Genomic DNA, 65,459 nt, shown 5'->3' on the forward strand with positions numbered 1-65,459 from the left:
ATTAAAGACTGGGAAGAACAGAAATGTGACATTTTGAGTCTCCCACTACAGTTCCATGAAGGACATTCACAGTGATGTCTGAGATAGTCACCATACTTCTCAGTTGCATTTTGATAGCATAATGTCTTGAAAAAATAATTTACATGAATTTCTAGAAGGAAAACCCTAAAGATGTCAAGAACAGTGTTGTTCAGAAAAGAGCAGATGCATTTTCAATAGCAGTGTTGTCAAGAATGAAAAGCCTTCTAGGATTTCAAAGTTATGGGATATTTAGTCAATACCAATTCTAAAACTTGGCAACCAATTTTTGCCTTTCTTTAATGTCCATAGTTGTGGGAGCAAGCATAAACCACTTTTACAGATACTTAAGGAGCAAGGTTGGCTTTTGGTCAGTAGGCTGAACTAAACAAAATTTATAGTGTTGTGCTGTTTTATTGTTCCATTTGTCTGATCCATTCACATTTGTTATTGAACAGATTTGCTATCCTGTTTTCCAAAAGGCATTGCGTATATTTGCATTGAGAGAATTTATTTGTGCATTGGAAGAAACACATAAAAATAAGAATAGGCAAATAGATTAAAACCTCATTGAAACCAGATGCAGTAATTACTACTGTAGATTCAAATGGATGGCCAAAATAAAAGAAAGAAGTTGGGCCCATAATGTCATAGATAGAAAGATAGACTAGACTAGAATTCTTTATTGGCCAAGTGTGATTGGACACACAAGAAATTTGTCTTGGTGCATATGCTCTCAGTGTACATAAAAGAAAAGATACATTTGTCAAGAGTCAAGAATCATAAGTTACAACACTTAATGATAGTCATAGGGTACAATCAACAATCAAATCATACTAGGAAACAGTCAATATAAATTGTAAGGATACAAGCAACAAAGTTACAGTCCTACAATCACAAGTGGGAGGGGATGGGTGATAAGGAGTGATGAGAAGATTAATAGTAATAATAGTGCAGACTTTGTAAATAGTTGGACAGTGTTGAGGGAATTATTTGTTTAGCAGAGTGATGGCATTCGGGGGAAAAACTGTTCTTGTGTCTAGTTGTTCTGGTGTGCAGTGCTCTATAGCGTCATTTTGAGGGTAGGAGTTGAAACAGTTTATAATCTGGGATGTGAGGGGTCTGTAAATATTTTCACAGCCCTCTTTTTTGGCTCATGTAGTATACAGGTCCTCAATTGAAGGCAGGTGGGTAGTAATTGTTTTTTCTGCAGTCCTAATTATTCTCTGAAGTCTGTGTCTGTCCTGTTGGGTTGCAGAACCAAACCAGCCAGTTATAGAGGTGCAGATGACAGACTCAGTAATTCCTCTGTAGAACTAGATAAGCAGCTCCTTGGGCAGTTTGAGCTTTCTGAGTTGGCGCAGAAAGAACATTCTTTGTTGTGCTTTTTTGTTGATGTTTTGATGCTGGTGTCGATTTTAGGTCTTCTGATATGATAGAACCTAGAAATGTCATAAGTGAATCATAAAAAAAACCTGACCTGACTTCTGGTTTGCAGGGCTTTGGCGGCGGCAGGAATCCGTGATCGTGCGCAGTTTCTGCTGCGCTCGCCACTGGAGTGCCCCGATCCAGCCGGATTTGGGGCTATAGTTACCCCGTAGAGGTAACTGAAGATAGGGGAGATCCGGCAGGGGTCCGGGGGAATCGCAACCCCCCTCCTCAGCTGGCTTAACTCCCTTTTCCAAAAGCAGTGGAGCGGCGGTCAGCAATGGCCACCACAAAGAAGCTCTCATCCGGATAAGAATGTGCAGGAGGAAGCTGAGAAGTGAAAGTTTTGGCTGACCAGGATAACAAGCAATACTTAAAATACCCTGGAATTTAAATTTCATCAAAGATACATTGCTCCCAAAGAAGATCTGGAAGCTGCGAATGAAAGTGAAAAGGGAAAGATTTTTTTTCCCCCTCACTCTCCTTCCTTACGGTGACAGCAGATGAACAAGAAATTGGAAAAACCCGCTTTGGCAACAGCAGGTAATTAAACTGGAAAATTAAAGCCAAGGGGACAATAAAGATTTCTGAACATTGGAAAAAAAATCTTTTTTGCTGTAAGTGGGAAGGGAGAGGAAAAGAATTAATACTAAGACTTTGTTGGAGGAGGCTGCTTGGAATTTACAAGACTAGAGCTAAATTGTAACAAGACTTCTAAAAGATACATTTTAATTGGAACTTTGCAACTGAACTGTAACCCCAGGAAGAGAAAGTGTAAAAAGAAGAAAGTGTTAAATGAAACAGTCTGTGTGTATTTCGATTGCTTGGTGACCTAGGGACTTTTGGAAATTATTATTTGAAAGATTAAAAACATTTGGGTTGTTTAAAAAATTTTCCACAATGGCATTACTTGTCGATGAACTGAAAATGGAATTCAAAATGTATAAAGAAGAAGAACAAGAAGGGAAGGGCTCTTTTGGCTCCATTTTCCATTTCTTAGAAATGGCGATTTCTACCTACGAGAAACTACAAGAACAAGAAGATTGGGATGAAGAAGAAGCCATCTTTAATGAACAAGCAACTCTAGCTGGGGAAGAAAAGGGAAAGGGGGGAAAGAGAATGGAGAATTTAAGACTTAAAAAAACAACCAAGAAAGGGAAAAATAAGGTGAAAAGTTGATACAACGTCAGAAAGCAACAGAAAAGAGGAATACAGAAGAGGGTGGAGATCAAGAGACAAGGGAGTAAAAAGGCTAGACTGGAGAAGCAAGGAAGGAAAAAAGGGAAGAGAAGCTATAAAGGTTTGAAACAAGATGTAAAGAAACAGGATTTATTTATAGATAATGGGTAAAAATATAACTAAAAAAGAGATTCTGCAAAAGTACATAAGATTGTATTGTTGTAATTTGTATTTGAAATAATGTTAGAAAATTGGAACCTTATATGATTATAAAATGGGATAAAATATTAAAAGGAATGTGTAAAATGTTTAATTGCTATGGATTATTGTTTTAATTATATTGTAAACGTATTATTTTTTCTTATTTTAAAATATAGCACGTAGCTTTAGAATGTACTAAGCAGAATCCGAATGAAAATTAAGTATTATTTTAAGTGTTAAATTTAGGGGAAAGATATAAAGGCGTCATACTCCAATCGGTGATTACAGGAGAAATTTTGTGTTAATTAGAAAAGATAATAGATAGCTGAAACAGAACAGACAAAAGATATAAGTATAATGATTTAAATTGAGATGAAATAAATAAAACAGAATTAAGAGAGTGAAAAGAGGGGAGAAGCTATATAGAAAATGTAGAATGGTAAATAAGATATGAAATGGTATATAAAAGTGAGCATGAATTTGAATTTATGTCTGTACAAAAAGATGTAACCTGGGACTAAGCCGCTTTCCAAAAAGAAGTTTTATGTTTTCATGTTTTGTGTTTTGTTTGTGTATGTTTGTTTATTGAAAATTAATAATAATAATAAAAAAAACCTGACCTCAGCAATTGGCGGATGATGAAGAGGGGCTTCAACTGTCTGACAAGCTGCTTTTAGGAAAATTCATTCTTAGACAACAGAAATAGGATAGTTTGTCAACAGATCTTGCTGCTTAAAGTCATATTTCCCTCAAGTTAAAGAACATAGTAATCAAGGTTAGCTAATTCATTGCAGCATATGAATCCCTTGTCCAAGGGATACTCATCAATCCTGGCATAGTAGTAATAATACAATTTTAATTAAGTTGTTAATAATTTGTTCTCCTTCATGGCACACTATGATAGAATCAGTCCAAGAAGTATGGAGAGAATTGATAGAATTATCAGGAAGATGGTTCTACCCCTGTGACTTCTTAATCCCCTTTAGTCCATCTTTTACAGTGGTTTTCATCCCAGCTTGACTTACATGAATTATCAACACCCTACTGAGAAGAAACAGCCTGTAGTAATGTCTCATTGTGAGCTAAAAGAGAGGGAGACAGAAGGGCTCCCTTAGCTCTTCTTGTCTACATAACATGACTTATGTGGGAGACAGATGTGAGTGTGAATAGTGACCCCATTAGCCAGAGGGTATCTTAACATCAGCACTCTAGCTGAGGGGAAACGGAAGGGACAAGAGCAGGCTTTCCTGTCACTCAGGTTAACAATCTGAAAAAAGTCACCCAGCACCACATAATATTGGCTGATTCCAGGCAGGAGGTCTTAGCATGGGCAGAACTGAGAAATATGTTTTCCATCTTGTGTACATTGTTCAAAAATTTAAAAACTCATATTAATTAAGAGGTAAATGTAAGTAACACGAGAAAGAGAGATCTGATCTAACCTCTCTCTCCCTCTCTCTCTCATACACACACACACACACACAAACACACAGAGGCAGGGGTGGAATTCAAGTTTCTTAACAACTGGTTCTTGGGCATGGCCTAATTTGTGGGTGTGGCTTGGTGGTCATGTGACTAGCTTGTATGTAAATATTATAAATATTTATGTAAATATTGATTTTTTTTAATTTAAAAAAGAGCAACTTTTACCCAAAATCAGGCAAAGCAGGCAGGCAGATTGAGTTGCTCACAGAATCACAGATTCACTTAGAGATCTGTGTTTCTGCCATCGGCTATCTGAGTCTGCACTGAATAATAGAACCTTCAGTCCTAAGGGAGGCTCTAGATCTAAAGATTAGCTAGAAAGCAAGAAATCCAACGATTTCCTGCTTTCTAGCTAGTCTAAATCTCCCGGCACAGCGGAACAGCTGGTGGTTGGGGGGGGGGAAGGAAAAATAACAACTTAGCAGGCAAGTTTGCCAGGTAAGGAATGAGTGGGCGGGGAGGGTTCCCGCGGGCCATGTGGGCGGGGCAGACTTGTGTTCCTGTGCAGCCTGGATTAATTGCTTTGTGGGGTGCTCTGGGGGTGACATTTCTCTGCAGACCACCAAAATTTTCTCACGGACCACCAGTGGGCCGTGGCCCACCAGTTGGCGACCACTGAGTTAGACAATTCAGACGGCCTATGCTGGGGTGATGAAGGACAGAGATAAATAGAATAAAAGACAAATTTTTGTAGCTCAGGGCTGAAATGAGAGGGTCTTTGGTGCTCTTTGAGCTTGGTTGTTTTCTTGCAGACCTTTCATTACCCAAACTAGGTAACATCATCCAATCAAGAACAGAACTATTCGAGTGCATTACCCATACATGAGGGTTGGGTTTTTTCTCTTCCTTCCTGTGCACTGAAGATGTTGCACTATTTGTCAGAGCTGACGTATCATTCAGTTACCAATCTGAACTAGAAACAGAATAATGTCTTGGACTGGTTTGGATTTATTTGGTAATAAAATAAAATACAATCAATGACTATCAGGTTAAAAAAAAGGAATTAAAAGACAATGGAATGCAATGAAAATATAATACAAGTAAAGACTAAAACAAGAAAAGCCTAAAAAGGGAAATAGAATAGATAAGAATTTAACCACTGTGAGGTTTGATACTGCCAGAGGTGATATACAACCTCTACCTGTGAATGAGATAGTTTTATCAATGAGGGATGTTAAGAAGGTAAAGTGGATGGTGCCACAGAAGACACGAAAAAGGGCAAGGTTTTCAGGTTTAAGTCAAATCACAAGATCAGAGTCTCTCTACAAGGATTTTCTGGCATCTATTCTCCACTATTCTTACAGGAAATATGTTGAAATGAACTAGGCAAGATGTCCTGTGATGTGAAACAGATGTAGGACTGAAGAAATGCTTAACAGGGAAAAGTGGGGTCTTGCCTGTGAGAATGACCCATAATCCTTAAGTCCATCTGCCAGGCTGTTATCATAAACTTACTGGAGAATTTATGCTCTGGATTTCTCTAAATCTAAAGACATGAGAAGCTGGGAGGATAGAGACCACAGAAGCACAAGTTGTTCAGAAAGGTTTGCCTTCCTTTATGAAGCAGAGTTGTCAGAATTAAGGTCAGTCAGTGAACAGTTAGTAAAGGAAATGTTTAATAAGTAAAAACAGGTGACAAACGAGTACTCTTTCCTCAAGGAGAACCATTCCTGATATCACACAAACTACAACATTTAAGGCACTACATGGGATCTGAAAGTAGTCCACAAAAATTTGAGAGCGGACAATCTCTAGGGATTTGAAAATACTATAGATGCAGACTTGTGAACTGTAAAGCATCTGCAAATCAGGCTTTGCTTTAAACTGTATCCTTGTTGCCCCTAGAGTAGGGAAAAAAACCCAGCCAAATATTGCCTTGTTACTATTAGCTTCGTCAAAGACAACTTTGTTTCTGCCAGGCTCCAGAGGCCTGGAATACAATGCCAAGATACTGAATGGCAAGAATTTGCTCAATCTGATTTATTATCAGTGTGCCAGCAATCTTTTTGGCATCTAATTCCACTTGACAATATCTTGATTTTGGGTTTTAGGGTAGTTAATTGTGAGCTTTTCCTCCATACAAAAGTCACCAAGACCCAGACACTTCTAAAGGTAACCCAAGGAAGTGAAAGGATGGTGGCACTGTCTGCATAAAGCAGCAGAGCAAGATGTCGGTCTTTTGAGTTTGCAGGAGGTGGGGGGGAGATTGAATTCTCTTTTAGTTAGGGCTGCTAATGGTAGAGTTTAGACATTGCAGTTGTTAAACAAAGGAGACCCAAGGTCCAACTCTCTTTCACCCTTTGCTTATTGGGATAACTGCTATGAGGGGCTAGTATTACAATTTTAACCTACATTCAGAAACTTCAAATGATGAAAAATGCAGTGATCTGCATGGTTATGGCCCAGTTTCCTTACTGTCAGGTAACACTATTGCTGTGGTAACTCCATAAGCTAACAACTTGTTTCTGAGTATAGTTCAATGTGCTGGTTATATAAAACCCCAAAGGGCTCAGGGCCTAGGTATCTATGAATCTACCTTCTGTCTGCCCAGCTGGAGTGAGCAGAGGCCCACTGAAGATCCCCACCTACTGAGAAATATACCAGATCCCCACTGAGAAATATACCAGAAGGGGACCCAAAGACAAGAACTCCAGGTGGAGCACCCCTTCTGTGGAATAGCTTGCCTTTTAGAAACTATCAAAAACATGATTGTTCCAGAAGACCTTCCGGACTGACAGGAATAATTAGTGACAAATGTATTGATTTATAATTATAATAGTAATATAATTTTGATATAATATTTATTGTTGCTTTGGCTTCTTGCTGTTGTTATTTGTGAGCCACCAATTTATTATTAAGAGGGTTTAAAGGTTTTATAAATAAATAAAGCAAACAAACCAACATGAATACAGCAATAAGTAGGTAGATGGTTGTTATTTCACAAAAAAGTAATATTTAATAAGCTAATCTAGTGAAAGGTAGCAAATATTTTTACTTGTAGCAAATATTTTTACTGTATTATTTAACTGATTACTTTTACTAAATCTTTCTTTTCAATTAATCATCACTTCTGAAATTCCCTTGAAAAAGGAAACTACCAGAGATACTAGGAAAAGGCATCAAATAGAATCAGGGCATATAATTTTATTTATAATGCTTTCATTAAACATGTTTGACAAATCTTACAATATAGTATTTTTATATATATTTATTTGCTTCCAAAAGTATATTTTCTTTAAAATAGATTTTAAAAAATATTGATGTTTTAATAAGCTGCATCCATTTATCCATCTTTTGTACAAACAACCAAAGCAGTTTTAAAATGAGTACAGAAATGGATCCAGAATCTGATAAAAGAAGAATTGTTTTCAAAGGTCAATCAACCATATTTGAAACATCAGTATATAATGAATAAATGTGTTCGGTGGCCACAAAACAATCTCTCACTATTACTTCTATCACTGAAAATAGGGGGTTGAGGATCTACAGACAGCGTTTCTTCAGTGTCATGTCAGTTTAGAGATAATTTCTAGGAATGCTAATTGAACTGGAAGGGTCACATTTTGAACTGAGTTACATTCCTTCTAATTAAAATGACATTAGCTAACTATGCTGTCTGCATAGTTAGCAAATGTCAATGGCTAACTAAAGCATAAATGTGGATACTATTATTAGAATAGGGTTGACAAAAATTCAGATTAGCTGTCTGTAGGTCAGCCTCAGGATCACATGTTAAAGCATGTTCAGGTATTCATATATAACAATAACAATAAAGATATTTTAAGGTGGTCAAATTATTTATAAAGAACAAGCTAAACATATCAACTTAAAATAAAGATTCAACCTATATAATAAAAATGGCTTAAACAAGGGCTATCAGCAAAATTTAGAAGTAGTAAGTTATATAGTTCTCACATAAAACAAACATATGACCCTAGTGAGCATTAACTCAAGTAACAGTTCAAAACTAAGCCTCTTTCTGGAGTCTGTGAATCCAGCACAAATGGAGCTATATACAAACTATCAATAGTTTTTTAGTATTTGAAAATATCAGTTTTTCATGAACTGAACTTTAAGACAAAGGGAACATGATTTGCGAGTTGGAGTTAATTTTTAAAATAATGGTTTTTGTTTTTGTTTAAAAAGAAATTACCAAACCATAATATTGTGATTGGTTATGTGTCCTGGGTTTAAAAAAGTGGACATAAATGGTAAGTTTATATAGCAACTTGCCATGATTATTGAGGTTGTTCCAGATGGGAACAATTAGAGGAATCTTTTGACTTGGAGGAATCTTTGACTTAAACTAGCATAACCTGCTGTTGGATAAACTTATGAATTTATTTACCTGCAAACAGTCTGCATCCAATCATCAAAAATCACTACAATGTAACTTGCAAACAGGATATAACAATGTGCATGCAGCAGGATTTCTATAGTTAATTGATCTAATAAACCTTCTTTGTTTTGTGACCACATTCTGTCAACTGATTCAGCAATTCATTCCAGGCATGGGGGTTCCAATCAGTATATGATACTATCTTATACGTGCAGTGGTTTCCCATTCCTTTCAGTCGGGAGAACAGATCCACATGTAAATATAAAATGAGTCTAATAGAAAAAGCCCTTAAATATAGTAGAGGTTGGTTAAGGTTAAGGATCAAGTCTAATGTAGTCCTAGCTACCGTTCACCTTATCACAAACAGTCACACTCCTAACAGTAATGTAAATTCTTTAAATACACTTTAAATACACAGGTTGTTTTTTTTAAAAAAATATCATTTAACTCATTCACCTGTTTTTTTTTATCTCTTTCTTGTGAACTTACCTAGGGCTAATGTTTCATCTTCCATAATGACCCTATTCATTGATATATTCCCTTAAAATTTTGTATCTTGTGTTGGCATTTACAATTTAAACTTTCTTTTAATGAACATCCCTTTAATGTTATGTCTGAATATTCTTTTCATGTCAAAATGGGTAAAAAAGTTCCATCATATTATTATACCATAAAACAATTAAATGCGGAAAATGACACCCTTTGTTCCAAACATAGAATTCTTCATTTTCTGAGAACATACATCTTCTAAAATATCCCTAGGCTACTGCTGCATAGTCACTGGTTTGTTCATTCTTCTCACTTTCTTGTGGACTGGTAATGGTGACTCTTGGAGCTGGGACTTTTTCATAAGTCCCATTGGAATCAACCTAGAAGAAAGAAAAAACACATTTGAATTTGACAGGTCTGTGTCATAAAGTTGCATTTAGTTTCGTAGTGTGTATATTCTAATGTATATTCATAATGATAAAGCAGCTCTGACTTCTTCAAGTTGGAAGTCATCGCTGAGCACGCCAACTGAGGATTAAGGTAGCTATATGATTAGAAAAAACAAACTCATCCTTGTTTAACAACTTATCTGGTGTTTGATTTCGTTGTACGAGGTGCAATGACAATAAAGTAAACTAAACTAAACTATTTAATGTAACTTCCTACATATTATTCTGGGAAAATCCATCATGGCAACTAAACAGCATCTGCTTTTGACTGGTATCAGATGTTCTGATGGATAAAATACTTTACATGATGCTTCACAAACCTCAATACTTTTCTGGATGCATGTTTCCACTGGTTTCATATAAAGCAAATTCACTCAATTTAGCAAATGCATTATTTGAGAGATAGTGTTATCAATTCTAGTTTAGAACTATGATCAGAATGCATAGAGGTGTTTTGCAGGTAATATCCAACGTTCTTATATTACGAGATTCAGTATCCCCTATGAAAATTCCAGTAGAATCATCCACAAAGAGAACGGTTTCCCTAAAACTGTGACACTAAGGGTGATGCAAATTGATTGCAGACTAACCTATTGCTATAGCAGACAAATGGAAGCATTTTCATACAGGTACACAAAAGACAACAACATGTTACCTGGATTTGATCATCAATACCTTCTTTTGTTTCTTCTGGATGACGACTGGGATCCATTTCCTCACCATTTTCTTCATTTGTGTTACCATGCATGTGGCCATTAGACTCTTGTCCTGCTTGGTCCTGCCCTTGTAATTCATCTTGATAATGGTCATTTTGTTTCTCTTTGCCTTCCTCCATTCCATTAATAGCCTCTCCATTTTCCCCATTCATCATTGCATATTCTCTTTTTTTTAATGCTTTATGTTTTGGTGATACATTTTCTTCCTCATCCACAGTTTCTGCTGGTCGCTGATGAATACAGGTAAAAACTTTTAATTGAAATAACCCAGGGGAAATTATGAAAACAAAAAGTAGAAATATTATACTATGCACATTGCAGGATATTAATAGTAAATTGCCAAAAATTGAATCTGGACTTCCAACTTCAAGGAAAAAATTTCAGTAAAAAATGTCAACAAATCGTGGAATATAACAGAAAAGGGGGGATGAGAGGGTTTTTAAGATTAAAGTAATCATAGGAAAATTTACAACTAGCACAAAAATATTTAACAGTAATCACAGAAGAATCAAAAAATACCTTAAGAAATGTCAGAAGGACCTTACAGATCCTTTACCAACAGGGTGTTAAATAACATAAATATTTGCAGAGAAAGAATATATTCATAAATCAATTCCATTAGAAACTGTGACATGTCAGACAATAGGTCAGTTCAATTATCAAGTAAAAGAAAACATCCGCCCAAATGGTTTAAAGTGGCAAAGGGCCGGTTAAAGTGTTAGCAATTCTATGTTAACAAATATAAAACAAGAATCTGCAACCTGAAGATTGGAAAACCTAAAAATGTAAGGAAAAGAAAATTATTGAATCTGCACTAATTCTTCATGTCATAGACATTTGCTTAAAAATTTACAAAAAGAATAGAAAATGAAATACCAAACAGTGAAGTTTCAGACCAAAGGTGGATAATGAAGGAAACAAAATAAAAAGATATCTATCTTTGTTTTGTCAGCTACACCAGTTTTCTGATTGTGTATATCATGTTGGAATACAGAACAGGCTATAATATATATGCTAGAACACATAACTATTCTTTTGAAAAACTTTTACAAATAACTATATAATATGTACAGTATGAAAGGTATTTGGGAATACTGAGTGGTTTAGAATAGAGAAGGGAGATAGATAGTGAAATAGGCATATCTGTTTAAATTAAATATATAACAAATATATTACAGATATGGCAGAATGGGAAGATATGTCAGTTGAATCAAAACAGGAAGCAAGGACAAATTTTGAGATATGCGGGTAACATTACATTTTCAGCCAAAAGTAAAGATATAGGAAAATGCATTATAAACAAACAGAAGGAGATAAAATCTATATGTTTAGCAAGGGATTGCGTTAGGTAAAATAACACACCCACCCCAATGATATGACTCTGTTCCTTAACAAATATGAACATTTTTCAAAACAACAGTGTGCATTATTGCTATCTTATATCCAGTGGCCCACCAATACTATAACAAATTGGTATCTGCTGGTCTATCTTTCGAAGTTTACACTGCTAACAAAACTTCCTGACTTTTTCAGTAGTGAGTAATGAATTCTTACACTGAAAGGATATCTATAGTGCCTTGTTACTGATTTAAGAGGGAAAGCTCAGTTTTCAATTCTGCAAACTTGCTGTACTTTTCTGTTTAAAAAAAGAAAATTACTCAAACCCCAAGTGATCAAATTTAAACTGTCCAAAGCTTCCCAGAAGAAGGGCTATGTTACCTACAGGGGCTAATAAATTGTAGGAGGAGAGGACAGAGTTAAGCATGTCATCAATTTAAATAAATCTTCTCTGCTGCAACTTAACATTAATTTAAGTGCAAAGGATCAGGACCATCCATTAAATTGAACCCAGATAAGGGTCAACAGTATTCAATGGACTACTTGTGGGAATGTAATAACTTTAAGCCGTTTAAACTTTAAACTGTGGCGCTTAACTCTGCCCCTCAGCTCTGCTACATAAATCTGCCAAAAAGAAAAATCAGGCAGATTTGTTCTTCTAATGCTGCATCAAAAAGTGGTTCTGTTAAAAGTTACATTTTCTCTTCTGCATTCCCTGCATTAAAGACAACTTACTGCCTACCTCAGAGATGTCAAACTCAAGGCCCGGGGGCTAGATCCGGCCAGCAGAGTGCTTAGATCTAGTCCGTGGGGCTACCCTGGAAATAGTGAAGGACCAGCCCACTGTGTCTCTGCCAGTGAAAATGGAGCTTACGAGCCTCCTGAGCTCTGTTCTCGCTGGAAGAGGGTTGTAGGAAGCCATCCCAACCAAAAATGGGGCTTGCAAGGGCCACACATGACCCCTCCCCTGAGCTTCATTTTTGCTGGCAGAGAGTTGCAGGAGGCCGTCCCAACTGAAAAACGGAGCTCAGGAGTCCGTTTGCACTGGCAGAGAGCTTGGGCCACCACAGGCATCCCCAACACAAGTGATGTCATACTGGCCACACCTACCCCAGCCACACCTACCCCAGTCCCCCGAGGTCAAACACAACCCTCATGTGGCTCTCAATGAAATCGAGTTAGACACCCCTGGCCTAGTTTCACTATCCTTTTCCTAGAAGTCAGCAGCCTTCTCATTAGTATGCACCCAAAGCATGCAATATCAATGTGAAAGTGCAAACTTGTTTAAAATGTGGGTGTTTATCCAAACTTTTGAGGTTACCTGGTCAACTGGGACCTCAGTTTGAGTGTCTTCATCTTCCTGGACTTCTGCTGCCCCTCGCATTTCAGATCGTTTTTTTCCAGCTTTGAAAATACCATCATCTGAAGTGGAAAGAAGCAGAGTCAATTTTGTGACACTGTGTGGTGAAATGATTGCACTGCATCTATTCTAAGTGATATTTCATTGGTTATCTTTTGCATTATAACCATACCAGCATTACTAATGAAAAGTAATTTGAAGCTGTTTCTTCTTCAAAAGTGTACTTCTGGTTTTCCAAACAGATATAATATATTAATATGGTAACTCATGGAAGTAACAGTTTTATCAATATAAAGACTTACCTGTGGAGAAACTCCATATCTGTGTCACTTCTACATATTAAAAATGACCCTTGAGGTTTTCCTTAGAGTTTGCTTTCTTTATTCAATCAACAAAGCCTCAAGAAGGCAAGGTGGATAGAATAACATTGCTGATGACACAAGTACACATTTAGAGGAACTCAAAGAAGCACTTATTATCAGGTAATCCTAGTGAAAAGATGTCCATTCAGAATGATTAAATGAAAGAACTGGTGATACCACTATAACTATCTGAATACATAACTGCCATGAAATCTACTGTTGAACTACTTGAAAACAATGTTCGGATTTACTAGAAATAAAAATAGTATTATGTATTTTATTAATTGGATTACCAATACCACATCTTCTCCGAAAAATAGAAAAGCTAGAAAAATATTTGAATAATGATATGCTTGAGTGAGAAGAAAAGAATAACTGATCTAATATACATTCAGAAAATAGAAGCAGAGACAAATATATTTTGAGCTCTTTAAAAGCTGATAAAGTCTGCCTCTTGCTTTTGAAACGGAACACAGACACAAGAGAGGGCTTTTTCAGTAGTTGGGTATAGAATAATTCCCTACTTATGATCATTCAAAGTTACCACCATCACAGAAAGAGTGCTATACAACCCTTAAAGTATTCCAATTGCCATAAATGGTCCCATCAGCCTCCATGCAGTTATGTAACTGCATGTTGCCAGGGTGTGTGTGTGTGTGTGAGAGAGAGAGAGAGAGAGAGAGAGAGAGCTTTATGATCAGTCGATGTTCTGAAGTCACTTAACTATGGTTCATGTTTTTTGCTAGTTCCTGGCAAAAAATGGTTGTTCAGATGAATGGGTTCAATTAACAACTGTTGTGTTTAGTGACCCCCCCCCCCCAAAAAAAAAGCCAGAATATTACTTCCAGTCACATGGTGCCTCAACTTACGATGAGAATGACTTATAATAAGATTGTAACAAAGCCAGCCCCAATTACAGTTGTAACTTGAGGCCTACTTGTAGAGATTCTAGCACAAAGTGACCACACAGCTCTCTTTAGGGAAATATTTGACTACTGGATGAAAAACATCTATTCAGTTAGGCCTCTGGACTATCTAGCTGAAGACATTTCTTTGGTATTGCTGATGGGTTTAATTTAAGTAGCATGCTGTGACATTCCTGTTTATTTATTTATTTTATTTTAGTACATTATATGTTTGGTAATTTTTACCTTGCACCAAGGTATAGGTTTAAAACATTAGTTCTCAAAATGCGCATCAATATTAATAGATGGATGATCACCCGAAAGAGCCTTTTGCACATTTCTTTCTGAGCATGAACTTGCATGTTGCTTTGAATTCAATAGACAAGTTGAATGCAAAGTGACCTGTCAGCTTCAAAGACCTGCATGGAACTTAAATATCATTTATGTTTTTTAACATATACCATTTTTCAAAGGAGTAAGACACGGAGAACACAAGGTTTCTGTGTAAAGCTCTGAACATCTGACATCTCATCTGACCTGAAGCTACAGAGGAAATTACAACAGAGGGGAATAAAGCAGAAGTGACAGATTGCAGCAAGAAGGAAATTGCAAGAATGGGTTGAGAATGTTACAAGCAGAAAGCATGAGGCTGGGAAACAAAGAAACCAGGCTGCAACTGGCATCTCACTGTGGCTGCACTGGGAGAAAAAAGTACAAAAAGCAAGATACTGTCAACATTTAATATCATTTCCCCCTGTAACATTTTTTATTTATTTCCAGTGGAAGGTTTATTGTTATGGTTTTTAAAGACCAATCACTGTTTAGTTTAATGTATAGAAATACAATTATTAAAAGTATATTTCTTGATAAATTCTTGCCCCAATTAAATCATTACTTTTAATCATAGTTACACAAATTCATTTTGTCATTTTAGGGGGTCACAGTATTGCAAGGTTAAAAAATGTTGATGAAAAAAAGTACAGCTGAACATAAACTAAATGTTAAGCAATTAAGCAATACATGCCATTATCATCAATTCATACAGTTCATATAAAATGTTTCCAATGCAAGGGCCGCTTTAATGAATACTGTCATTCCCAAAATTCCCAGCCTAAACTAAAGTTTTAAATCTGTATGCTATGTTCATTTACCTTATGAATGACATTGTTGGATATTAAATTTTAAGTATGAAGGCCAATGAACCAAATCATTACACATCCTATACACAAATTTATAATTGCTGCTATTTTTTATAATGTTAAATAATTTTGAGGTGTTAATAGTCATTGGGTCTGCTGAGAAAGACATTTGAAAATGAAGTATGTCCACCGCAATGTTTCTCAACCATGGCAACTTGGCATGTGGACTTCAGCTCCCAGAATTCCCCAACTAACCATTCAGTTCACATGTTTTCAAGTTGCCAAGGTTGAGAAATACTGGAAATACATGCAATTAATTGACTCTTCCCAATAATTTCAGTGTTTTAGAGGTCACTGTTTTTGCTTGCAGAGCCAAAATAGTTCTACACAGAAGGCAAACCCATGAAGTTTGGGTTCCTAACCGTTGAAAAGATGTCAATAAGCAATTTATGAAAGATGTTTAGAAAAGTAAATATGGAAACGTAGTGTCCTTTCAGAGCAGCTGACTGCAGTTCATCTCCCACAGCTCTTAACACCCCCAAGAGCCACTGTTTGGAGCGTTTATAGGTAATCTCAAGTCTTCTCCTGATTTGGAGAGGAATTATTGAACAGCCAGTTTATTTGCAGGCTCTTCATTCCACCACAATAATCAATCTACCATTTCCCCCCCCCAGAAGTCTGATAATTTCTGAAAACACTGTGAATTCTTCTATCTACTGAAAAATATTTCTTCTTTTATGACACTCAGTTCCTACATTCAGTTTGAAAGAAACTGATATATTGTGAAAAAAAGAATATCAAAGAACACATTAGAGTTGCAAATACTTAATAAGTAATCAATATACTTTAATTACATCCAGAAAATTAATGTTCCTTGCATAAGCTTATTTCTTAAGCAGGGCTAACAATTAAAAATGCATTGCACACAAATGATAATAGTATGTACAACCATTTAATGAATTTCAAATTTGAAGTTCAGCATTAGGGAGAAAATAATCATGATAATAGGTTGTTTCCCTTGAATATTTTATGTAAATCGGAGACATTTACAAAGCTTTAAGTTCAGCAAGTAAGCTGGAGAATTAATATAACTTCAAAAGAAAAAAATCAGTGTAATTTATCACATGCGATCTTGTTTTTTTAAAAAACACAGAACACATTTTTCATTAGCTGTAACAGATATGTAAAAGAAATAGAGAAGAGATTCTATCCTATTCTCTATGATAGCACACAAAGACACAAAGAGAGGTAGAGAAATTTCCATTGCTCTAAATATTGTTTCAAAAAGTATCCTATGAGAATTATAAATTTATCACAAAATAGGGACAGTTTTCTAAACAAAAAAGCAGCCTCGTCCAAGTTATCTTGGGAGGGACAAACCTCTTGCAAAAGAAGATAACATTTATTCAATAAAATGTATGTGAGATGAAAATGAAGGAATAACATATCCCAATGATAATAATAATAACAGAAAAATATGGGAATATTATTAGAACCTATGTAACTATACAATTAGTCCTTGCTTAACAATAGTAGTTGGGACTGGCAACTCCATCACTGAGCAGTGCAGTCATAAAGTGTGATGTCACATGACTATGCCATCTGACAGCAGTTGCAGCAGTCCCAGTCATTAGGTGAATCTTGCACGGTTGCAGCATCCCATGGTCATGGGATTGCTGTTTGCAACATCTTTCCAGCTTCCCCATTGACTTTGCTTGTTGAAAGCTGGAAGCAAATGTCACACAAGGTGATCATGTTATTGTGGGATGCTGCAATATAGCAATTGCAAGCTAGTTGCCAAGCACCCAAATTGCAATCAGGTGACTGTGGAGATGCTGCAACAGCTGTAACTATGAGGATCCATTCTTTTCTTTTTTTAAACAAATTTTATTAATTTTCAAAGACAATACACAAACAAACAAAACATAAAACATAAAACGTCTTTTCTGAAAGCTGCTTGATCCCGGGTTACATCTCTTCGTACAGACACAAATTCAAATTCATGTTCATTTTACATACCATTCCATATCTTATTACCATTTTCCATTTTCTATATAGCTTCTCACCTCTTTTAACTTTCTTAATTTTATTTTATTTATCTCATCTCAGTTCAAATCATAATGCTTATTATTCTTTGTCTGTTTTTCCAGCTATCTATTTCTCTTTTCTCTTTAAACAAAACTCTTGTACACTGATTGGAATGTGACGCCTTTAACTCTTTCCCCTAAATTTATAATACTTAATATAATACATGACTTCCATTGGGATTCTGTTTAGTACATTCTAAAATTACACATTATATTTTATAAAAAGAAAAAAAATTATAAGTATATAATATAATTAAAACAACTATCAATGCCAATACAAATCTAATCATTAATATTAATATTCATTTATCTCTTAAACATTTTACACGTTACTTTTCAGTTGAATATCATACTTTTATGGGAACACTTATACTTTCCATATACTTTCCATAGTTATTTCCCCCCCACATCACATATTTTAAATCATTGTATCATTAAAATGTTCCCATTTCCTCCTACTTCAATTCTCTCATTTATTTCATTGCCTTCTTTTTATTCACAAAAATTTCACTAAGTTACACTAAATATTTTATCCCATTCTTTGATCACATGTTGTTTCCAATTTTCTAACATTATTTCTAAGTACAAATATAAGAATACAATCTTATGTACCTTTGCAGAATCCCTTTTTCAATTAAATTTACCCATTATCTCTAAATGAATCTTGTTTCTTTACATCTTGCTCCCCACCATTAAGGCTTCTCATCCCTTCCTTCCTCCCTTGCTTGTTCTTCTCCCTGCCCTTTTTACCCCCTTGTCTCTCCACCTCCCTTTTCTTCTTCTGCTTTCCCCCTTTCTGTTGTTTTCTAACATTATATCCACTTTTCACCTTATTTTTCTCTTTTTTGGTTGTTTTTTCAAGTCTTAAAGTCCCCTTTTTCTTTTCCTCTTTCTCCCTTTCTTCCCCAAATAAAGTTACTTGTTCATCAAAGATGGCTTCTTCTTTGTCCCAATCATCTTGTTGCGCAGTCAGTTTCTCATAAGTGCAAATCGCCATTTCTAAAAATTGAAAGAGTGCCAAGAGAGTCTTTCCCTTCTTGTTCTTCTTCTTTGTATTTTTTGTATTCAATTGTCAATTCATCCACAAGTGATGCCATTGTAGAAAGAAAAAGTTTTTCCAAAACAACCACCCAAGTGTTTTTAGTCAAAGATAATTCCCAAAACTCCCAAAGTCACCAAACAATCCAAATAAGCTCTTTTCGCACTTTCTTCTTTCTTCACTTTCTCTTTCTGGGGTTACTGTTTAGTTACAAAGTTCCAGTTAAAATATATCTTTTAGAAGTCTTGTTAGTATTTAATAGTTCTTTGAGATTCTAGGCAATCTCCTCCTTACTTCCAAATCCTGCTCCAATTCTTTTCCTCTCCCTTCCCACTTACAGCAAAAAATTTTTTTTAAATATTCAGAAATCCTTATCCCTTTAGCATTTAATTACCTATTAGTGTCAATGCGGGTTTTTCCTATTTCTCTTGCATTTCTATTCACTGTCACGTTAGGAAGGAGAGTGAAAAGAAAAAGAAAAACTTTCCCTTTTAACTTCCATTCGCCGCTTGTAAATCTCTGTAAACGATGTATCTTTCGCAAATTTTAAGTTCCAGGGTACTTTTGTTGTTGCTTTGTCCTGGTCAGCAAAAAAACTTTCACTTCTTCTCAACTCCTCCTGCACTTTCTTTTTCCGGCTGAGCGCTTCTATGTGGCGGCCATTTCTGACCGCCGCTCAGCTGCCTTCGGAAAAGGGGGTTTAGCTGGCTAGAGAAGAGAGGTGCGATATCTCTCGACCCTGCCAGATCCCCCCTGTCTTCGCCACCTTCTACGGAGGTGGCTAGCCCTGAAGCCAGGTGGTTCAGGGCACTCCGGCAGCGAGCGCAGGCAGAAACCGCGTACAGTTGCGGATTCCTGCCTGCCCCGAAGCACTGCAGACCAGAACACCTCGAGGATCCATTCTTCAGCACCCTTGTAAGTTGCTTGTGTTTGATTCTGGAGTCTACAGGTAGAATACCTACAATAGTTCTGAAAAAATATATTATCAATCCAGTCTTTTTAGTTTGTTGTTGTTCAGTTGTTTGCTTTAAGCCATGAAGTTCTCATCACCAAGTTGTGCACTTGTACATTCACATTATGGGGAAAATAGAACCTAAATGATGTAAATCTTTGGCATAAATGTTGATATATGAACTCTTGTTTTTTTACTTTATTTAGATAATCCAGTATAATCCACTATATTGTGAATAATACGATGGTCAAAATCCTTTCTACTGTAGTAATGTAATTGAGTAGCATGACTCACTAATAAGTAGCACTCTTGCTAATATCGATCAGTCGTCTTTATTTACATTTCTTATCTCATTAACTGAGTGGACTATGTCAGGATTCCAGCAGTTGCCCAAATTAAATCATGACCCTCGAGCCAAACTTCAAAACCTATAATGAATTTACTAGGAGTGAACAAGTCAGCAAGACCTGGTTGAAGCCAATTATGAGACACGTAATTCACTATCGCCCTTGACCCTGGTTTCCCACCCACCCACCCCTTTGGGCGCATCATAATTCATATTCTCCAACATAACACATCCATAGCCAAGAGTCATCAATCATGTTCTCTAATTAGAGATTTACAAGATAGAAACCTAGTTACAATCTCTGCAAGTTATGAATGGAATGTACTTTCGATTCCAAACTGCTGCACTGCTCTTTCAAACTCCTACCCTCCCCCTTTCTGTTGGCAACTATAAAACAGGCATAGAAATGTTTAATGAGTTGACAGACTAGAATAAATAAAGCATACAAATTCAGAAATAGGAAATAGGAATATTTTGTGACAGCTGCTTTTAATGTTCATTATTACATACTTACTTCTTTAATTATATTTGTAATATGTCTGGCAACAAGATGCTGGACTAGAAACAAGGTGACTGTGAGTTCTAGTCCTCCCTTAGGTGCAGAAACCAGCTAGTGATTTGGGGCCAGTTACTCTCTCTCAACTCTATTCATTTTACTGAGTTATTCTTGAAATCGGGGAAAAATGAGCCTTTATTGAACAAAATAAAGATGGCATATAACACAAATCAATCAAATACAAAATAAATGGTGCCCTAATTTTATGTACTTACCATTAACAGGAAAGATGTAAGATTTGGTTACAATTTTTGCATCTTCTTTTGATTTTGTAGGGTTTTTAGACTCTTGACTGTATCTAATCTTTTCCTTTCTCTTTGGAGATTGAGGAGAAGACAATGTGTCTCCTGTGTCAGTAGATTTTGACTAATAGGATAAAAGGAAAACAGATAATTTATTTGCAGAAACCTGAAAAAGTGTTATTAAATATAAACTTCAAATACATGCACATAAAGCCTTCCTTAATATAAATATTCCTAAATTGCAATTTTAACACCATTGTACTTTAGCTTTAATATGAAAAAAGGCAACTTATTCACAGCTACAGAAATTCCAAGCAGACAAAAAGGTCAAGGTAAATTCCGTCTATGTGTTTCCTTGCCATGTCTCACAAGGTATCTATGAGTGAATCTATAAAGGAAATATAATTTTATCTGATGGAATTAAGCACAGTAAACCATGAAACCCGTATTATATTTGATACTTACGCTCCCCTTTGATTTTCCAGATCCACCAATAGGTGGTAGCGAGGATGCCTTTGAGCTGCAAAGAGAAATACATGCTTATTTATTTATTAAATTTATTGACTAAAACAGCCCAACTATTGTTAAAATGTCTAGAAACAAAATTATGATGTGGTATATTTTGCTGCAGTTTCTGTAACAATTATTATGGCATATCCTAAAATGATGTGCAGAGTTGCTAGAATTCTTCTAATTTCTCTGAGGTGGAGTCCAACTAATGTTGGCTGGACGGAGAGATCAAACCAGGAAGTCCTCCTATGGATGGTGTCTCAGAGCCTGATGCTCTTGCCCTTCCTATTTAACATCTATATAAGACCAAAGGGTGAGGTCATCTGTTGACCTAGGCTAGGGTCTGATATCATCAGTATGTTAATAAGTCCCAGTCTTGAGTCAGTCAGCTAATTCTGTCAAAATCTTGTCCCAATGTTTGCAGGCTGGATAGGTCTGGATGGGGAGGAATTGACCTTGCTTCAATTCTGATTAGATACAGTAGCTGTAGATACCACTGTTTAGACCTCCTGAACCTGGAAGGGTTACCATCTTTGCTCCTGAATGTGACTGCATTTCCCTCCTCAGGACTGCTATGCAACTGCCATGGCAGAAAAGTCCTTTGACAAATCAATTAGTGTGTCAAATGGGCTCACACCTAGACCCTCAGAACTGATCATTTCATGACCAAACTATGAACTGAACTGAACCGAACATGGCCTGCCCGTGTGAGATATCTGCTCCTTGAGCTGTATTGTTTGCCAGTAAGCTTCCATGTATAATCTGAGATTATGGTTTTAAAAAAAACCCTCATAGAAAACGACCTGTTTATCTAAGGACTGCCTGTCTCTTGTAGTTTCTATCTGTCTCACACAATCTTACAGATTTAGCTTAGTTTGTAATTGAGCAAACAACTTCACTTGGAAGCAAGAGTTTTCTGTCATTATACTTGTCCTCTGGAATACCATCCCTCCTGAGATTTGTTCGGCTCCCTCTACCCGGTCCTATTTAAATGAGCCCTTAAAATCTGGCTGTGTTCCCAGACTCTGGGTTAAACTGGGTAATAGACCACCTGTATGATGTTCTGTTTTTCTAAATTGTTGTTTTTATTTCTGGACTTTTAAAGGGTTTTTTATGTTTTTATGTATTGTTACTATAGATTTTACAAGCTATCCAGAGTTGTAATGTGTTGGGGCAACATTTATTTTCATAAATAAATAAATCTTATTAAATATTACAAAGTTTAACCATTTCACTAATTATACTAATTTTGCTCTGGTAGTATGAGAAACAGACAAGTATTATTAGTGCCTGCCTACTTCTCTCTCAGGCTAACAGCATTTTACCTGTTTTTCTCTCTGTGTGTCTCTGTCTCTATCTGTCTTGTTTTCCTCTCTCTCTCTCATGTGTGTTTGTGAGCGTTTGTCTGTGTGCGTGGAAGGAGGGAGGGAGGGAGGGAACCAAGTAAAATGCTTTAGCCTGAGTCAACCTCTACACAATGGCTGGAAACAGTATTCACACATAACTACTCATTCTAAGTAATCTTACATAATCTACAAAGAAATATTACAAGCTTTTTTGTGTTATACCATGGCTTTAAAGGAAATAGTATTTTAGGTTCAGCCTGAAATATGTAATTGTATGTAATCCCAAACACTGCTAGGTATAAATGCTTCCCTACTGCAAATATGACATAAATTAAATGAACAAAGAGTATCAGCCATTATACCTACTTGTTCCTTCATATATCCATAGAAATCTACAGCCAGAATCTCAGTTGTGACTACTCTGGTGATATCTCTTTGTTGTTAAGGACTCAGAATTATTAACACTATGGGAATTAACCATGCTAGTACCAAGAAATACCAGCATTTCTGTTCATCAATAAACCTAGGGCAAGAACACATTTACATACCCATAAGATCTCTTCATCGTGGACTTGCTGAACAATAGTTCTCTATATGGCAATTTCTTAAACTTATCTCTGCCAACTGCTACATAAAACTGTCCATTTTCCAAATCCATCCCAGTTTCCACAGGTTTTCCATCTAAAGTGTAAAGCCTATAAAAGAGACGTAATAGTACCATATTAACCTTTTAGTAAATGTGTTCTCTAACAGTTGAATTTTACTACCAACAAACAACACCTAATAAATCTCATTATAGATTATGAACTTTCTTTCAGAAAACAAATCTTGAGTATCATCACAGGAAAAAATATAAACTATACCTAAAGAAATTTGTATAAGAAAAGTTCTCATGAATTCGCTGTACTTTACAAAGCTGTGATCATCAGCAATACTCATCAAAACTGTCTGCTATTGCTCCATAGCAAAAATGAAAAGTAAATTTGTACTCTGCACACAGCCAGTATGAAAGGTTCGCTTGCCTCACAGAGCCAATAAATAACAATCTCGAGAATAAACAACTCAGAATAATGTAGCAGCATAAAACAATCTAAAATCAAGCGAATATCATAAAATTGCTGCAACAAAACAGTAAACCAGGAACATTAAAAACAAAAACCATCAGTTATCACTGTAATTAAGATATAAATACTATGGAGGAAAAATTAAAGAATAAAAATATTTTTTTCACAATTTCTTAAATCATGTCAGTGTAACGATTGAGCAAATAGATCGGCGGGAGGGAATTGGAAAGAGTAGAAGCTGCCACCAACAAAGTCCTAGCCCGAGTTGACACTAGCAAGACTTCTTCCCAGGGTGCCATATGCAAGAAACTATGTACAGCAGAAGAAGCTTCTTGGATGAGAAGTGAAACGTCTTCAAAGAAAAACAAGAAAATCTGGCTGCCTCTTGAAAAAGCACCTTTGAGACAACCATGCCTTGGATGACTGAGAATCTCCATGGACATTTAGTATAACACCAGAATGTGATGCTTAGGATACAGAAGATGTTCCATTAAGTTGAAGGGGTCTGATCATATACAGAGGTTTAAAAGTAGTAACAAAAACATTGAATTTAACTTGGGGAGAAACAGAAAACCCATGCAGTTTAACCAAAACAAATAATACATGCTCCTGCAGAGATCTACCAAATAAAAGTTTTAGCTCCTCTGGTTTGCAAAACGTTTTTCAAGGCCATTTCCACCTGGAGCCCTTTGCAATAATCAAATGGGTAATAGGAACCAGGACAGATCTCATAAAGCAGGGATGCAGCTAGTAATTATCTGCAGTCAATAATAATCTGTCCCAGTTATTCCCACCTGCCCTATTGTTAATTAAATGGCTCTCTGTGTTTAAGAGGCAAGGGAATTATCTTGTACTTCAGACTTAACTGTTGTCTTCTCTCTCTTCTGAATATAGGTTAAATAAAAGCAAGTTTCTATCTTTGTCATTTATCTTTCTTGATAATTTTTTTACTATAAATATGTGAAATATATTTGGCATTTGGTTATGACAGGAACATATCCTGTAACAAAGATTCCTGCTGAATTCATATCTCCAACATGAGGGCACTAGAGATGATAACCCAGCCATTGAGATTTTTAGAGCACAACTGGGTACAAGTTACTCCTATCATGCTTCTTTAACAGGTAATCCATCAGTGTTTTATCTGTGCTATGATAGCAATAGCACTTAGATTTATATACCGCTTTATAGTGCTTTACAGACCTCTCTAAGCGGTTTTACAGAGTCACCATCTTGCCCCCAACAATCTGGGTGCTCATTTTACCCACCTCGGAAGGATGGAAGGCTGAGTCGATCCTGAGCCTGGTGGGATTTGAACTGCCAAATTGCAGGCAGCCAATAGCATTCTAACCACTGTGCCATTGAGCCTCATGATGCAGACCAAAGCTAGACATTAATAATCTGTTCAACGCAGAAGTATTTAAAACTGTTCCTAGCCACTCTCTCAACTATGTTGGCCAGGATAACAGTTTTGAAGCTATCTTGAAGTTAGCAATAAGCATTGTTTTTTTCAAGTTGAAGCACCAGAAAACATGATTTTTTTTTAATTGTACTAAAATACTAGCAACACAAGCAGTCTTGATTTTAACACTTTACTATTACTTAAATTGAGAGCAAGTTTGCTGCTGTGGTTAAGGCATCAGGCTAGGAAATTGGGAGACTATGGGTTCTAGTCCCACTTTAGGCATGAAGCCAACTGGGTGGCCTTGAGCCACTCATTCTTTCTCAGACCTAGAAAGCAGACAATGGAGAACCACTTCTGAAGCCTTGCCAGGAAAACTGCAGGGATTTGTCACCAGGAGTCAACACTGACCTGAAGGCATCCCTACACACCCACATATAAGAAACAACCTAAATTATAGCTAACAAAAATACAGATTTAACAGAATGCCTTATACAAAAAAAAAAAAAAAAAAGCTATTCCTGCCTCATCTATCTCTTGAGAAATTGTTTCATATCTGCACCGCTAACAATAGCCACTAGATGGGATATCAGGCCAGCTTATTTACAGAATTATTCAAAATGTTGATAGTTATGGTAGTTCAAAGATGAGCTATAAAGCTACAAATCAAACCCGCAAATTTTTCTGTGGATGCAAGTAGTATTTAAGGATCAAGCACAGTTTCAGGGTAAGTACACAGACTGGAGTTCTTCCACAGATCTCCATAAATGGTCCTTGATATATTAAAATTTGCCCACATGCTTCTCAGATTCAAAAATGTTTCAGCTTTTCAAAAACTCAAAACAAAACAAAAACCCTAAAGCAACATACATATCTAGATTTATAGGGATTACCTAGGAGCAGATTTGTTAAATGGAACACAAATATTAAATATTTGAGCTCTCCATAATTTTTATAACCTTATTCAGCTACTGTAAACTTAGCAGAACTACATTTTGATGTTCAAAACAAATTTTCATTGTAGAGGGTCTCAGAAATGCTTCCTGTATAATGGTGCTAGCTGCCTGAAATTCATCATGATATTCTAAAATAAAAATATGTAGCATGGACAGAATTTACCAAACAGGCTTGATAGCATATGCACAATACCGTTTTTTTAAAAAAACCAAACAAACACATTTAGCTAATTTTCCAGTGCTGTGATTTTAACCCACCAATGTAGAATTATTCTTCCATGAACTAAAGCTGTGCAGCAGAATAGTATTTATGAAGGGGATTATCATTGGTTTTTAGACCGGATCTCAAAATTCATGGGGAAAAAAAAAAGTAATGACATGAGCCTTAATGTGCTTCCACATAAGGCTTTTATTGTCCAATTTCTCTCTAAGCTATTCACAGAATATTATTTGGGGAGGGAAAGACCACGTAAAATTGTATTGTATATTTATTGTTTCCATCTTTTTCTAATGAGGAAAAAAAAACATTAAGGAAAGCCAGAAGAGGTAACAGATACCTTTGACAGATAGCTCTAGGGCTCTGTATCTAGAAAAAAAAAACAAAGAATTTTGGCAATACTGTATGTGTCTCTGATAGGCACTATGCCAGCATCCTTTTGATACCCAGTTCCTACATCACAGGCAAATGACATTTTTGTAGCCAGGGATCACTTTTTAAAAATTATGTTTTGTTTTGTTTTAGTCTTCTAATCTATAGTCACAATGATAGTGATACAATTATGTTGACTAAGAGGTCAGAATAGAAATGTCTGCCCTTTTAATTGCTTTTGTATTATTTTAGCGCTTGGCTTAAGGGGAAAAAAATGCATTTACTTTTAAAACTGAAAAAAACCCTATGACAAAATTTGGCAATTCTTGTGGATTTCAGCAAACTGAATCTGGAGGGCTTGATAAGCAACATAGAGGCTAAGGGCTGCAAATCGACCATCTCTTTTTTAGCACCATGCTCCTGTTTTCCTACACCACTTCATTTGACATCCTAGCTTGTGTAATTTTTATTTGCCAATAAAATAAGTGGATCTCCATCTTCATTTCCAAATCTATTTCAATTAGACAGGCTCAAATATTTGTGCTACTGGAGATGGGGATTAACAGCAATTAATTTTCTGTTCCTATCTTTAGCTTAAGGAGTTGTTAAAAATGAGGTGAATTGGTAATTTGTTTTGATATACAAGGAATAATATCACTAATCCTATAAATGATGGGCGTAACTGAAAGGGGAAAAGAACCAGTATTGTTGCTGTGCTGTACTGAAAAATTAATTGCCCATTCATTTAACACAGAGTTTTGTCTTTATCAGAATTAACAGTCTTTACTGGAATTTTGACTAATGGAGTCTTGTTACCATAAATCACAGTAACTCACCTGTTAATTATTAACCAGTAATACATTTTAGTAGCTTTAGTGTGCTCTCTCTTAAAAGGTATCAAATACAAAAACTCGATTTATAGAAAACTAGAAAAGCCAAATAAATAAGCACAATGCACTGTTGAAATATCTACACACTACTAAAACTTTTACATCTGAAATTTTCAACTGGGCAAAACAGTGCAGCATAAGGCAGAAATTTATCAACCAAGGTACCTCAAATGGGCTGACCTGCAGAATGTTGGGACCCATTACACCCATGGGAATGAAATTTTGAAAAGTTCTTGCCATTTCATACTGCGTTCAGTACCACTGCCATAGTCACGTGACCCTCATTTACAATGTTCCCTGACACCTTCTCACAAGGCAGTGGCACTGAATGGCGGCTACTAATGACAGATCCTCATAGCTGTGGCCATTGCAGCATCCCTGTGGTCATGCAATTGGAATTCGGCTGCTCGGCAACCAGCTTTCAATTATAACATCACAGCGTCCCAGAGTCATGGGATTGCCATTTGAGACAATTTTCCCATAAAGTAAGGGAGTTATTTGGATTGAGTTAGCAATTCTAAAAAAAATCAATTATAACATGGAAATTAATGTCCTTCAGAGTTAATACTGTCATAGCAATAGAAAGCACTATCAATTTGAAACTTGTTTTTCATTCTTTGTGTTGAATAGATGCTTAAGAGTAGCTTACCTAAGAATTGCTTAAAATCCCATACTTCCAAAACTAATATCCCCTCCAAAGTAGTTTCTAAGGTTAAAGATAAGTAACTGAGAATCAGATCATAAATCTTGTAGAAATAAGGTAATTTGTCTCTCAAAACTGTAAAATATAAAGGAAAAGGCAGAAAGACTCCACTATAATGGAAAGCATTCACAAGGAAAAACAGTCATCAGTATTGTCAATTATTAATTAAATGACATCACTTTCACCTTTGTCAGATGTAACTATTTTGGCTAGAAGGGAGAAGAGGATCACAACAGAGGGCTGCACTGTTCTTAACACATGTTTGGATAAATGTGTTCTCTCAGTTTATTCTATTCATGAGGAAAATGCTAGCTCAAACCCTCGAAGGACATATTTTTATAATATTTGAACTACTTCAAACAAAAAAGCAGAAATACAGTAAAATAAATCCAAATAAATAATTTGGGTAATAATTTCCATCCCAAACGTGATATTAAAAGAGGATGAAATAAACAGGATGTTAAAGATACCTGTTCTATGTAGCACTAAAGAAAAGCCAAATGAATTGAGGTACCGTACTGCTATAAATTTGGAAAATTTGTGTCCATTTCATAATGTGTCATTTTCTCAAACTGAAAGCTTTACTGAATCCAGAGTTATAATCTATTCTATTTGTTTTAGTCCAATTCCTGCAAATTGCTCATAACGGTTTTTTTCTTTAAATGAAAGCATCATATAATGCTGAGTATAAAAAACCAATTATGGTAATATACTACTTTTATACCCCAAACAAGTACCTGCACATTCTCATACTGTACACTCTTCGAACAGTCCTAATCATCTTTTCATGCCAAATATAATCATGAAGTGTCAATTTCATGCGTTTTCCCACTACTTATGAGAAAAATCAGCTCCATATGAAAGGGTAGCTAATATACTCCTGTTCCTACATTTTTAGTATTTGAAATGGAATGTGTTATGTAGTGAATGAGGAAAAGGCTATTTGTATCTAATGTGGAGATGCAGTCCATAGGCCAACAGAAATCATATATTTTTATCTATTTTTAAGCACTTTCATGATGAATTCCTTCATAGTGAAGTGACATTACTCATATTGGATAGATTTTTTGGGCCACTCAGATAAGCAATAGCCTCTAAATATGAGCAGGGAAAATCTAAGGGAAAAGCAGAAATGTAAAAGTAGGATCACAAATCTAATGTTTGGAGGGAGCAATATAAAGACTACAGAATGGAGAGTCACCCTGGTTTGAAATCCCTGTTATCTTAGAGTTTAGCAAGGTTATTTTTGATATAAGGCAATGGACATTTTGCACTGAAGATCTAAAAGTTAGATTCTTGTATATTATCTCCAGCACCAATGAAACAGCATTCTGATCAGCATCAGTTGATTCTATACCTGATCATAATATTCATGAAAGCAATGAATTTCTACTTGGCTTTAGAAAAACTCAGTTCTAAAGTAGATGATCAGAGAATAAGGAAAATCTCTTTTGACTGTAACTAAGATTTTGACCCCTGCCCCTTTCTGGCCATGTCAAATTATGGTAAAACCAGTTATTGTTTAATTTAGATAATACCTTTACTGAATCAACACACATTTCTGAAAATGACAAATAAACAATTAAAACAAAGAGACTATTGACATGTCTAAATACAACATTTCCTTTCACTCTGGGCTTTTCTTTCTTATACAGATGTCAATGAAATGCATGCTATCTGGATTTCTGCTTAGCACCATATTGTTGGTAATGCAAGAAGGGTGTAGGACAACTCACTGCAACCATCTTGCCATGGCCGACCTGCCCTGGCCAACTCATTATGGGATAATACACAGCAGCCAACTCACCACAAGACAATTCAACAAGGGAAAACTCAAGAGAGGGACAAGTGAATTGCAGCAGGTCTTGTCTTGCTTTAGATTTGAACCTTCTCAAGTTAGAAGCCCTCAAAGCTGCAGTGAGCTCAGATTCTACTTGAGTTATCCCATGTTGAATTGTTCCATGGCATGTAGGCTACAGTGAATTGGCCGGGGCGAGTCGGCCACAATGAGTTGTCTCATTCTGATGCAAAGACTTGTCTTCATAATATAATCTCTACCAAAACTTACTTCTGAAATATGTTTAGCGTCAACCATTCCTTTGTAATCAGAAAATACTTTATGTCCATAAAGCCTATGGATTTTCTCTTGATGGAAAATTACTTACAGGATTCTTCTTGCCAGTAGAAATCCAGGCAACAACTGTCAAACAAATGAATACTGAAAATGCACATACAGAAGCTTCATGAACTTATTAATATCAAGTAATAAAGGTGATAAAGAATCAGTTGGAAATATAAAATTCTACAGCACATTCACATTAGAAGCTGTTCCTGGTGAGTAACAGTTCAGAGGAAGTCATCTGAAAGAACAACAGTATCTGTTAGGCAATTTTATCTTACCTGTGTACAGCTCCACTTCTGAGTGTAACTTTCTCAGTAACCATCTCAAGAACCCGATCCCACTGGTTTAGTGCTTTCCTTGGGATGAAAAGACGCACTGCTGGGCTTACAAGATCACCATTAGCAACCAGGCTAAATAAAATTACAGAAAATTAACAATTAGCTGAATATTCAGCAATAAGTATGCTTATTAGAAAACAAGCAAGGCTGACTGATATGTCAATTATTTTTAGATTTAGTCACACACCCCAGTGATCACTTAATGGTCATTTCCCCAGGTAAAGGAAAGAAAAAAGCATTCTACTTACATGTTAAGAATGGTCATCTGAATAATCTTTACTTCCTTTTTATACTCTACTACCTTTCCCTTTTTTATTATGTCTTTTTAGGCTGTAAGCTGCAGGGTAGGAACTCTTTTTTATTAATCTGTACATGACACTAAGAGACTCTCTGGCTAAAGGAAGAGTATAAATGATATAAATAACTAAATACTTACAATATAGTGCATGGCTCCTGAAGTGGTTTTCGAAAGCGTGCAGATACATTAATTCTGCTGTGGGAAACTGGCTTCACCTGAAAGACACCACACCCCAAAAAAGTCATACATTTATACTGCATTAATTTGTTTTAAAACTATTTTAAAAAATCTTTTCCATCAGTACTTTAAAAGATTTTGTACATTATCAATCAATTATACCAGTGCACACCACTGTGTAATTATAGTTGCCTTTTAGATATACATTTGCAGGGTTTCTCTTTTGCTTTTCTCATCCAGCCTTTGGTTTTTCTTGTTGCTATGTAGATGACTTGAGCTTAAAAAGTGAATTACTGTCATTATTAATATGCCAGGGGATGTTGTGGAATTAACAGTCACAGAAAAGCTGCCCTCCCAGGCTCCCACTGTTGTCAGTTCTGCTCATTTCTTAGGTGTTTTTCATAGTTCATGCCTAGTGGCTCGGAAAGATATCTCTCCCATTTGTCACTATGACCTAGTGCCTCTAGCTGGAAAAGGTTATGTTTATCTTTAAAATTTCTTACATTCAAAAATGTTGAAACATGGTATATGTTGTAAATGCTGCTTAAGCTTGGTTTGGATGTAATATGCATTAAATTATTAAACTGCAGTTTGCTCTTTCAACACACCATGATTCCTGAGATTAATTCGTAACAGTTTCCTTTATAACCAGAACAAGAAACTGGAGTTACTAGATATGGAACACACCAAGATTTGGGAGGGGGGGAACAAAACCAGAAGTGGTATTCAGCAGGTTCTGACCAGAAAATTTTGAGTAGTTCGGAGAACTGGCAAATACCACACCTCTGACTGGAGATTTTACAGTATCCTTCCCCTGCCATGACCACCAAGCCACGCCCACAGAACCAGTAGTAAAAAAAAAAGAATCCCACCACTGAACAAAACCCTTCCACCTGTGCTTTCAGACTGTGTTTTATTTTGAACCCAAGAACCAGTTTTACATTTTAAACACGCACAAAATATGCTTAACTAACATTTTTAAACTGTAATCCTGACAAGCAGACAAAAATGTAAGGAAATGGAAAAGATACTGCACAATAATGTTTAGAACTTGAGCAGGACACAGAACCAGGAGCAAAAGAAAAGGAAGAATCACATGCTTTGTGTTTGTGTTTGTGTGTGTGTATGTGTGTGTGTGTGTACTTTATATATACTATACATACACAGGCCCGTTTTAAATATGTTATATTTATACAGTATAATTAAATATAATGATATACTTATCCAGGATAAGTAGCAATCTCACATTGCGTGAGATTCACATTGCATTCAAATTGACAAAAAACAGAATAGTCTTCTTGAACATCCATTTGTTCACCAACCATTCAATATTCTGGCTGTTGCAGTATGCCTATGTCACATGAACGAAATTCAAGCCCACTTATAGACCCACCTGCATTTATGACCATCCTTTGGCTGGCTGCCTCCCATTGTGGCCAACTTCCCTTACCACCCAGCCTTGCCCATCTCCACTTATGCCCACCACGTAACACACAACTACTGTGCTAGCTGGGGACTTCTTTCATGATGGTGCAGGCAGGGCATCTTCTGTGCTCTGCCCAGGATATTCTTTGGTATTCCAGTATTCACTATCTCTGTTCTCACCAGCTCCTTGTTTTATGCCAGCACCCCTAAATCCTTATTTCACATACTAGGGGTTTTTTTGAGTGAAAGATGACCCTGGGTGGGACACAAACAAGAGGCCTGAATGGTGCATAAACAGGGCCCCTGGCTGGTTCACAATAGTGGCACAAAGTGTGGTGGGCAGAGCTGGGCGTTGGGGACAGCAGGTAAATGGAAGGCCAAACGGACAGATGGTGGGGGAGATAGGCAGGCGAGAGGAGTTCAAGAGCAGGCAGTTCCTTACCTTACCAAGGTTCGAGCTGGGAGAGACCAAGCCAGTAATGACTTGGCTAAGGATGGGTCCTACCTAATAACTAATGGGATTCAGTTAACAACAGCAACAAAGATTTGCATCTCGCATCATATGATTGCCATAACTAAGTGATCGATTCAAGTGACATCACACATTATGACCACGTCACTTAGAGGCAGAAATTTGTGCCCCAATTTCTATCATTAACCAAGAACTATCTGTGTATGCTTTCCTTCCTTTATTCTATAGTAATAATTAGGAGCAAACTGCCACAAAGCAGTGCTTAGGTTCTCCGGAATTCTGAAATCCAATGGATTTTGAATTTTTTTTCTGATGATCTTATTTTGACATAATAGCTTTTTATCTTTGTTACTGTTGAAATAAATCAGATTTTTCTTCCATGCTGCTTCTGCTTTAAAGCATAGTAATTTCCAATTTGTAGCTGAGGTTAATTGGTTGAAATTGATTGGTTTTTTTTAATATAGGTTTCTTATCCGGAATATTTTGTGCAGAACGTAAACCTGAAAAATCATACAAATGGTGCTATATTATTCAGGATTATTGAATGATAATAATTAATAATTAAATAATAATAAATAATAACATTCAAATATTCTGAAAAGCAATATTCAGATGTTCAAGAAAAGCATTCAAATAGGTTATTTATATTCATGAATCATTCCTTAGTCAATGGAACTTCCTCAATAATCCAGAGTCTCACAAATGAATATGTACACAATCCCAGTGAAAAATATTATGTGTAATGCATTATAGGAAGCATTATCTGTGGAATGACAATGCTTTAGTCATCAAGTAATAAAACATTTTTTATTCGGTGGAATTAGGAAAATGTTTTAGTGTATACATAGCAATAGCACTTAGACTTATATACCGCTTCAGAGTGCTTCACAGCCCTCTCTAAGCGGTTCAGCATATTGCCCCTAACAATCTGAGTCCTCATTTTACCGACCTCGGAAGGACGGAAGGCTCAGTCAACCTTGAGCCTGGTGAGACCCGAACTGCCAAACTGCTGGCAGCCGGTGATCAGCAGAAGTAGCCTGCAGTAGTGCACTCTAACCACTGCGCCACTGCAGTGTATACATGTCAATTCCCAGCTAAAATCTTTTTTGGTACTAATTACTAGAAACAAAAAGTAAAGCTAAAACCCATAGAGCATCATCACTTTTACATATGTATTCTAGAAACAGGTTTTTCAGTAACCAGGCTTCCAATCTCAATCCTTTCAAAAATCTTACGCTTTGAAGATTAACCAATTCCTGCAATGCCAGGATTCTAAGCTCAGCCCCCTCTTAACCTGCCTTCAGTCTAGCTGGAGTTTCCACCACACTTTTCTATATACTCTGCATTTTTATGACTCTTTAAAAAATCTTTGTCCTACTGAAAAGCTATACTGAAATACTGAAAAGCTATACTATAACAAGCCACTCAAAATATCCCCAGAGTGTGCAATTATATTTTCTGCATGCTGATGAAATCTAACTGTTTTAACAAGTCAACATATTATAGAAGACAGTTGTCTAAGCTACACATACATAAACAGTACCCACAAGAGCCTTGAATGTGAAATTCTCCATAGAGTTCTTTCAAAAATTGCTCTCAATTTATTATTTTAATATAGCAGAAATTATAATAATAGAATATACAAGAAATACTATACTCATATTACCTGAATTTAATTAATGTAAATAATTTTACATTAATTGGATAAAATCATGCTTAGCCTTTGTCCTGTCCAATATTTTTGTTTCTGATCTAGTCACTTTCCCTCAGCCCTAGAAAGAAGGCAATGACAAAGCACTTCCAAAACCTAGCCAAGTAAACAGTAGAAATTTGTCCACCCAACACTGACTCAAAAATGTGCAAGCGCGCATACACAAAAATCAATTTATTGGAGTATGATCCCTGGCTTGCTAGTCAAAGTCCAAGTATAGTCCATAAAATAAAAAGTTTAACACTTTTGCTCTTCATTGGAAATAAATGATCTGAACTTATTATTACTATGGTGTAGTATCATTATATACTTCTGGAAAATTCTGTATTCCAAATATAAATATTGCAGAAACCTGTTTTTAGACAAATCTCTAATAATAAATCATTAGTACTTCAGACTGCCTTGGCCTTTCTAGAAAACAAGTTCTAAAATAAGGCATTTATTTTAGAGATTTGCATTTGAGATTTGCAAAGTTATGCTGATTTGAAAAGTGTCTTGCACCGGCCTATATCTCATTCCATCCATTCAACATTTAGATAATAAATGAAATACATTAAAATGTACTAAAACTCAAAAATATATTTCATAATTCAAGTATTTCATTCAAAATATAGCATGTGGTGTGATGTAAAACCACACTTGGAATATTTCATTCAGTTTTAGTTGTCACAATATAAAAAGATACTCTAGAAACAGTACAAAGAGCAACAAAGATCATTAGGGGACTGGAGGCTAAAACATATAAAGAACACTTGCTGGAACTGGGTATGTCTAGTTTGATGAAAAGAAGGATTAGGGGTGACACGATGGCAGTGTTCCAATATCTCAGGGGCTGCCACAAAGAAGAGGGAGTCAACCCATTCCCAAAGCACCTGAATGCAGGACAAGAAGCAATGGATGGAAACTTATCAAGGAGAGATCCAACATAGAAATAAGGATAAATTTCCTGACAGTTAGAACAATAAAGAAGTGGAATGGTTTGCCTTCAGAAGTTGTGGGTGCTCCATCACTGGAGGTTTTTTAGAGACTGGACAGCCATTTTTACAGGGTCTCCTGCAGGGGTTTGGACAGGGGTGGGATTCTATCAGCTTGGCCCAGTTCTATAGAACCAGTAGCTCCGAAAAGCAGCTGACACTGAACTGGTTCGCTGCAACAATCTTGTGGTCTTCTGTTTGGCCCACCTGCCCACCCGGGATCTAGGCTGTGCTTTATTCCCTGCTTTTTTCCTCTTCAGCTGCTTTGCAAGGCACAGCTGAGTGCCGGTTGTCAGCTGGAGAAGGTGAATACTTGCCAGAATCGGTTATTTGTAAATAGTGCGCATGCATGCTCACCGAACCAGTTGTTATGCCGGTAGGATCCCACCCCTGGGTTTGAACTAAAAGAATTCCAAGGTCCCTTCTAAGGAGCAGATGTGAAAGGACATGGGCCCAAAGCCAGGTTTCTGACTACCATACAGTATTATGTATTTCTTTACCATTCATACTCTATTGCCATCTTCTCCCAGAATTTACTTGCAATTCAGTTTTCTTACTTTCACTCTTATATGGCATTCTATGAATAAATTATCAGATTACAGCCATCTTTCTTTCTTTGCCATTCCCCACATATCTCAAAACGTTTCAAAAACCTGATATTCTTCAATACTGAATGAAAACATAGCTGCCATGAATTTACAAACACAACCTTCTTCCAGGTTTCATCACCAAAAACATCATCAAAAAAGCACAACAAAGGATGTTCTTTCCGCGCCAACTCAGAAAGCTCAAACTGCCCAAGGAGCTGCTGATTCAGTTCTACAAGGGAATTATTGAGTCTGTCATCTGCACATCTATAACTGCCTGGTTTGGTCCTGCAACCCAACAGGACAGACACAGACTTCAGAGAATAATTAGGACTGCAGAAAAAACAATTGCTACCCATCTGCCTTCAATCGAGGACCTGTATATTGCACGAGTCAAAAAGAGGGCTGTGAAAATATTTACAGACCCCTCACATCCCAGATATAAACTGTTTCAACTCCTTCCCTCAAAATGACGCTAAAGAGCACTGCACACCAGAACAACTAGACACAAGGACAGTTTTTTCCTGAATGCCATCATTCTGCTAAACAAATAATTCCCTCAACACTGTTCAACTATTTACAAAGTGTGCACTACTATTACTGTTAATCTTCTCATCACTCCTTATCATCCATCCCCTCCCACTTGTGATTGTAGGACTGTAACTTTGTTGCTTGTATCCTTACGATTTATATTGACTGTTTCCTAGTATGATTTGATTGTTGATTGTACCCTATGACTATCATTAAGTGTTGTACCTTATGATTCTTGACTCTTGACGAATGTACCTTTTCTTTATGTATACTGAGAGTATTTACACCAAGACAAATTCCTTGTGTGTTCAATCACATTTGGCCAATGAAGTATTCTATTCTATTCTATTCTATTCTATTCTATTCTATTCTATTCTATTCTATTCTATTCTATTCTATTCTATTCTATTAAGGAGGAGAGCTGGATCTCTAAAAGGGAGAGATCCTTTTCTGTGATGGTACTCCATATACGGGATGTTCTCCCAGAAAACTCATGACTTGTGTCTTTTTATATTGATTTCCCAATCATATTAATTCCTATGAAATCATTTCTATAAATTATTTTAAAACAGATACACCTTAAAAATTAACTCTTTTCCCATTACTGAAGAGCTTACTAAGCAGAATATTAGATTCATGCTAATTTTCCAATCTCATCTGCAAAGGGACAGAGTTTGCAGCTTATACGTGTACAATCTATTTCAGAAAATCAGTGGAATATACAGACGTCAGGTATAAGGTTATCCCCCATTTCTTCTGTTCAATGATTATTTGGAAAGAGTTATCTATTGGTACTAATAAATAACTTATATGGATTAATGGAGTTTGTATTTATCCTCAGTAGGTGCAAAAAAAGCTGTAACTAATTCTTATACTGAATGCGTAAGTACATACATTCAGACACAGTAACTTAATCATATAGCCTGTCTGCCTGTCTATCTATCTATCCATATCTATCTTGCCTAAGAGTCAGCATTCCTAAGCACAAGAAGGAATCCCTAGGATAATTCCCAATGAGCCAATAGGGTACTCTGGTGCTGATCTCTAGCAAAATTTAATTTTTATATTGATAGATCATTTACAGTCAGCATAGGTTATTTATGAACCAGTATAGATACAGTACACTATCTATAGTTGCATTTTCTGTGCAATTCTTTCTTTCTCCATTAATGAAAAGCTTGCAGAAAAGTGAACTATTAAGGGGGAGACTGGTAACATGGGAAAAGAAAGGAATTCTTTAGTCCTGTTAATCATTTGCCTGATCTAAATTTCATTCCTATCCCACGGATTTGAGAGTCATTCCTTTAGTGAGGTTGAAGTAGGAACTATGAGATACTAAATAGACAAATGGATGATAGGAGGAAGATTAAACAACTCTTGACATCTGTCCTCTGTTCAAGATGTCAATCATTTCTAAATAGGTTCCATCAAAAATAAGGAGTGGGGGAAATACATAATTACAATTAATTTTAGCATGAAAGATTGAATAGGGTCAAGAATGAAGCAATAGGGTTCAGAACAAATGTGTACTAAATGAATGTTGACTGAATGGGTATATGCCCATTACAAAAGAAATAAGCTGAGTTTGATTTTACAGACAGAATAAATCAGGATTGCATTTCAATACTTATATATCACATCATATTATATTATATATTATACACACAAAATGACTGAATTGATTGAAAGTGGGGGAATGAAGAAAGTTGTGATTGGATAAAGCTTCTCAAAGAGACAGTTATAAATTATAAAAAATAAAAGGCATTTTACAAAGTCATATATGGACATAATGGAAGCAAAGATGGATTCCAAGAATAAGGTATGGATAGAAATGGAGACCGGTGTTGCTGTCAGTTAGATTTAGCTATGTTTTAAATTGTTTTATGTGGAATTCTTGATGCTCTCTAAATTGGTTGTTTCCTTGCATTATACAAGTAGATAACATCATCATTATGAGTGTGGGGTTTGCTTCCAATTTGTATAGAGTAGCATGCCTGTCATTTTGGGAAGGGTGTGGATTTCTTCACGGTGACCAGCAACCACAATCCCAGCAGGCCCCGTTGCCGTTGTTTGCCAACTTACTTGACTCAGTCTAGCTGTGATTAACTGTCTACAACTGCGATATGAATTTCTTCAGAGGACGGCAGGAGAAAAAAAAGGTCTAAAATCAGTCTCCCAATGAAAAAGCAGTCGCTAGGGTCTATGCATACAAGAGCTTACATTACTGATTGGAGGTAGGAAAGACATTGTACAGGTATTCTTCAACTTACAACAATTGAGCCCAAAATGTATGTTAAGTGAGAGAAATTTGTTAAGTGAGTTTGTACCATTTGACAAATTTGCTTGCCACATTTGTTAAGTGAATCTCTGCAGCTGTTAAATTAGTAATACGGTTGTTAAGTGAATCTGGTTTCCACATTGACTTTGCCTGTCAGAAGGTCACAAAAGGAGATCACATGACTCTGGGACACTGCAACCATCATAAATTTGAGTCAGTTGTCAAGTATCCGAATGTAAATCACATGACCATGGGGATGTTACAATGGTCATAAGTGTGAAAAATGGCCATAAGTCACTTTTTTCAGTGATGTAACTTCAAATGGTCACTAAATGAACTGTTGGAAGTCAAGGACTACCTGTATAGATTAACACTTCTCAACTTATGCACATATAGTCAGACATAATTCATAGCGATATTTTGATGACATTCATTCTGATTTTTTTTATAGATATTTACATTCTATTTTCTGCTTCAAGAGTTGGATATTTTACTTTCAGTCATATAGACTGTCAAATATTCAGGCAATAGTTTAATAATAAATACTAATAATAAACAGTATAGACACTTACATCTTCCAGAGATAACTGTTGGCAAAAAAAAAAAAGTGACATGTTTAGCATCTAGGTCATAACTTTGCAATATCACATATACTACATAAAGTGTTATGAAGTTCACCCAATATCATGTTTATTAACAACCTTTTCTTAACACCGCTATTTCAATATTAATGAACAAGATATATGTTGCTCAGAAATGAAAAAACTTATTTTAATGATTAATTAAAGCTTTAATAATTATTATTATTTATTAATTTTATTAATTATTACTGTCACACTCAGGCCTCAATCTTTACTATTTGAGGGCTTTCATTAAGGCTCTGAGTCAAACAATAAGGTGCAAAAAGTGTAACTTCTTCAATGATTTTGCTGTGTGTAATAAATACCTTCCATAACTATCCAATCAATAGGGTACAAACACAAGTGTAAATAAACTCAGTTATATAAAGTATGGTCTGAAAATGTTAAATTTTAAACGTTAAATTAAATGTTAAATTAACAATATTAATATTATAACATCTTTCAGCTCTTTTGATTAGGATATCATTATATAATGTTACTTAACCAAGATAGCAAATCATGGTTATTTTTCAAGGTAAAAAACAAAATGATATGTTGAGTACCTTGGTCATAACTTTGCAATACACCACATATAACATATATAGCATATACCTATTCTGAAAGCAGTACAATATTGGATCTTCTGCCTCAAGAGTTGGATATTTCTCTTATTTATATGCAGTCATATAGATTTGTTATTTTAATTCTGCCATTCTAACAAAAGCAATTTTCAGTTTGGCTGATGCAAGAAAAAAAATATAGTTGTTTTATTGTTACCATAGCACTTTTTAGGTCTTAAGGTAAAAACTTGCTGAAGCCTGACAAATGCGCAATGGCATTAAGCTTACAACAACATTAATCCGTTTTCAAATTCTGGCACCTTTTAAATAAAGCAAACAGATAAAGTGCACATAAAGATTTTGACATTTTAGAGTTTTATAAGCTGTTTTACATGTATGTTTTACTCTTGACTTGTAATTACTATGAGGGGAGAGAAAGAGAGAAAGGGGGAGAGGGAGAAGGAGAGGGATGGAAAAGAGCATATAATCTTTTTTAAATATTGCAGTTTGCTATTACTTCTCATAGATACCCATTTAAATAAAATGATTCGGAAGTAGACCCCTCAATCAGAGACGATATGAACTGCATGGTTCTTAAATGCTTTATACTTTGTTTAAGACCATATGTATAAAATATTCATTTCCATAAACATGTAAACAGCTGAAAAACCTTCATAGCATTTTGTGCATAATGTCATACAATGTATATACTGTATATCTTTCAGTTTAAACTGAAATTATGAAACAATTACTATACTGAAAAAAGCCTGATTCCTTCTCAAACTCAAATCACATTGTCTTCATATTAAATATTTATTTTTATGCTTCAGAATTGTCACTAATCTATTCCCATGTGCAGCTATCCTGCTGAGTCTTTTATTGAGAGCTGCAAAACTCAATATTAAAGAGGATCCTTTTTCTTCTCCTATCTCTTACAAATCCATGAAAGATTTGTGTGTTCCCACAGAAGTAGCCTTGGCATATATATCAACCAATCACTTATACATACGGAATCCTAAAAAGCACATCTATGCAACATACAGCTGTGGTGGCACAGTGGTTAGAATGCAGTATTGCAGGCCAATCCAGATAATTGCCAGGAGTTCAATCCTGACTGACTCAAGGTTGATTCAGCCTTCCATCCTTCTGAAGTTGGTAAAATGAGGATCCAGGGGTTGTTGTTGTTGTTTTTTTTGGGGGGGGGGGGGCAATATGCTAACTCTGTAAACTGTGTGCTATAAAGCACTATGAATTGGTATTTTTATTTATTTATTTTATTTATTTGATTTGTCAATCGCTTACAATAGGAATAAGTATAAACATGAGTAAAAATATAAGAAATAGGTACAAATAAATGGGAACAATAGGACAAGGATGGTAGGCACGATTGTGCACTTATGCACACCCCTTACAGACCTCTTAAGAATGAGGTGAGGTCAATAGTGGATAGTTTAAGGTTAAAAGAGTGGGGGTTAGAGGATGTAACAACAGAGTCAGGTAGCGCATTCCAGGCATTGACCACTTTGTTGCTGAAGTCATACTTTCTGCAATCAAGTTTGGAGTGGTTTACATTGAGTTTGTATCTATTGTATGCTATTGTTGTATGCTCTGTTGTTGCAGTTGAAGCTGAAGTAGTCGTTGACTGGTAGGACATTGTAGCAGATAATTTTGTGTACTATGCTTAAGACTAACTGTAGGCGGCGTAGTTCTAGGTTGTCCAAGCCCAAAATTTCAAGCCTGGTGATGTAGGCTATTCTTTTGCAAGCGGAGGAGTGTAGTACTCTTCTGGTGAAATACTTCTGGACTCACTCAATTGTATTAATGTCCGGTATACAGTCCAAGTGCTATTGCTATTGCTTTGCTCCCTCATAAGCTTTATACTTACCATGCATCCTCTCTATAAATTCCCTCTGTTTCTCCATCACCCATTCATTTTTCAACACTTACAAGGAAACACACATTAGGAGAACAGACAACCATTCCATTTACACATCACTATTAAGACTGTTGAATGGACAGGTTTGTATTAAGATGAAAAGTATCGGATTCAAAATGCGATGGCTTGCATGGTTTTGTGCAAGGCTAGATTTGCACATGTGTCACCTCTTTTGTGGGAGCTGCACTGACTGCTGGTTTGCTTCCAGGTTCAATTCAAGGTGTTGGTTGTCATCTTTAAAGTCCTTATCTGCAGCCCTGTTATTTGAAGAACCATCTTTTCCCAGTTATATCTATTCAACCCATCAGAACAAAGACATAGGGATATATACTGGGTCCCTTCACTTAAAGGAGGGTCATTGATGGGACCAAGAAGAAAGTTTTCTCTATGTGGCTCCCTCCCTGTGGAACATCATCGCTGCATAAATAAACTTGGCTCCCACTCTGACACTCTTTTGAAAGGCAACCTGAAGACCTGATTTTGCCAATGGGCCTGGGGATCATAGGATGATATGGAGCTAATCAAGTGGTTGGTTGAGTTCTTGGTCACCAAAGATATGGAGGTTTATTGAGTTTTGTATTGAGGTTTTATTTCTGCAAGCTACCTGAAGTCACCATGAGTTGGGCAGCTATATAAATTTTCTAAATAAATAAATATACAGACTTGCCCACTGTAACGAGATGTACTTAACATGTTGCAATTACTATGACTTTCTAAATGTACTGTATATTAATAAATCAGCATATGCAATTTTGCTGAAAGTTGGAATCATCTCTTCAGACACAATTATCATCTCTTCAGACACAATTACAATTATCACTACACATGTAAACTAGAAATAACATTTTTGTTTCCACAGGCTTTCTGGTCAATACTACAGTACATTGAATCCTCAAGGTATTTACTTCAAAAGAATAACAGTGTATGTCTTGCAGTGCTCATTAGGTTACCAAGATACTAACTACCAAACAACTTACAGAGCTACATCTTTAAAAACATGCAGTAGTTAAGAGCTGGATTAGTCAAACTGTATAAAAATTAAGTGTTTTTTCTCCCTCTCCTGTACAGATTGCAATATTTTCTTGCTTATTCTACAGCTTTACAGTACTGCTCAAACAATGCAAAATTTTTACACAGTACAAAAGGTTCATGAAACAAGTATTTATTTTGAATGTCATTTTAAAATAAACATTTGTCTTTTACAAAAAGAAGATTGTTGTTCTGGCATCTTACAAAACAAGAAGTTTCTGTAAGATTCCAGGCACCAACTTTTTTTTGTACATACGAAATGACTTATATTTACAGTCTTTATGGTCAGGCTATTAACAATTATCCTCTGGGAAGATTATAATCCAAAACAAAACAGAACAATAGGTACAACAGCAATTACTGCAGATGTTTCCAAGAGACATGAAATAGGAGTGATGGGAAGCTTCAAGACAACTACTAGAAGCTAAGCTCTGCTAAATTTGGTTGTTCTGCAAATTCCCTACTTTTCTTATTGATGACTTTTCTTTCAGAGAATGAAGAAGAGCTGTTCCTAATATGATGATAACCAACAGAAAATACTTCCCTTCCTTATACTGACAGCCAAGAGACTTAAGTAAGAAATTGAAAAAAAATCCACTTTGACATTAATAGGCATCTAAGCTGAAAATAAAAGTCAAAGGGATAATAAAGATTTCTGGATATTTAAGTTTTTAAAAGCAGGAAAGGAGAAAAAAAAGAATAAAAGGGCAGGATCTGGAAAAATGGAGGAGACTGCCTGGAACTAAGGAATGGAACTGTAACTAAAAGGAACTTACAGTGAAACTTTAACAAGATTCCTCAAAAATACATTTTAACTGAAACTTGGCAACAAAATAATAGAACCCCAGGAAGAGAAAGTGGAAAAAAGAAGCAAGAAGAAACAGCCTTGGATTATTTGGATTATTTGGTGATTTTTGGTTTTTGCATCTAGATGACTAAAATTAACTGGGTGGTTGTTTAAAAGTCTTTAAAATGGTATCACTCTTAGAAGAACTGAAAATAGAACTTAAAAAATGGAAAGAAGATGCACAAGAAGGGAGAGGTTCTTTTGGCTTCGTATTTCAATTCTTAGAAATGGAGATCTGGAACTATGAGAAACAACAAGAAACGCTTGCAGAACAAGAAGATTGGGACAAAGAAGAAGCCATCTTTAATGATCAAATAATTTTAAGTGGGGGGAAAAATGAAAGGGGGGAAAGAGAGAGAAAGGTTTAAGGCCAGAAAAAACAACCAAAAAGAAGAAGAACAATTTGAAAGATAAGTATATTAGAAAGCAACAGAAGAGGGGATTACAGATGAGAGAGTTAGAAGTAGAGAGACGAGGGGGTAAAAAGGGGAGGGAGAAGAAGAGGGGGAAGAAGGTAAGGAAAAGAAATTGTAAAAGACAGAAACAAGAAATAGAGAAACAGGGAAAAGATATAAGAATTGTAACCATAAGCTTGTTTAGAGATAATGGGTGAAAATTTAATTGTAAAAGGGATTCTGCAAAGGTACATAAAATAGCATTGTTATATTACAAACAGAAATAAATTTAGAAAATATGACTAAAATTGATAAAATATTTACTGTAATGTAGTGGAATGTTTGTTAATAAATAAATGAATTAAAGTGAATGAGAGAATTAAATGGGAACATTTTAATTATTATTAATGATTTATAAAAATATAAGTGAGAAATATGGAAAAAAAAGAATTAACTATGGAATGTTTATAAGTGTTCCCAAGGAAGAATGATATTTAATTGAAAAGAAATGTTAAAGATGTTAAGATTTTAATGAATATTAATGATAGAATTGAATTGGAATGGAATGTGTGTTTTATATATATATATATCTTTATAATTTTTTCTTTTTAAAAATATAGTGTGTATTTTAAGAATGTACCAAGCAGAATCTGATTGGAAGTTATGTATTATATTGAATGCTATAATTTTAAAGGTATATACATTGAAGCTTAAATAAGAGTTTGAATGGATAAAATTAAAAGATATAAAGGTGTCATACTCCAATTGGTAACTACAGGGAAAAATTTGTCTAATGAGAAAAGATAATAGGAAATTGATACAGGACAGACAAAAGTATAAATATAATGATTTGAATTGAGATGAGATAGTTAAAATAAAGTTGAGAAAATTAAAAGAGGGGAAAAACTATGTAGAAAATATAAAACAGTAATAAGATATGGAATAGAATATCAAATGAGCATGAAATTGAGTTTTGTGTCTGCATGAAAAGTGATAACCTGGGACCATGCTATTTTCAAAAAAAGATGTTTTATTTGTATTTTGTTTTTGTGAAAACCCAAATAAAAATTTTCAAAAAAAAAAAAAAAGATTGGTGAGAGTTTCTAAGGAAATATTAAAAACACAGCTGGAAATATCATAATGAGCAAAAGAATGTAGAGTAGTAAAGGCAGCCAAAGTAACTGCACAAAAGATTTACTGGAGCCCTGAAATATTTTTTTTTAAAGGATACCTATATGAGATGAAAAGAGGAAGATTATGTACAGATTGTTAAGAACTGTAGAAACGTACCAGAAGAGTTACAGCTTCAAATGAGCTGAGATTCACAAAGAATAAAAAAGGATTTCTTTAGATATCTTCAGAACAAAACAAAGATTTAAAAAATCAGTACATAGCGCTGCTCAAGAAAAATGAAAAACTGCTAACAGATAAAAAAGAAGGAACTACTCAATATATATTTTGATTCAATTTTCTCTAAGAAGAGGGCATATATTCCATGTGAGAAAAAGAAAGAATAGGCAGAAAGAAAATGAGATTGCTAGAAACCCAGTCAATGAATACCTATGTACTGCAAATGTGTTTAAATCTTTAGGACAAAATAAACTGCCTTATTAGTATTAAAGAAACTAGCTAATAATTTAGATAACTTTTATATCTTATCTCTGAGCAGACCTGAAGAACAGTACAATACCTGACAACTGGGAAGGAAAATATCCCTATGCTCAAAAGAGCAATAAAAGGTAAAACTACAAACTATTCATTCAGGGACTGAGAAAATTCTGAAGTTCACGTTGGATCTATGTAGATGCTGAGTATCATCAGTAAATATCAGAATGTTATCAAGAATAAAACTTGCAAGATTAATTTATATTTTCATTGGGTTACTTCCCTGAAAGATTATAGAGAATGCTGTACAGGTAGTCCTTGACTTACAACAGTAGTTGAGCTCAAAATTATAATTGTAAGTGGTGCCAGTCATTAAGTAAGTCACTACATAACTGTACCCGTTTTTACAACCTTTTCCGCAGTGGTCATTAAGTGAATCCATAATGGGCATTTTTTTGCCAGAAACTGGAAGTAACTGCTAAGCAACCAAAATATGATCACATGACCATGGGGGGGGGGGGAAGGGGGACCACCCCTCAGAACTTTAAATCTGGGTCATTAGTAGCACTGGAAAGTCTGCTATAACTTTCATCATTAAGCAACTGGTCATATATTGAAAACTACCTGTAGTTATAATATAATTTGATTTCAGCAAAGCATTTAGTGCCCATGACATTTAGTCTGATTAGCAACTACATATGCCCAGGTTGGATGGCATGATAAATATATACATAAATTGCTCAAAAATTACACTCAAGGAATATTAATCCTTCATTCCTCATCAAACTGGGATGACATATTGACTAATCAAGCTTTGCCCTGTGATTAGGAGAGGAGAAAGAGGACTTGCTTTTCAGTTATTTGCATCTAATATATTATTGGCTGAAATAACTAACATACTGGAAGACAGAAATACAATTCCAAGTAATTTTGATAGATTTAGAGCATAGGTGTCGAACTCATGGTGGCACGTTGCCATCATGTGACATTTCATGATGTCTTTTCCCCTTGCAAAGCTGGGGTGGGTGTGGCCTGCACGTGATGCATCCAGCCCGCAGATCCCCTATTTCACACCCCTGCATTAGAGAAACAATTTGAGAATTACAGCACTATGTTATTAGTAATAGCATCTATCAAAAAGTTCTTTGAATAGAAGCTGATTCGGAAGTAGAAGTCATTTTAGAATTATTTGCTTAACATTATTTGATCTTTCCAATAACTACTTCCTCAACTATTTGCATAGGAGCAGTTAAAGCACTACACAGGTAGATTTATGGAAGTTAATGATATTTACCAGAAGACACTAGTCATGGTTATTCTATTAAATTTGATACTGCCTCCAGAATTAGAACTAGCAGGGTTCTGAATAATAATAGAATATCAGTTGCTATTAATAAGCATACATAAGAGAGTGCTTTGTGTTTTTGATCAATATGGAAACAGAATCCTGGACTGGATGGGCCTTTTCATAGTCTACAGCAATTTTAGTGTTGTTAAAATGTGTTTCTTGGCAAAACCTTCATCCAAGGAAGATAACTCAATTCTAGCCATTTTTGTAGTTCTTGCATCAGAATTAAAACTACTATTCAAAAGAATGGAAGATACAGTAATTCTATTTTTTTAATCTGTCACCAACATACTAAACTCTAATTTAGATCAAGAAATATAATCAGGGTAACTTTTCCTACAGATCAAAGGAAAATAAGCTTTTTTGAAGTCCACTGTAGCTTTGAATTAAGTGTCTGGTCATAAATCAAAGACTATCTGATCCAAACGATATCATATCTAACATAATGGTCTGGCTAACATACTATAGTATATTAAGTTTACCCACAACATGATATATCACAAGCTAATAATTTAGCTTGCTTTAGCATGATGAATAAATCCAGGCTTCCTATTTCTTATGAATATATGTGAAAGAGAGCCTAGATAAAGCACGGTGGATGGAAAAACAAGATAAAATAGAACGTAATGATGTTTGCAATTAATTGGTTTGTAATTAAGGGATGATTTTCCACCCATAATGGTAATAATAATAATGTCTGTAATTAAATGGTTTGTAATTAATGTAATAAAATAGAAACTTTGTTTCCCCACCTGCTGTTTGGCCATTTTTGAGCCTCAGCAGGAGCAGGAAAAAGAAGGCAGGGAATATCAGTTGGGGACGATAGCAATAGCAATAAGCACTTAGACTTATATATCACTTTATAGTGCTTTACAGCCCTCTCTAAGCGGTTTACAGAGTCAGCATATTGCCCCCAACAATCTGGGACCCCGTTTTACCCACTTTGGAAGGATGGAAGGCTGAGTCAACCTTGAGCCTGGTGAGATTTGATCTGCCAAATTGCAGGCAGCTGGCTGCAACAGAAGTAGCTTGCAGTACTGCACTCTAACCACTATGCCACCGAGGCGCAGAGGGCATTGTGTGTGGGGGCGGTGTTTTCAGGGTAGAATGTAAGGCAGCCAACAGAGCAGAGATGGAGAGAAGATGGGCAGAGGGGAGGACTTGCAGCACCTCTGAAGTCTTAAACGTGGGCAGGCTGCCAAGGGTTAAAATTCTGATCATATTATGGGGGGAGGGGCATAACTATTGAAACCAGTCATAAATACCATTCATTTTGCACTATTCTAACTTCAAATGGTTGCTGAACTTTAAATCCTATTTAAAATTTCAATTTAAAAATTAAAAACAATTCTCAATAATCATGATGGATGCAAGGCACGCCTCTATAAAAGTAATATTTTGAAGCTCAAGAACTTCCAAAATCATCCTCTCTCTCAGTAAGTTGCATATGTACACTATTGCTAAGTGAAAAAGATCGGTGTAGTTACCAGAAACATATTTTCTTGAAGTGGTGCGTCAAGGTTTCAGACCAAATATAGATTAAGTATTATTAAGTGTATTGGTAACCCCAGACTTTGGGGGGGGGGGACTATTTCAGGATATATTCAAGGGATAGAACTGTTAGTTTACAATAATTTAAAAGTTACAATTTAAATCAATTTTTGTTAAAAAAAAATATATTCAGCACACTGTTAAATGTTTTGAATATTTCAGCATCAGAAAGGTGTTCCAATAGAAAAAAGGTACACAAAAATAGCCAACTATGATAACCATGGAGTAGGCGCTTCAGTTTCCCTAGGAAAGATACATCCTTTGGGACATCTTAGCTGAGAAAAAGGCAGCTAATATGATATAGCTTTGGAAATAATTAATTATGTAAAGTACATTATCCAAAACCTATCAATATTCAAAATAAAAGAAAATAACTTTTTAACACCTGTCACAAGTTAGACAGCTAATTAGACATTAGATAATCATAAAGGCTATATAGAACTCCCAGTTTTCAAGCTAATGAAAGTTACTGTTTACAGACAATCCAAAATATTGGTTAATGTGGTAAATAATTGCAAAACTTGATATCCATTTAAGAAGTGAAATGTGAAAAAGACACGATTTGAAGACAAGCTGAAAGAGATGTTGGGGCAATTTGTTAATTATTGCCTTAGATTATATAGTAAATAGACAGCTAATTACTGATGAGTATTTAGATTCTATGCTATTCATAAAATTCAAGAGCAATAATAGGAAAACCTTATTTGATTAATAACAGAAGATGAAACCAAAGAAGCAGGAAAGAAATTGAAATTGAATTAATCTCCAGGACTTGAATGGTATCCCTGCAATATACCTCAAGACTTTTCAGGGAATCCTATTTAAATTTTTAATCCAGGCAATGAACAAGATCCAACAATGCCAAGTTGTTTTATCGTGGACAGAAGCTTTTATTTCTTAGATTTACAAATTATCTAATTTGATGCTAAACTGTATATGCAGATCTATTACAAAGAGAATAAATTATCTTCTAATTGGGTTAATACATATCAGAAATCATGCCATTCCTTAAAAGCTTGCAAAGCATAGGCTTCTAAATACTGATGGAATTTAGCTGAGCCAATGAATAAAATTCTATATGTTTAAATCCTATTTAAAATTTCCAATTAAAAATTAAAAACAATTCTCAAAAATCATAAATCAGTTAGATTCAATCACAATCCCAAGTATGATAACAAGTATTAGGGAGAAATATTAGTAATAAGTATTTAAGTGCTCATCTTCAAAATTTATTAATGCTACAACTGAGGCAATAACCATGGAAAGAATTCTAAAGAAAAAATATCTAAATAATCCAACAGCGTTGCACTTTTTTTTAACTTCATCTAAATTTCAGGTTATCCTTCCATCTATCTTCCATATTATGTAAATCAGTACATTATACATTTTGATCCACACAAAATAGTGATTCAAATTACAATACTTCTCTTCATTTTTAAGACACATTTTCATTGTCACATACAGAGTAGACATTATATTTGTTTAGTGTTCTCAATATTTAATTCTTTAAAATCTTTTCTCTAGGGAAGAAAAGGCCTTGTGCAGAATAGGCAATGTAACAAAAAAATCTAAAAAAGTATAAAACTAGAGCAGAATGTATTTGAATATTAAAATAATTCTGTCATAAATCAGTGGTGGACAATTTATGGTCTACACCTCTGGTTCCCGATTGTGCAGTCAGACATCAATAGTTAAGTCAATGCCTCAGAATATATAAAATATAATTTTACAGGACAGAGGTGGTATTCAGCAGGTTCTGACCTGTTCTGGAGAACCGGTAGTGGAAATTTTGAGTAGTTCAGAAAACCGGCAAATACCACCTCTGACTGGCCCTGCTCCCATCTATTCTCTGCCTCCCGAGTCCCAGTCTTCTTTTGTTGCACTGCACATGAGAATGGAGTTGGAAAGCAGTTTAGTGGGGTGGGAAAGGAATTGAGATTTTGCAGTATCCGTCCCCTGCCTCGCCCACCAATTACGCCCACCAAGTTACGCCGACCAAACCAGTAGCAAAAAAATTTGAATCCCACCACTGGTATAGGATCCTCAGAAGTTGCCTTTTTCCACTTCTGTCATTTTACAATTCATTCTTAGATGATAAGAGCTTTCAACAGCTGAAGAACTGTCAGTACTCTGTCAACACAAACCACTTTGCAAAGCTGTTTTATTTCTTGAGGCAGATTAATGTAGCATATCATAGTCTGGGTTTCAGTAACTCAATAAATCTACAATTTGGTGCAAATCCTAGTGTTAGCCTAAATCCTTTGGAGCAAGGGTCTTCAAACTTGGCAAGTTTAAGACTTGTGGACTTCAATTCCCAGAATTCCTGAGCTAACATGACTGGAGAAGGAATTCTGGGAGTTGAAGTCCACAAGTCTTAAAGCTGTCAAGTTTGAAGACCCCTGCTTTGGAGGAATATCCAAAGCATTCTCTATGACCTATAGATCATAAAGTCCCAATTTCCAGGAGCCCACTTCACCAATATAAAGCACTAGAAGTCTCACATAAATTACAGTATGGGAAACAATTTTGGCATAGCACCTGCATGAGAAACTGAGCAGAGTTATCACGTTGGTTTGCCTGTCTTATTTGTAAACTGCCAAGTCCCTCAAGTATTTCAGCCAGGCTAGAAAAGTTCACAAGGTCATAGATGTACTTAGCAAAGATTAGAACAGAAAACCATCTTTTTGCTTCCATCTAGTGGTCATCTGGAAGTTTGCTTCTCAGAGATGGGAAACCTAGCTTGATACAGAGCAGATAGCAGGAGCACAGGATGCAACAGCCGTAAAAATATTAATCAGACTGGTTTGACAATGTTTCTAGATTTTAGTTTTTAAATCTCTCTTTAAAAATTAGAGCATATTGCTGGGCTCAGACAGCACATTACTTGTTCAACTATTGCTGCATGAGCAAACAAAAATATCTGTGTTCACTAATCTCATTAAACAAGACCAAATAAACCATCATTTACTTTAATCTAATCTAATCTGTAAATGCTGTTTTATAAAGCAAAGCTATAGACATTTACCCAAAAATGTCCCTTTGATTTCCAAATAAATCAGAACAGACTGAAATCTAAATCAATAAGTTTCTTTTGTTTGTACTTCAAGTGTAATATAGATTTATATTAATATGTAATATACATCACCTCATTATTAATTTCCACAGGTCTTTTCTTTGGCTCTCCAATATCCAAATAACTGAAAAAAATAAGAAAACAAAATAGGTTATTTACTAATATGAAATGCAAAAAAACTATATTTACAAGAATATTCTTTTTCTTGCCTTATATTTTCTTATTTTCATGGTTTTTCCTAATAATCAGCCAAAACATTATACCCATGTGACAAACTCAATTCTTAGTAGGCTGTTAGGAATATTGCCTTATATTTTTTAATTACTATAAAAGCTTGACAACTTTGGGTGGCTCTACAGTACATTCACTAGATAAGTGCTTAACCAATAAACCGCATTATAGTGATAATAAGTTCCATATGATTTATGTATGATTCCAGCAAATAACAATGACAAGGAATTAATATTATATGATGACAGGGTTACTCTACATTTTATGATATTTTCTTATTATTTTAATAAACATTATACATTCTACAAATTCTACAAATATGGAAGTCCCTGTTCTACATGTTAAGTCTTTATACAACTCTGGTTCTTTTCTAAACTTATGAGATAAAATGTTTAAACATTCATTTCAGCAACCTCTAAAACAATAAAATCTATCAAAAATAAAAATATAATGATATAAGGCAATGATTATTGTAAAATTGTACATTTAAAATTAAGTACATATAGTACATCACACCAATTTACAAGTATATCTTTACATATACTTGTGAATTGGTGTGATGCACTACACGTGCTTAATTTTAAAAGTACAATTTTCTGCAGAATTTGGAATCTTTTTGTTAATAATTGATTAGCTGTGGGAGAAGATTATAGGCAGTAGTGTTTAAACCAAAGAGAATGCAAAGAGCAGGAATGGAACTAACAAAAGGTGTGTGTGTGTGTATGTGTGTGTGTGTGTGTGTGTGTGTGTTACATATATATTACATCTGACATTACTTTATTAACACATATTAGAAGAATCTGTTTTCTAAACTCATATTGATTTACATTATTTTATAGTAAGCCTCGTTTCTACTTCCCATAACGAATTATGGGAATTATAATTTGGCTTCAATGCTTTAAATGTTCTGTTAATCATCCATGAACTTTCATCAGGAGTACTTTGTATGACAAGCTGAGTCTGTCATACCAGTGTGTTCCATACTACTGTTATCAGTCCTCTTTTGTCTTTTAGTCGCTGAGGTAAGTCAGATATTTACAAACCCTTTTTTAAAAATTAGTCATGGTAACTGCAAGCGAGGACCACTGACATTAAAGATATATAAAGAATTCCAAATGGCTTGCTTCTGAATGGTAGCTTTAAATCAAAAGTCAATTAATCAAAATTGTTAATGATGTTGGAATGGGACTTTTCACTTAAATGTTCCATCATTTCTGAAAGAAAATAAATGTATAGAGAGATAAAGATACATACAGAGGAAGCCTGGAGAACTGGGCCTATGAACCATTGTTTAGTTAAAACAATAGTTCATAGATTTTTAAGTTAACTGTAAGAAAAAAATAATGCTTTTACCCTCTCCTCGGAGGATTTCTATATCATATTCACTTTCTATATCATGTTGGTTGAAATAAACATATGACTACTTACTTTAGTTTTTTGAAAGCTTCTCTGCCACCAGCAACATAGTGCTCTCCACTTTGAATCTCATCTAGCTGACGAATGCGATGCCCACCCCGGGGTGTATAAATATTCCGCACAGCTCCAAAAGGAGCGTTCACACCACCTGTCACTTCCTTTAGAAAGACATCAAAACTGGACACCTTCTTCTCGTGGATAACAACACGCCGGCCAGGGAAGAAAGGGTCTCCATTACGATACACCATCACACTCTTCACCACAGGTTGTGACAGGCATGTTGGCTTGGCACTGGGACTACTCATAGCCGTCTTTGCACTCTCCTGTCCTGGGTCCTGTTGGTAATGAACACAGTGGTTTGCAAACCTGCAGGTTTAAGAAGAATATAATTTATTTTCTTTCACTGGTTTTCTCTGACAATTATCTTTGAATTCCAGTTTTGCAGTATAGGCACTGCATACACATCTACAGCATGACTGGCACGCCAGAGCAATTGCCAATAGTATTTCTATTTCTAAAAAAACAGGGAGGCTATTAAAATCTCCCAAAGGTTTTAAGAGTCCTTTTGCTAGGCAACCAATTCTTGCCAGTCTCTTAAGAATAGTAAAGTCATCATGATTTTCTTCTCCTGCATATTCATACAAACTAAAGATGCAAAATACAAATGCTTATAGCATACAGTGAAGAAACCACATTCCTCCCCAACTCTGCTGTTATGGAAGCCCCAGAAAACCCACTTTTCAAAATATTTCAATTAAGTATCACATTTTCACTCCTCTTTTTGTTCACTCTTTTCTGTTTTCCTTATCTTCTTCACTTAAAAAATAAATAGCCATGAAGTGGCTGTCTAAATGAGCCTACCATGAAATTCAGAAGATAAGTAAGTGTTTATTATCTAATATTAAAAGGCATGTGTAATTTACAATAATTTTAATAGCAGTTGGCAGAAGCACAAAAAGAAATGGCAGAATATAGAAAAACCACATAGGGTCAATATTTGGGAAGTTGCAAAATTTATTTAGAAAATGTTCATATTAAAATGGAATTTTTTTAATGGAATCAAAAGTTGAATGAGATATTAGCATTCTTTACTGTTTCTACTGAAGAGATTAAACAATAAGCAGAGATGGACAATCTTACAAGTGATTTCAATTATACAATTCACCTGTACTGAAATTAAAAGGTATCATGGTTCCCAGCATGTTAAAATGCCACTCCCAAAATTTATTATTATTATATTGAGAAGAAAAGTTTTTGCCTATGCTGTTATCAAATTATATTAGCAGAAAAAGGTGCTTTTTTTTTTTTTAACAAAGAGAGCATTTAAAATTGTGAGTCCCTTACATATAACCCTCCAAATTTATCATACACTGAATCACCTCAAGATCACTACATTTCATTCCTCTGTCATTAGGTTTCAAGGTATGTGTCTATAGTCTCACTCCATTTTGGCCCATTTCATTCACTCAGATTTTGTCCTCTGCCACCTGAGTAAGTTAAGAAGTAAAACGAGGACACCAACCTGCTAGTCCAAACTTCAGTCTACTTGTTACAAAGATGTGTCCTACATACATCACAGAGACACACACCTAAGTGAACAAAAAGCCTAAGGCTGCTTCTGTGTTAAGTACAATATTATTGTATCTTCAGCAGGATCCAGCCACTAACAAATTGAGCTCCTTCCTTCCTTCCTTCCTCCCCCACCTCCCTCTCTCTCTCTCACACACACACACACAATCACATGCACACACAAAACACACTTTTTCCCTTCTTATATCTGACAAGAGTCTTTACATTTCACCACCACCAGTTGTGTGATCACTTGGAACTGGATCCCAAAGGAGAGAAGTTTTTGCCCCGGGACGGAAAGCAACCCTGCCGTTTCCGCCCACGAGCTACCGCAACTGCCAATGTTGTGGGAGAAAAGAGGCAGCTTGCCGTCCACTTTAGACCACGCCGTCGACTTGCGGAGTCAGGCACTTACTTCCCTCGGTGAGAATGCCTCGAAAGCCAAAATCCGGGGAGAGAGAGAGAGAGAGGGAAGGGAACCGCGCCAAGCCAGGACCGTCGTCCCGGCGTCGAGCAAAGAGCGGAAAGGAGAAAGCGAGAGAGGCACCTGAGCGAGGCTAAGTCCCGAAGCCTCTTCCCCACCCCGGGAGAGCTCAGCCGCCCTTCTCTCTTCCTCTCCGCCTACCACGGGTTCAGCTTTGGGCACCATGAGCTCTCCTCCCCAGGGGCGACCGAGGGTTCGGGCTGGTGCCGGAGCCGCGGCTGCCACAGCCAAGCGCCCTCATGGTTTCCAAAGTTGAAGAGAAGGCGGCAGGGGAAGGCGTGGCAGTTCCCGGCCGTAGGTTTCTGCTCCGGGAACGCTGGACTTTTTCTTTTTTTTTCCCCTGTCCGCCGTTGCCACGGCAACGCACCTGGCTCGGGAGCAAGGTGTGTGTGTGTGAGTTCCCAACCTGGAGGCCCTGCCAGGAACGTCGCGGGAGAGAACATTGCACGGGGTCGTGGCTTCCCTAGCCTGATCCCCGAGCAAGGAAGAGGAAGGAGAATTGATGGCACCTGCAGGGGTGAGGGACGAGAGGGCCAAAGGGCACCCCATTGATATCCTGGCCCAAGCAGTTCCTGTGGAAGTCGTCTGCGCCTGGAGAGATTCGGTGGGGGAGATTCTTGGAAGCAAAAATGGCAGTTGGGACTCCCTGGTTGCTCCCTAGTAGTGGATGGGGTTCCAAACTGCTTTTGTCAGCCATTCTTCATTTCTCCATTAAGTCCTTGAAACACTTGTTTGTCTTTGCAAACCGACACCTACTCCCCCCTCCAAGATGTTCTACTAAGTGTCTTCAGTGGAGAGGTATTTAGCATACTTCCTCTCCCCCCCCCCCAATAGAAATTAAAGGAAATTGTAGTTTTGGCAGCTTTCGTGCAACAGTGTTCTTCTGAATGAGAGGTGGTGTGATTTAGTGATTACAGTGGTGCTCAGGAGTGATTTGGGTCAAGTCATTGTCAGCTCAATTTGTAGATGAGCACCAAGATAGCCTTTTTTACATAAAAATTTTTAATCAGTTTTTATTTTTATTTTAAGAAGTATAAAGGATTTCTTGTTATAGAATACACAAAATCTTTGTGGTGGTGGTATATTTATAACTGAAGCTTTAAAATCATTTATTCACAGTCAATTAGCTGTTAACACTTCGAGATTGGATGAAAAATATATTTGGCACTTTTTTATGTTCTCTGAGTGTTGTTCTTGGGATTAATTGTTCCAGCCGTGAATATTCTTATCACCACTAGGATTACTTTGGCTTTACCTGCCCACATCCTCTAGTTTTTCCTTCAGGCCCTGGTATTTCTGCAGTTTCTCATATGCCTTCTTCCTGATGTTGCCATTTGGTACCAGTACATCTAACATTGCTGCTATCTTCTGGTCCTTGTCTACTATCGTGATGTCTGGTTGATTGGCCAATAGCTGCCTGTCTATCTGGATCTGAAAGTCCAACAGAATCTTAGCACTCATAAGTCTCCACGACCTTCTCTTGCATCTCTCATCTGGCCTTGGGAGGATCTAGACTGTACACTGCACAGATATTTCTTTACACAATGCCAGCTACTTGCTTGTGCCATTCAGTGTATGCTGGTTCTGCCTACATCTTAACATTTCATTACTGTATGTTGGACTGTCTCTGAGGTCTCTGCATAGTTGGTACCTCAGGTCCTGTCTAGTGCGGTAGATTCCTGTTTCTATGGATCTGGTGTTTAGTGACTGTTTTGTGCTGCAACGATCAGTGCTTCAGTGCTGTCTTTTAGTCCAACTCTTCCCAACTACCGTACTGCTACGATTTCCTAATGTCTGCCAACTTAGCTGCCTGTCAGTGGTATATCCCATGCAAAGCCATATCTTGCCATGGAGCTTTCTTTGCTTGACCCCATGTCTATTGCTGTCTCAGGCATTCTTTTAGTGGTTCATCTTTGGATGCCATGTATTCTTGGATGCTCTTGGTTTTTTCCAGGACATGGTTTGGACACTCACCAACCAATCAATTTGTATTCTTCTATGTTGCTCTAGGAGCAGAGAACCGAAGAGAGCACTCTGCTCTGCTCTCTCAACTCTGGACTCTGTGTTCTTCTCAGGAAGAACGTTACGGAAAGGAGCAAAACAAAGAAGACTCTTACATCAGCCACTGATAGATGAGCTGCTAGGCAATTGCCCCTTTCATGGGCAACAGGTCCAAGAACAACCTCTTCCTTTTCAGTCAAGCATAGCAAGCTGAAACCATTTGATAAGAATGCCAATATGAAGAACCACCCTCTCCATTATCCTTTTGCTTTTGATTCTTTCGACTGACAATAGGCCTGTTTTTCATTTTTAACAGGTTTGAGATATTTGGGGGGACAATAACTGTCTAAAAAGTAAGATGAAAAGGAATGGCAACCTATGCCCTCTTATCTAGGAGTACTTTCACTGAGGACTTTTATCAAGGACTTTGTAGCAAATTACTAGGCTGTGCCCGAGGAAGGGGTCAAACACATCCGTCAGGAGTCCCTTCATACCCGCAAGAGATCTACCATAAATCCGGCCCACCTTGAATTCCATTGACTCATTATCTACTATTTGCTTTAAGCATTAGTAATTCAGATTTTTGTAGACAGCATAAGCTTGCAAAAAACTTTTATATTCATTTGAACTGCCCAGGTTTCCTGATTTTCCCATGCTTGACAGATTTGTGCCAATTGAAAACCAAATTTGAGCTTCTGGGATTTGATTTCACAATATCAGTTGTGTTCATAAGTTTTGACAATTGATTTGAAGCTCGGCTATAATGTGTTTGAAATGAGCAAGTCTCTTATTGGGGGTGAGAGAGGATAATATTGTGACTCTGGAGTTTGGAGGTGATCTGTTTTCCCACTTGTTAAGCACTGCCTCAGAGCTGCAGTACTTCAGATCTTTTGAGGAAACAAGTGAATTGACCCTCTTCAGTTCTGTTCTTCCAAACTCTTGGAATTAGCTTGAATATGACCAACAGATATATCCAAGAAATAAGGGTGTGGATGAGGGCATGTACGCAATATCTTTAGTGTGGAATTGGAGTATCTCCCACTGAACACAGGAGATTATTTTTTAATAAGCACGCATATGCTTGCACTCCAAAACGTAGTGAAAGAATCTCTCAAGTCAAAGCTTGACTCACAATGATTTCATGCCCGTGCTGCTTTTCTTGGCAACAATAGAGAAATTAGCCAGTGCCTTCTTCTGAAATGTTTTCTTCCAAGTTTAGACTATACCCTTGAAGTGTTTAGGAGCCTCCCATCAAAAAACAAATGAGATCCAAACCTGCTTAACTTCCTCAAGATCAGCTATCTGCTGTGACCAACACACTCTTTCTTTTTTTTTCAATAGCCATGTGTTGCACCTAGCAATTCTTTGGAAAGACAGATACTGAAGCTGAAGCTAAAATACCGTGGCCACCTAATGAGAAGAGAGGACTCATTGGAAAAGTTCCTGACACTGGGAAAAGATTGAAGGCAAAAGGAGAAGGGGACAGCAGATGGTTAGATAGTGTCATCAACGCAATAAACATGAATTTGGGCAAACTCCAGGAGACAGTGTAGGACAGGGGGCCTGGCATGTTGTGATCCATGGGGTCACAAAGAGTCGGACGCAGCAACTAAACAACAACAAGCACTTAACAAGGAGCTGATAACTTTAAGTTTTAATTCAAGTTTAATTTGTGCTTCAAGCTCTGTCATTATCTAGGACTTCTCCATTTGTTTGAGTGGAATCACCCACTCAGAAAATCAATTAGAGTCAGTTAGATGAAGTCTACATAATAATTTTGTGAATGACAGGAAAAAAATATGGAACATATTGTGCCATCATTAAATAGATATGGTGGGAACTGTAATCTTGAAAGATCAGAGTTTTTTTCCCCATGATCTGTTTTAAGTCTTTACTAGTAGAAATGTTATTGAATTTTTTTAAAGAAATCAAAGGGTTATTGGCAATTTTCCAATGTTTTGTTCTTTGTAATAAAGATAGTGTACTGTATTTTTCTCGTGGGTCAATAATATGTTTTCCTTTCATTTTATGAGAAATGGCTGGATTGCAGAATGAGGAAGTAGGAGTGGAGGAGGTTAAAGTCATTTTGCTGACATGCAATATAGCTGACACACAAAAGATGTGATACACAAACAAGATGATCCAAATAAGTGTGATACAGCATTGTGGAATGTTATCTATGAGAAATTATTAGTGAACCAAATGTGATTTCATAGTTAAATTTTAGCTCAGAAAAGGTCAAATATAGTTACTGTAGGCAATCTTTCATAACATTGTGACTGCTAAAGCAATAGCCTGTCCTGTGGAAGTAGACTCTGAGAAAGAGAGTTAAAAAACAGACATTTTTCAAATTAAGAATTTGGAGGTAGTCCATGGATTACAAGACAACCAATCAATCAACCCTGGATCATTGCTCCTTTGCAACAGCTATCAACAAAAAGAATCTCACATATTGTACTTTGGGAAAGATATGAGCAGAACACAGATTAGGAAAAAAATAATTGCACCTGGCAAGACTGAGAGAAGCACTGTACAATGGCAATGGCTAGCAAATAGATGGGATCAAATAGGAAATATATGAATTTCTAGTTAAAACAGGTCAGTATGGCACGTGTATATAAAATCATCATATGTAAAAACACCATATGACTCAAAGACACAGAATTGAAGAAGCTCCTTGGATAAGAAGCAAAACATGTTCAAGGTAAAAACAAGGTCCAGTTGCCTTTTGAAAAAGACCTTTGGGACAACCATGACCTGAATACTGAGAATTTCCATAGAGACTCAGTAGAACCTAAGAAATTAGCACTTCTAACTCATTCAGATGTTTCAGGAAGAAAGGCAGGCATACTACTTCTCTGCCTTCTGAAGCAGCAAACTCCAGGCTCCACTCCTTTTTCTTAAAGAGGTTTTCAACCAAATATAAACAGTACAAATGTTAATTTAAAGTAAGAAAACTAAAGAAAAAAGAGATTAAAAGAGAAAAAGAGAAAAGAAAGACAAAGGTCAAGGAAAAAGGAAAGATACAAAGAAGTGGCTTCCGATTTTAAGATAAAGTTGAGTTTTCCTTTCTTCAGCAAAAAGTTGGCAAGGGAATTTATTGGTTTGTATGTCAGATTGTCAGAGTAGTTGGGTGATCTAGCAAATTAATACATTGTTAATAAAAAAGACAAAGATAATTATGGTAAGAGTACATACATTGTCAAAGAAAATAAAAAATGCATAGAATGTGCTTTTAAACTGAAAAAGACAAAGGAAATAGGAAAAAAGTATATTACTTTAGAACTAAATAGTTACAATTATCTCTATATGTCTATGTATCATATATATGTGTGTGTATAAATCAAATATGTATATATTTCTAATAGTTATATAACTATCAAAATTTATTGTATTTTGTATCCTATATTTTATTATACTTGTCCATAAAAATTTACATCTATTGGCAATTCACTCATAGAGGAACATATACTTTTTAAAAAAACATGGGTGAATTAATTATACTTTTAAACTTTTTTTTTGCAACTTTCTTATGTATATTTCAAAAGTCCTCATACTGTAACTCCACACTTAGCAACACTGATTATAACACTATGCTACTAAAATTAAGAGAAAAAATTATTCTGAATCAAATAGATTATTCATGCTTTTAAAAAAGTATAGCTTATGAATTCAAACACTCAATATTATAAATGAGCGTTCCTCCTCCTCTCTGAATAAAGATTGCAATATAATACACAGTTCCAAATCAACTTAAGACGTTGACTTCAATGGACCTTTCTTGTACTCTTAGTTGGATAAGTGGTTTTCAAGAAATACATCATTAACTAGGCTTCAAAATTAATATCAAATCAGCTGAACTGATCTGGGCTCTAAAGCTAAGAAACATCAGGCCTGGGTAATATGATGAAGGAAGACCACCATGGCCCACCAGGGTTCTAGGTTAGAATGGACTTTTAGAACACATCCCCAAGAAAGCTCATGCTAAGCCCAAAAAAATCCCCCAATTTGGACGTGTTCATTAAATCACAAAATATGAGCTCAAGAGAAGCTTGCTGATAGATTTTATGAAGTTTGAAAACTTTGGTTGCATATCTATCTTTTTTAATAAAAAAAACAGTCCTGATTTCAAAGCAGGTGATGATAAAAGCACTCAGGAATTTCTCCTTTCTTTTTATCTCAGCATTCAGGAAAGAAAATAAACTCTCCCCTGCTGTGAGCTACAAAGAAGATAGTTAACCATTACCAAAGAAGTAATTTGGTGTAAAGCAGCTTTTGATGTATTGCAGTTACTGGTTAACACTAGTTGTGTTTTTCAATTTAGTCCTAAATTAATACGTATGAAAGTGGAGCATTATCATTTCATCTACAAATTCCTTACGTGTGTGCTTGTTAATTTTATATGATTTATTGTTTTTTTAGTCAGTGGGACAAATAGCAGTGTTCAAAGGTTTGTGCTGCTGGACTCAATGGCTCTGAGCTGGCTCTGAGAAATATTTACTATTTACAAAGAAACCATTTGTTCTCATTATTCCATAATTAATGTCCATAAAAATAATTCTAAGGAACATGATCCAGTTTGATCCATGCTTCATTTCCAATCAACCTATAAGCTGTGGAGAGGAAAAGTTTTGCCAAATACAGAAAAGGTTATTTGGTTTTGATAGTGCTAATCACTACAATGCTGTTTTAGCTTTGGAATTGTCTGTACGGTGATATATAGAATAGTATCTAATACAGTTGAAAACCAGGAATTGCTATTCCCTCATAGTTGTTTATATATAAAATGACTTTCCATTTATATAAATGTTATAATATTTATATACATTTCTTAAGGTTATGTCAACTATAGTCTTGTTCATGCTATTTAACTCAAGTTTGAAAATAGCTTATAATGTAAAACTTGGAAGGCAAGAAAATGTTTAAACATCTAAGAATAGTTAATCTATTAAAATCAAATCAATTTTAAGCTATCTAGAGCAGGGGTGTCCAACCTTTCACCTCCCTGGGCCACATTAGAAGATGAAAATTTGGTTTGGGCCGCACATAATTAAATTAAATTAAATTAAATTAAATTAAATTAAATAAATTAAATTAAATTAAATAAATTAAATTAAATTAAATTAAATTAAATTAAATTAAATTATTATTATTAATTATTAATTATTTATTAAAAATTATTTATTATTTATTTTATAATTTTCCGGCCCAATTTTGCGGGGTGGGGGGGAGGGGGGGAAGAAAGCTCATCCGCCTCACGCCTACCTCTCCTGCAAATGCAGCAGCGGTGGCGGCAGCGGCGGGGGAAGAAGCAGCAGCGGCGGTGGCGGGGGCAGAAGCAGCAGCGGCGGCGGCGGCGGTGGGGGGGGCAGAAGCAGCAGCGGTGGCGGCGGCGGGGGCAGAAGCAGCAGCGGTGGCGGCAGCGGTGGGGGCAGAAGCAGCGGTGGCGGCGGCGGGGGCAGAAGCAGCAGCGGTGGCGGTGGTGGCGGCAACAGCAGGAGGTGGCGGGGCGGGACTTTTGGGCTGCGGCTGCCCGCCTTTTCTGTTGCTCGCCTCGCCCCACCTCGCGCCTGCCTCTCCTCCTCCTCCTCGCTGGATCTTTCATGAAGGTTGGGGTGGGCGTTGGGCCGCATTACGAGGCGACCTGGTCCGCATGCGGCCCATGGGCCGCGGGTTGGACAAGCCTGATCTAGAGTAAAATCAGTTTTGTCTGATAAATGCAATCATTTTGATTGCACACACACACACACATCACTGCCATGAATATATTGTATTGACAGATATATCTACATATGTCTATGTACGTTATTACAGTACTTCAGAATGCAGTGCTACTAACAACTTATCAGGGACTTGTACAGTATGTTGGGAAGTAATGCTTAAACTGCTGTGCGGCAAATTTGTTCTGAAAATGTTGTTGGCTTTGCAAGAAGTTGCCCCAGGGCCCCCTAAGAAAGATCTTCAATATACCTACAGTAAATGAAAGTAAACTTTAGCAAAATAATTATGCTGTTTTATTTTTAAATGAATATACTTTTAGGGGTGTATTTAAGATGATCAACATTATGAAAAATAGCCCAGATCACAAAATCAATACAATCTTAAACTGTGGAAAAAAACAAAACAATTTTTCCTCTAATAATAAAAGAATTACTGTAATCTAAAACAGGTTTAAGTTCCAGCCACTGAAAAAAGAAATGAGTGGCTCCAAAATGGAGTTTCCCACTCCTTTTTTATTCATCTCTGGGACAGCGGATGAAACAAGAACACCAAAAACACAGTGTACCAATGCACAATGTTGTTTATGAAAGAAATGTAGGATTGTTGTTGAAACTAACTTGTGTATGTGTGTTAAAAAGTAATTTGGCTACTTCCTAAAAGTGATATAGAGCAGAGGTCTACAACTTTGGCAACTTTAAGCCTGGAGGACTTCAACTCTTAGAATTCTGGGAGTTTTTATAACATATTCAGCCTTAAAGTTGCCAAGGTTGGAGACCCCTGATATAGAGGATGATCAGTATAATGTGTCCAACAAGCCTACATCAAATCACAGGAAAGTGGTATTCACATCACATGATTGTTTTAAATGATCTCTGAGTACAAAAAAAAATAAATGAATGAAACTATGCTCTTTTTTAATAGTCTGGTATTTATCTTCTTCTTTTTCTAGATATGTCCTGGCAAGAAAAAATGGATGGTGAAAATATTTAATGTGTGCAACTCTACTGAGTCTTCAACAGTAATTGAGAATGTGCCTAAGAGTAATATGCTAGAATGATTTATAGGGTCAGGATAATACAGAAGAATTGCTGCTTTTCCATTCCATAGGTTTTTTTACGTATTTATTAAATTTATATGCTGCCTATATCAATGTCCAGAGACTATTATTATCCATTTTTTTGAGAACCATGTCCTGACATCTAACATCAAAACATTTATTTAACATACTGCCACCTGCTGCAGGCACACAAAATGACAGGTTTTTACATAATAGCTAAGCGGATTGTTCTTCTCCTATAACACACTTGTGTTTACATTTTATGTCTATTCACACACACACATAGAGATTAAGAAAGCAAGGTGAAAAAATGAAGAATGTGTTACATTGCTCATGAAGTAATTTATTATTTATTACTATACTAATAACTTTGCCTCATGGCCCTAGAAACATGCACCCCATTCCAGTCACAAAATTATCCAAAGAATTCAAATACTTATGCTGTCAGGATCTGTTCCGAGTTACCATTAATTAGAACAATGTTGGCTTTTTTGAGCCTAAAGATAATACACTTCTCAAGAGAAAGGTGATCTCTAAAGCTGAAACTTTTTACTTGAATCAGTGTTATAAAAGCTTATGAGTACAAGAGTGCTACACAAAGTATTGTCGTAGAACATTATAAATTTATTTGTCTCCTAAGTTGATATCGACTTCGTTTTCCAAATATTACAAAAAAGTAAGATATGCATGGACACAGCAGCCTTTTTTTTAAGTTCAGTGTGTGACTGTTTTACGATTCAGAAATTAGCATCTTTAATTTAGTTTACTTTATTGTCATTGCACCTTGTACCACAAAATCACACACCATCTTCAGTGCACATCATGACCATGAAAATAAACACAAACACACATCCTTCACCCTCCACACACTGAACCGAAAACCCACAACACCGCACCAACACTGCACTATACAGTAGAATTCAATAGAGCTACAGCCCTGGGATAGAAGCTGTTTTTCAGCCTATTTGTCCTTGTTTTTATTATTCTATACCGTCTGCCAGATTGTACTAGTT

The 65,459-nt window shown here is 36.0% G+C and overlaps 1 protein-coding gene across 12 annotated transcripts; it reads right to left on the bottom strand.

Moving 5' to 3' along the window:
• Positions 1–7,233: 7,233 nt before the first annotated feature.
• DCDC2 (doublecortin domain containing 2) lies at positions 7,234–55,997 on the bottom strand. 12 transcript variants are annotated; one of them, XM_087961400.1, is made up of 12 exons: positions 55,409–55,795; positions 53,627–53,980; positions 52,040–52,091; positions 39,576–39,590; positions 30,987–31,063; positions 30,491–30,622; positions 23,035–23,181; positions 21,096–21,150; positions 20,604–20,754; positions 12,964–13,064; positions 10,264–10,534; positions 7,234–9,519 (listed from the first exon to the last, which is right to left on the bottom strand). In XM_087961400.1, coding segments are annotated over exons 1-12 (1,362 nt in total). In that variant the 5' UTR covers positions 55,411–55,795; the 3' UTR covers positions 7,234–9,514. The 12 variants fall into 12 exon arrangements, with proteins under 12 accessions (XP_087817526.1, XP_087817527.1, XP_087817528.1 ...); XM_087961393.1 differs by lacking the exon at positions 55,409–55,795 and adding an exon at positions 55,809–55,997 and having other exon boundaries at positions 7,443–9,519; positions 10,244–10,534; positions 53,627–53,949; XM_026669974.2 differs by lacking the exon at positions 55,409–55,795 and adding an exon at positions 55,809–55,997 and having other exon boundaries at positions 7,443–9,519; positions 10,244–10,534.
• Between the last annotated feature and the right edge of the window lie 9,462 nt (positions 55,998–65,459).

Source organism: Notechis scutatus, chromosome 3, assembly GCF_049901735.1.
Source record: "Notechis scutatus isolate UNSWTSFEM ecotype Mainland chromosome 3, rNotScu1.2, whole genome shotgun sequence".
Lineage (NCBI taxonomy): Eukaryota > Metazoa > Chordata > Lepidosauria > Squamata > Elapidae > Notechis > Notechis scutatus.

Coding starts and splice junctions, on each gene's coding strand:
- DCDC2 (XM_087961392.1), bottom strand. Junction 52,092..53,626: donor GAAGCTTTCAAAAAACTAAA/GTAAGTAGTCAT, acceptor TATTTTTTTCAG/TTATTTGGATATTGGAGAGC. Junction 23,182..30,490: donor AGAAGTGGAGCTGTACACAG/GTAAGATAAAAT, acceptor TCTCTTTTATAG/GCTTTACACTTTAGATGGAA.